Below are 72,089 nucleotides of genomic sequence, written 5' to 3'. Positions count from 1 at the left end.
TGCTGGTGGCGGCTGTTGAGGTGGAGGAGCGTGGAGAGTAATCCGGCTGGTGGCGGCTGTTGAGGTGGAGGAGCGTGGAGAGTAATCCGGCTGATAGCGGCTGTTGAGGTGGAGGAGCGTGGAGAGTAATCCGGCTGATAGCGGCTGTTGAGGTGGAGGAGCGTGGAGAGTAATCCGGCTGATAGCGGCTGTTGAGGTGGAGGAGCGTGGAGAGTAATCCGGCTGATAGCGGCTGTTGAGGTGGAGGAGCGTGGAGAGTAATCCGGCTGATAGCGGCTGTTGAGGTGGAGGAGCGTGGAGAGTAATCCGGCTGGAGAGTGATCCTGGAGCACAAGAAGAACAGGTAAGAAGAACATTCAGGTGTAGAGGAAATAGCTAACTAATGCTGAGAAGGCTGAGAGTTTTACCACTGGGGTTTAAACAACGATCTGGCGCTGACAAGTTGTGGAGTCTCCGCTGATATGCCATTAGTAAATGGCTGATGGAAATCAGGTGTGTAGCAGAGGAGGGTGCCCAACTGATTGCAGCAGGTGGAGGTTGAGCCGGGAGCCAGGAGTGACAGCCACCACGCCCACACAGACAGGGGAAGGGAAAACACACACAAGGGAGGTGGCTGGAGAATACAACCACCACAATACCCCCCCCCCTTAAGGGACGCCTCCAGGCGGTGGAGGCGTCCAGGGTTATCCCGGTGGAAGTTCCGTACCAGAGACGCGCCCCACAATGTCTCGCCGGGGAACCCAACACCTCTCTTCTGGACCATAGCCCTCCCAATCCACAAGATATTGGAATCCCCTTCCACGGCGACGAACGTCCAACAATCGCCTGACGGTGTAGGTTGGGTGATTATTGATGATGCGGGGGGGGTGGGGGAACACTCACTGGAGGAGACAAAGGACTGCTGGCAACAGGTTTCAACAGAGATACATGAAATGTCGGATGAACCTTCATGTGTGAGGGAAGCTTGAGCTTGACTGCAGATGGATTGATAATAGAGTCGATGATGAAGGGACCGACATACCGTGGAGTGAGTTTCTTCGACTCTGTCTTGAGTGGGAGATCTTTGGAAGAAAGCCAAACACTCTGACCTGGTAAGTAGTTGGGGGCCGGGGTCCTGTGGCGGTCTGCGATGAGGCGGTTGCGGGCAGCGCAGCGGAGCAGGGCGGCTCGGGTGTCCCTCCACACCTTACGACAGCGACGAAGGTGGGTCTGAACGGAGGGAACAGCAACTTCCTCTTCCTGGGCTGGAAACAGAGGTGGTTGGAAACCCGTGGCACAATGAAAGGGTGAAATACCTGTGGCTGCATTTGACAGGGAGTTGTGGGCATATTCGATCCATGGCAGATGTGGGCACCATGACGAAGGGTTCTTGAAAGCCACACAACGAAGGGCCGCCCCCAGATGGTTGTCCCGTTCAATTTGCCCGTTTGTCTGAGGATGATAGCCAGATGACAGGCTCACCGATGCTCCCAGAGCCTGACAGAAGGCCTTCCAAACGTGAGAAATGAACTGGGGACCCCGGTCAGAGACGATGTCGGTGGGGATCCCATGAAGTCGAACTACATGGTTGACCAGAAGATCTGCAGTCTCTCGGGCAGTGGGAAGCTTGGAAAGAGCCACAAAGTGTACCATCTTTGAAAATGTGTCCACAATAGTTAGGATGATGGTATTTCCTTGTGAAAGTGGAAGTCCAGTAACAAAATCCAATGCCACATGCGACCAAGGGCGACTAGGTACTGGCAGTGGGCGAAGCAGGCCAGCGGGAGGCTGGTGGGAGGACTTGGCGCGGGCACACACTGTACAGGCAGCAACAAAGGCCCTGGTGTCTTGAGCCATGGAAGGCCACCAGAACCGTTGTCTGAGAATAAACAGTGTGCGATGGACACCAGGATGACATGAGAGACGGGAGGCGTGTGCCCACTGCAGGACCTTGGAGCGAACCGGGGTAGGCACAAACAGACTATTAGCTGGGCAGTTACCTGGGTTAGGCTGCGTTCGCTGAGCCTCCCTGACCAATGACTCAATCTGCCAGGTAACAGCCGCCACCACGCAGGAGGCAGGCAGGATAGTGTCTGGACTGGCAGCTGGTCCATCGGAAGCGAACTGGCGAGAGAGAGCGTCAGGCTTGAGGTTCCGTGACCCTGGACGGTAGGGGTGTTGAAAATAATCGTTTCTACGATGCATTGCGATGCGGACGTGGACGATTCGGTCTCGATGCAGTGACGGAAGATAATCGGTTATAGAGTAGTAACGTTGCTTCCTGATTTTCCGGCCGCGGCTTTACTATAACATTTTTTCTGTCACTTTAATATCAAATCAGTCGGTGACGCAGAGATCAGGGAACAGACGTGACAGCGGCATAGCAACACGGAGCAGTCTGCTTTATCCACCAACACAAGAACACCAGTCCAGAACCGACAGCAGAAGGACCCGCTCTCAATCACTCCGTGTCAGAGACACAGGGTCCCTGTGTCTCTGAGCCGCAGCGACACGGAGTGTGACAGGGATTTATGTTTTTCAAAAATAATCGCGTTACAATCATGTCAGGTTTTTGGTGGATTTAATTAAGTCTTGGATTGCAGAGTATGAATGTCCTCTAGCAATTTTCAGACGATATATACGTGTGTAAAGTTTGTGAAGGCAGGAGGAAAAAAGCTTCCGCGATCACCGTCTCCTCTCCGTTCCTCCAAGCCCCGCCCCCTCCCTGAAAATAATGAGTGACAGGCTGATAGTGACCCGATAGAAACTTTGTTATTCACTTAATCACTGAGATATAATGAAGCTAATTTAATCTCATACATTCATGGGATTTATGTAACAGTAAGACAGAGAATGTAAGTGTGCACCCACATGCACTATTTTTGTTTGTATATGCTGTTGTAAATACTCCTGTTGTCTGCTGTGTTCAGACTCAAGTCCTGTGTGTGATCCACATTCAGGACCTTCAGCGTCCTTTCTTAACAGAAGGCCGTGGCTAGAAGCTGCAGCTAGACTGCAGAAGCATTAGCTTTTTGTTTTTGAGGATGGAACAACTTCACACACGGAGGCTAGACCTATACAATTCATTTATTTTGGTTTATAAATTAATGTCAAGACATTTATGTTATTGATTTCTGAAGCACTTTCTAAATAATAAAAAGAGAGTTCATATGTATTTACTGCATGTATGCGTTGATGAAAAATAAGCCATGTGCAGTAATATAGAAAATTGAGGATGCAACGCATTGGTATGAATCGTGATGCACCGTGATATCGAACCGAATCGAATCGTTGACAGGATAATCGTAATCGAATCGAATCGTGAGACCAGTGAAGATGCACAGCCCTACTGGACGGTAGGTAAGGGTGAATGAGAAGCGGGCGAAATACAGGGCCCATCGAGCCTGGCGGGAGTTAAGGCGCTTGGCAGATTGGATGTACGCCAGGTTCTTGTGGTCCGTCCATACAATAAAAGGGAGTTCAGCTCCCTCCAGCCAGTGCCTCCACTCCTCTAGGGCAAGTTTGACAGCCAGCAGCTCTCTGTTACCCACGTCATAGTTCTTCTCAGCTGGGGTGAGGCGGCGAGAGAAAAATGCACAAGGATGCAATTTTTGGTCTCGTTCCAAGCGCTGGGAAAGAACTGCCCCTACCCCGGTGTTGGAGGCATCGACCTCCACAATGAACTGGCGAGAGGAATCAGGGTGGATGAGCACAGGGGCAGTAGTGGAGAGTCTCTTTAGCTCTGAGAAGGCTGCATCGCACTCTGGGGTCCAGGAAAAGCCAGTTGTGGGGGAAGTGAGTCTGGTTAAAGGACCCGCCACTCTGCTGTAGTCCCTGATGAAGCGCCGATAGAAATTGGCGAAACCAAGAAACCGTTGAAGCTGTTTAACTGAGGTTGGTTTGGGCCACCCCTCCACCGCTTGGATCTTCTCAGGGTCGGTCCTAAGCTTTCCTTCCTCAACGATGTAGCCCAGGAATGAGACTGTGTTGACATGGAATTCACATTTCTCCGCCTTCACAAAGAGTCTGTTCTCCCGGAGTCTCTGCAGCACCTGCCTGACATGGATAATGTGCTCCTCCTTGTTACGAGAGAATATGAGGATGTCATCCAGGTAGACAAAGACTGACCGGTTGAGGAGGTCACGGAGCACATCGTTCACCATCGACTGAAAGACTGCTGGGGCATTCGTCAGTCCAAAAGGCATCACCAGATACTCGAAGTGACCGAGTGGTGTGTTAAAGGCCGTCTTCCACTCGTCCCCTTCTCGGATTCTGACGAGGTGGTAGGCATTGCGGAGGTCCAGTTTGGAAAAAATGGTGGCTTCCTGGAGGGGTTCAAAGGCGGAGTTAATGAGGGGTAGTGGGTATTTGTTCTTTACAGTGATGGCATTGAGACCCTGTAATCAATGCAGGGCCGCAGTGAGCGGTCCTTCTTGGAGACGAAGAAAAAACCAGCACCGACCGGGGAGGAGGATGGCCGAATGACACCGGCAGCCAAGGAGTCATGGATGTAACTCTCTATGGATTTTCTCTCAGGGCGAGACAGGTTGAACAGACGTGAGGAAGGCAGAGGGGCCCCGGGAAGGAGGTCAATGGGACAGTCGTAGGGTCGATGAGGAGGAAGAGAAAGAGCTCGCTGTTTACTGAACACCTCTCCTAGGTTATGATATTCAGTGGGAACAGATGACAGGTCAGGCGGCTCGATCTTGGGTGGTGGAGAGGCGGCCTCTGCTGGCGGTAGGGCAGACTGCAGGCATGAGGATAAGCAAAAAGAACTCCAACTAATGATTTTGCCAGTTACCCAATCAATCTGGGGGTTGTGTGTTCTTAACCAGGGATGGCCCAACACTATGGGGGCATGAGGTGAGGAAATTAGGTGAAACTGAATAAACTCACGATGGTTTCCAGACAGAATGAGCTTTACTGGCTTGGTGCGGTGAGTGACTTGGGCCAGGAATTTTCCATTTAGAGCATTAGCACTAAGAGGTGAATCTAACACTTCGCAGGAAATTCCTGCCTGAGCTGCAATGTCAATGTCCAAAAAGTTCTCATCCGCCCCCGAGTCCACTAAGGCGAGCAGGGGTAGGGACTGTTGGTTGCAGCAAAGCATGGCTTCTAGCTGCGTTCTGGGTCGGGGGTTGAGAGAGGAGGAAGGGCTCGCAAGAATCCCCACAGCTACTGACGAGCCTGACCTTTTGGCAGACTAGGACAGGAGGAAACAAAATGACTGGTTTGGCTGCAATAAACACATTCCCCAGCCTGGATCCTTCTAGCACGCTCAGATGGTGAGAGGCGGGCCCTTCCCACTTGCATGGGCTCATCTCCAGGGGATGAGACTGAGTAAGGAGTCAGGAAAGATCTGGAGATTGGGGTAGTGGCAGTGTCAATTTGGGGATCAAGTGAGGAGTCGCTGGGATTGGAGTGACGGCTAGTCCTATCCCTACGTCTCTCTCTGAGGCGATTATCAATCTTGATGGCTGTGGCAATTAAATTATCCAAGCTAACTGGATCATCCCTAGCCGCTAGCTCGTCTTTAATTGCTTCGTTCAGCCCCGGAAGAAAAGCATCCTGTTGTGACTCGTTATTCCAGCGTGAGTCGGAAGCAACTGTTCTAAACTCAACTGAAAATTCGGCTACACTACGGGAGCCCTGCCGGAGAGAAAGAAAGAAGGCGCCTAGCAGCATCCCTCCCCCGTACCGGATGATCAAAAACGTTTTAATTTTGGAAATTAAAGTATCATATGACCAGCAAATTTGTGGCTGGCTCTCCCTAACAGCTGTAGCCCAATATAAAGCCCTCCCCCTCAACAGGCTCATTACATATGCTACCCTCGCCCCATCTGTGTGATAAGTACTAGGCTGCTGCTCAAAAACGAACGTACACTGGAACAAAAAGGCTCTACAATTACCCAAATCTCCAGCGTATCGCTCCGGTGTGGGAATGATAGCCTCTCGTAGCTGATGGAGGGGTGCGGCAGGAGGGGGGGGAGGGGCTGTTGGCTGTGCAGCGGGCTGCGGGGGAGAAGCCTGTGAGGTGAGCAGTTCTACCTGCGTGCCGATCCTTTGCACATTAACGGAGAGGTTCCGGAGAGTCTCCACTGCCTCACGGAGAACTGTATCGTGATGCCCCACGAGAGCGCCTTGATTGGCCAGAGCTTGGCAGAGTTCGTCCGCAGTCTTGGGCTGGTAGCCGGTGTCCGCTGGGTCCATACTGGCCAGATCGTTCTGTTACGGTTATCTGAGAGAACCCAAACGCAGGACACAGCAGAGTGTTACAAAGGTTTATTTTGAGGTGGAGGAGCGTGGAGAGTAATCCGGCTGGTGGCGGCTGTTGAGGTGGAGGAGCGTGGAGAGTAATCCGGCTGGTGGCGGCTGTTGAGGTGGAGGAGCGTGGAGAGTAATCCGGCTGATAGCGGCTGTTGAGGTGGAGGAGCGTGGAGAGTAATCCGGCTGATAGCGGCTGTTGAGGTGGACGAGCGTGGAGAGTAATCCGGCTGGAGAGTGATCCTGGAGCACAAGAAGAACAGGTAAGAAGAACATTCAAGTGTAGAGGAAATAGCTAACTAATGCTGAGAAGGCTGAGAGTTTTACCACTGGGGTTTAAACAACGATCTGGCGCTGACAGGTTGTGGAGTCTCCGCTGATATGCCATTAGTAAATGGCTGATGGAAATCAGGTGTGTAGCAGAGGAGGGTGCCCAACTGATTGCAGCAGGTGGAGGTTGAGCCGGGAGCCAGGAGTGACAGCCACCACGCCCACACAGACATGGGAAGGGAAAACACACACAAGGGAGGTGGCTGGAGAACCACCACACCCATCTCCTGTTTGTCTCAAGCCGTGCCCCCGGCCTCCTCACATTCTGCTAGACCATGCCAACTCCTCTGATTCTGACTTCTCCCCAGTCATCAGCTCTTGAATCCATCAGCTGTAACTCTTTTAGGCAGCCTTTGGCCCAGTTACATCTGCAGCCCACATCATGCCACTGTTCTTGCTTTGCATTTCATCTCCTCCTTTACAGTCTCTTTGCTGTTTTATGGAGGGCGGATTCTGCTCTCTTGTTCCACACTTTGCTCTTGTGCCAAATCTCGTGGCTCAGCTTGGAACTTCATGCCCTGTCAGAGGGACTAGTGAGAGTAGACTTCTGTATGTCCAACACATCCTCACTCCCAGGTCGGCCTATGTTGACGTTATGTCAAGTCCCCTGCCGGTTTTTTCCAACGCAAGGGGGGGGGGCCTTAGCGTCCATTTTCAACGCAAGGGGGGGGCCCTTAGCGTCCATTTTCAGCTTTCCGGGATGTCCATGTGCTTCTATGGACGCTCATGGAAGCACGGCATTCGTTTGTGTCAACTGCCCTTAAAGGCAATGAAGACACTACACTACCCAGAATCCCCAGCTATCGTTTGGACTACACCATGTGCTCTGTTTGACAAACCCGTGATAGTCCTCAAGCTCTGTGATTGGAGAGTGTGCTCCGAGGGTTACCGAGCCTCGAACAGCACTTGAAATGGGATGGAACCACGACAGACTGTCCAAAACTGGATTTGAACGGGTCCACCGCGTCCCCCGTCCCTCACCCCGTCCCCAGAACTACACATGCTGGCTATTCTGTTTCGCAACATGTTCTCTATGGCACGTCTCTACTGGGAGTTGTAGTTTTAAAAGACGTTTTCGTATTTCCCATAATAAGAAGTTGCCAGTATTAAACTGTGTACATCCCTGGAGGTTTAGGGGACAGGAAACACTCACATTTAAAAGATATAATTAATAAATGGGTGAAAATTGCTTGTGCCCATTATGGGCAGTATTAATATATATACCCACACGCCAGCTAAAGTCAGAAGAGCTTTATTTAACAGCTGGTCTTATGTCTGTGACCCCTCCTGTTGTTCATTGATAAGCCTGAAACATGCACTTGTCAAGGTTCAGAGGCACATTTTGCAAATATGGCAGTAGCCATCGATCAGCTTAAGATAAGATATACTTTATTGATCCCAAGTTGGAACATTTGCGTTACATCAGCATGTGTAACAGTTAAATATGCAGTGGTGTTTATTTGTAAATCATTTAGTATAATCACACAAATTCTGTGTTTTATATTCAACAATTCTGTGTTCTTTATTTATTGATTGTTCAATACCTGACAAGGCCGGAGATGAAATATCTGCATACATCTTATAAGAGTATAATACATTATGTATAATATCAGTTAAAATAAGTGCTTCAACATAGTTAACATTGCTGGAGGTATGCACAAATATTGATAGATGTCTTGTAATGCACTATTGAGGAACCTGCAACCCAAGTTTTTCATTCAGTGCAGAACTACACCATAGTTGTGTAGGCCTATATGATATGTCAATAAACCTTAGAACAGGGGTCTCCAACATGTCGATCGCGAGCTACCGGTAGCTCGCGAGCAGTTTTTCAGTAGCTCGCCGCTCGATTATCGATTATAGCGTAGTGACGTTGCTTCTTGATTTTTCGGCCGCGGCCGGACAATAAAGTGTTTTTATTTTAGAATTGTTTCTGTCACACAAATATCAAATTGGTCCGTGACGCAGAGATCAAGGAGCAGACGTGACAGCGGCACAGCGACACCACACACGGAGCAGTCTGCTTTCTCCGGCAGCACCAGTCAAACCAACGGCAGAATGACCCGCTCTGAATCAGTCCGCGTCGCTGCGGCTCAGAGACACACAGGGAGGGATTTGTGTTTTTGAAAAACACTCACTGAGATATAATGAAGCTAACTTAATCTCATACATTCATGGGATTCATGTAACAGTAAGACAGAGAATGTAAGTGTGCACCCACATGCACTATTTTAGTTTTTATAATGCTGTTGTAAATACTCCTGTTGTCTGCTGTGTTCAGACTCAAGTCATGTGTGTGATGCCACATTCAGGACATTCAGTGTCCTTTTTTTAACAGAAGACCGTTGCTAGAAGCTGCAGCTAGACTGCAGAAGCATTAGTTTTTTGTTTTTGAGGATGGAAAAATGTCACACACAGATATAGGGAGGCTAGACCTACAATTGATTAATTGTGGTTTATAATTTCATGTCAACACGAAGAAGAAGAAAAGATGGCTGCACTGTTCAGTGTCAATCCTCTGGAGATCTCCAAAATCATGTTCATCTTAAGCCTCAGCAAAACTCACAACATTTCTAGAGCCTTGTACGCCCAGAAAACTATAAGAACATTCACCAAGCAGCACTGAACATGTCTGCTTTATTTGGTTCTGTATACATCCCTTTGTGACGCAGCTTTTTCTGACATGAATGAAATCTAAATACAGAACAAGACCGACTGATGAACATAAATGACTCCATTAGAGTGAACCTAAGTGGGTCCAGCATACACCTCTATGGTAGACTCCATGCAGCGCCATTCATCTAACTGTAAAAAAGAGTGAATGCACTTATTTTACACATGCCATAAGGTGCTTGCAAGATGGTGATTAAGGCGATGTATTTACTATGTGGGCCATAATAATATGTTAGAAATTGTCGTTTTCTTGGACTTGATGTGAAGTTAAGATTTTAAATAAGCTTTAGGTATTACAATTTCACACAAAAGTAGCTTAATTCAACTGATGAGTGCTATGTGAATAAATGTAAGCGATGCGATGCAAGTAGCTCTTGGCCACTTTCATTTTTTCAAAGTAGCTCTCAGGTGGAGAAAGGTTGGAGACCCCTGCCTTAGAACATCTTGAAATCTTGAACGGGAAGTGAAAAATAGTCATTATATACAGTCTTTAATTAACTATTAGTAGAGAATAACGAGTAATGAATATACTTTATAGGGATCCTATTAATATCTAATAATAAAAATAATGAAATTCAATAACATGCTTTAACCACCAGGTGTCCCTTTATATCAGCTGTGCACCTTTATGGTGTAAATACAGCCTATCTACCAATTGGATCAAATATAAAAGTGAGCCGAATTAGTGTTGATACTGCAAGGAGACGTATTGTGTGAAAAGAAATGTAAGATGTTGTTTAATGGCTGATATATTTATGATCCACGTCACGTTTTCAGTTCCTCATGTTTGTCTTCTCATCAGGGCTCTATAAATACAGAACTACGGCAGATATGTAATATGTAATGCAGCCGAACCGTGTATTACAATGCCGTTATGTGATGACTTTCAAAGAGAAAAGCAAGAGCACTCGGAATAAGGTATTATTTTATTTTTTTTAAATGTTTTCAGTCTGTTTCCGGTATTTGTTAATGACGATGTGCTGTGAGATGTGAGACTGGAATTGCACAGGGGGAAATAACGTATCTTTAGATGCGGATTTTGTTAAACTAATATGTTTGCGCTGTGGACCAACACTATACATTGACGGGGAAGGGGTTAGCAATAAAGATAACACCATTAAACTGTTACACAACATAACAGAAATAATATCGATAGCAGCGTCCCTAGCAACCACCTTGGTAACAATGAAAACGTTGGATGCAATTTCCTGAAGTAATCTTCGTAATAACTAGCAAACTAAAGATCATGTACATCCACTGCACACATAATCTGAAATAACAACTCATATTTCTCGCATCAAATGACATCAAAACGCATTTTAATGGCCAAACTAACTTTAAAATAGGCATTTTACACCCAGAATAAAACGAAGTTCGGCCATGTTTTCTTTTTCTGCAGGGAGAAATGTGAAGATCACGTGACGTCAAACAGAGTTTATGGTGTAGTCCAAACGATAGCTGGGGATTCTGGTTAGTGTAGTGTCTTCTGCCATCCTTTACTCCGAAAACATATTTGTTTCTCCGAATCGAAGGGGAAAAATACAAAAGCATTGCACACAATTTAAACCAATCAATGTTGTGTAATTAACAAGGATAATCTGGTGTTTTTTAGTCGATGAGTAGTGCAGATATCACTGTAAAATCAATCGTCAGTAAGGGGAATATTTACTTCCGGGTGTACAATTCTCTGCTATCCAATGAGAATGGACGCTCTCATTGCCTTTAAGGGTTGTCGACACAAACGAATGCCGTGCTTCCATGAGCGTCCATAGAAGCACATGGACATCCCGGAAAGCTGAATATGGACGCTAAGGGCCCCCCCCTTGCGTTGAAAATGGACTCTAAGGCCCCCCCCCTTGCGTTGGAAAAAGCCGGCAGGGGACTTGACATAACGCCAACATAGGCCGACCTGGGAGTGAGGATGTGTTGGTATGTCAGCATGCTGTTTGGTTCTGGATGCCACAGTATAGTTCTGGCTGCAGTTCTGGATGCAGCCTTGTTGTTGGTTCAGCTCTGGTTCTCTGTCTGTTAGATGGATAGTACCTTTGTACCCCTTTAAAAATATTCTATGTGTAATGCTTCAATGTGTCCACTAAAGTTTATGAACAATTGTTATGTGGGTGCTATTAACTGTTCGAAATATAATGCAATCTATAATGGAAAAACGCATTAAATGTAATACATCAGATTAAACAGCAGTGTATCAAATGTATCCTAGAGTCTCTGAAATAATATGATGTGTAATGTATCTTACATAAAAATATGAATTTAAATGCAACTTTTCTAGATTTTTAGAATGTATTAAATGTAATACAATAAATCAAGAGTTTATGAAATAATACTATGTGTAATGAATTTAACTTTAAAATCTGAGTTGAGTTTGAAAAATATTTGATTACAAATCAAAATAAACAGTGTATTTACACCACAGTTTCTGAAAATAATAATATGTGTATATGCTTTAAATAAAAACAAATCTGAGTTGAGTCTGAACAATATATGAATATTGTAAAATGTGTTCACCAGAGTTTATAAAATAATGCAAATGTGACTAAATGTGTTAACTAAAATACTTCAATTCAGAAACTACCATGTATTTATGCACACTACAGTTTATGCCAAAATACTATGTGTAGAGAATTTAATTTAAAAAATAAAAGCTGGATGGAATATTTATCTGAGTGGTAAAGAATGTATTAATTGTAATACATGAACATAAACACCAGTATGTGATTGCAGTTCTGACTAGAATGTGTTATATGATGTATTTATCAATAGAACTTGTTTCCCTTATGTGATGTATGCAGTAATTAATACATCCAGCACAGTGCGCTGTTGTATTTCTCACTTTTATCCACCAGAGGGAGCTGTAGTAAATGTAACTCCTGTTTAATAGAAATAGATATTGAAAAATAACATTTTGTAATGGCAGGAAAAATACAATAATTCTGTCCAACTAACTTAGAGTTTTTGATTTATTCTTTTCTAAAAACAGAGGGATGATAGCTCATATATGAGACTTTTTGATTGATTGATTGATTGATTGATTGATTGATTGATTGATTGATTGATTAATTGATACATTTTATTTCGAACAAGTAAAATAAATAATTACAAAACAAAAATGTAAGAGAAATCAAAACAAAAAATTACATTTACAACAACAACACCAGCATTAGCAACATAAACACATCTAGTGTGTATAAGTATAGTAGAAGTAGAAGTATAATTTATTTAATCTCACCCCCTTGCAATGTGCAATAATTATCATTATTATTAATTATTATCGTTATTATTATTAATCTGCTTTACTTGTTGATTGACATATATATTATAAACATGTACATACACACATACTCACACATAAACTAGGGCCGGGACTTTAACGCGTTAATTAAGATTAATTAATTACACAAAAACGCGTTAAAAAAATTAACGCATTTTAATCGCACTTTAATCGCACTTATTTTTGCACAGCGGAACGTTTCTCACTGGATGAGTTTCAGGCGTACCGATTATACTGGAGCACCAACTAACGTTCATGACTTCAGCATGGGACTTCAAACAACAACAAACCACGGTGAACAATAGTCAAACGTGAACGAACAAGCTGATGAGACCGCTTTGGTCGGCCCCGTGGATGGGACATTTTGTTTTAAAAAACGGACGGATGGAAGCGTCGATAAGAGCACGGTTGTGTGCAAATTATGCAAAAAAGAATTTGCATATCACCGCAGCACATCAAGCCTAAAGTATCACCTAAATGCAAAGCATGTAGCAGCTAGCGTGGACGTTAGCCCGACTCCGAGTGCAAGGAACCACACCCTGACCCAACCCACACTCAACCAGATGACTGGTTTCAGGGCCAGGATAAGTAAATCCACGTCTGAGAGAATAACCAGCTCCCTGGCTCACTGGACTGCACTCGACTGTAGACCACTTGGAGTAACATCCATGTGAACATTGCTTCTCACTGTTCTCAGGTCAAATATATTTGATTAAAAATGCGATTAATTTCGATTAATTAATTACAAAGCCTCGAATTAATTAGATTAATTTTTTTAATCGAGTCCCGGCTCTAATATAAACATATATGCACATATACATATACACACCTACTCACACATATACACATACACATGGTCAAACACCTTCCCCATCCCTGTACCTCGAGAAAATTATTTCTCTGTATTTCCTCTTGAACTGGTTGATGTCTGGACATCGCTTTAGCTCCACATTCACACTTTTCCATAGTCTCACTCCACAGGCTGAGATACAAAAAGTTCTTCTGGTTGTGCGGACGAATTTTTAATTGAAATGGTCTCCTTGAACTATATCCCCCCACTCGTTGAGTGAATACTTTTGGGATGTTTCCTGGTAAAACGTTATTATTGCGTCATTGCGTCATCGCTTGCGTCATGACGTAACCGTTTACGTGCCTTCTTATGACAACTGGGGTTACGTACTGTAACCCAGTTTCTATGAGTATAGGCGCAGCCCTCTAAGGCTATCGCTATTGGGTAATCCCCACTGCACGTGTGCAGCACTGACAGACTTATTCCACACCCACCTATGACGTGGGCCCCACCTCCAGGCTCACTTCCGTATAAATAGGAAGTAGGCCCTACAATCCACTCCAACAGCTTTTCTTCAGCTATTCGCGGAGCCAGTGGGGCTCGAACCTTAGAGGGCTGCGCCTATACTCATAGAAACTGGGTTACAGTACGTAACCCCAGTACTATTTCGTATAAGGCTTCGCCCTCTAAGGCTATCGCTATTGGGTTAAGGGCGAAGCAGGATGTAGTCCACGCCCCACTGGTCCGTCCATTACCAGAAGCACAAAACACACCTACTCAGTTAATAACCCATGTCAATTTCGCCGTGCGTAAATGGAGCATCACGTTCCCAGGGAATATAGCATTAAAAAATAAATATTCTCCATCAGGGAACGAAGGTAGGCTTACTCGGGCTACCTGTCGTTTATAAAAAGTAGAGATCGAGTCTGACTTGTTAAAAACGATCAAGAGAGGGGAACAAAAGGCAGCTCTCTAAGTGCCGACAGGCAGGAGAGAGGGCATGCAATTGAAAAACCCCGACATTACTCATTCTGGCAGGCTATTCAGTACTGAGTGTGTCAGAGAGGAATGGGAGAAATCCCTCAAATTCAAATGAATAAAAGAACAGGGGGAAGACCAAGATGCAGCAGTGCAAATGTCTTTCACTGTCATTCCTCCGTGCAACGCCGTGGAGGAGGTGAGGAGGAGAAAAGAAGCCATCCAAAGTTATCACTCTCGATCTAAAAGAGCTTGTGATCACCTTTCGCATAAAAGCCGGGTTAGGGCGCAACATCTCCTTGGATCCGGAGACATGACGGAGCCACAGAGAGAGCAGACACATCACTCACCCTTTAGCTGATGTCAGAGCCAAGAGCAGAGCTACTTTGGCTGACAAGAACTTCAGGGGAACCTGATCTAAAGGTTCAAATGGAGCTTTACTCAGTGCGCGTAACACTAAGCCAAAACCCCATTGAGGCGCCAAAGCGCGTGACACAGGTCTGAGTCTCTGTGCTCCCCGTAGAAAACGTTTTGTCAGAGAGTGACTAAACACCGTGCTGACACCAAACCTACGTGGCAAGATGGAATGGCAGCAGCATATGTTTCGACCGTGCTATAAGCCAATTCCTGTCCAGCAACAGCTGGAGGAACGACAGCACGAGGCAGGGGGCCCGTAACGGGATCCAGGATTTTCCCTGCACACCACACGGAACGCTGTCCATTTGGCTGTGCAGGATGTGTGTTCAGCAGCTGCGCTGATCGAACACCTCCCTGGCGATTTATGTAGGCCGCCGCTGCTTTGTTGTCTGTTCGAATCAACACATGTTGATTGTACAGCAACAGGGCGAAGTGTTGGATTACTTTCCATACGGAGAGTAACTCCAGCACGTTTATATGGAGAGACATGTGACCCGGCCACTGTCCCCCCACTGCCTGCGACATGCACGTTCCTCAGCCTGCGAGAGATGCGTGTGTGAACACTGCGGTGTGTGACGTCACTCTGCTCAGGGGCACCCCCACTGACATGGAGATGTTTCCAGTGGGTGAAATCCAAACCCACGGAAGGAGGAATGTACACCATGCGTCGATACACAGGCAAATAAACCACCTCTGGAGTCTCCTCACTGTGAAGGAGACCCAGGGGAATCACCACGTGACCAGCTGCATCACGGAGAGGGCTGTCACCGCCCCGCGGGGTGTGACGCGCCGGAGGAGAGCTGTCCGAGCTGCTTAAAAACCAATAGGTTTTAAAGACAGCCGGTTTATGCAGCGAGCCATGCTGCCTATAACCGACAGGTCAAGGGCAGAACCGGTGAGCCTTGCTGCTTATTATTATCCATCTGTCCATCGAACACGCACGTCGCCACTCTGAGTAATACTCTGAGAGCGCACGACCTGCTCTGGATGTGCTGTGGTTGTCATGGTGACGAGCCATGTCAGAGCCCTCGCCACCGTTGCCCGTGAAGCAGCCCAAGAGGGGCCCGGTCCGAAAAGGCTGCGAGGGGGCCTCCACACGCTGCATCTCACACAAGCTCTCATCCTGTCTCTGTTTCGGAGAAGGCTCGTAAACTGGACATTGAGGCGCGTTCACGCTCAAACCTGTGAGGAATGAGCGGAGGTGTGTGCAGTGCTATTCACACAGTGCGTAATAACAACCCTGGGCTCATTACGACCGTGTGTAGTATAGGCCCATCTGAGACAGAGGAAAAACCGTGCTGCCTGCTAACCGACAGGTTAACAGCTGCACTGGAGGAGAGCTGTCACTTTCTCCATTCTCTGCTATGAGAGTCGCGCTCTCATGCGGGCTGAGTTCAATTCCACTCCCAGTTAAATGTCTGGGAGGGAAGAGGACAGCTCTTCTTCCAGTTGATAATGAAAAACCCAGGCTTGACAGATGAGATACGAGCTGTATCGTCTGAAAAACCGCTTCCTCCCTGGAGCGAGCCAACCACAGCTGGTCGTCCAGGCAAAATAACCCTCATCCCCATTCTGAGTAGCTGCTCCAACCGTCTCCACCCACTTTGAAAAAAGTGCGTGGAGCCATTAATGAGAAACGCAGGAATTTGCTGTGTTTCGGGATGATGGTTACGTGGAGGTAAGCATCCTTCAGGACTATGGATGTGCACCTCCCTGGTGAACACACTCCAGCACCTGTTTGATCGTCAGCATGGGAAAAGGCCATTCCCTTGTTGGACACTGACAGATCGAGGATGGGTCTCATTCCCCCCGCCCCGTCTCCTTCGGGACCAGAAAATAGCGGGAGTAAAAACCCTGATTTTCTTCCTTTTGAGGAACCCCGGGAAAAGGCTTTCTTTAACAAGAGTTGCACACGTCCATCAGTGAATGTGTTTCAGTCTGAATTGACGCTGTTTGGCATCACAACGTTATGAAAGTTTCTCTGGCTAATCAGACTATTTTGACTACTTGTTGCCCTCATATTGTGGCATAAGCCAATACAGTCTCACTCCCTGAACGTCCAGGAGCGACGCTTGGTCAGGGTTCTATGGCGTGCAGTTATGACGCGCCGAGGCTCCTTCAGCTTCATAAACGGACGCAAAGAGCTTTCAACTGATTGCAATGTATTCCCATCGACGGCGGTATTTGACGCTCAGGGAAGCATCGCATCGGTCCATGTCGCCGGCATTTAAAGGCAATGTGAGCGTCTATTCCCATTGGATAACGGAGGATTTTACACCCAGAAGTAAGTATTCTCTTTACTGTCGATTGATTTTACAGTGATATCTGAACTAGTCATCAACTCAAAAACACCAGATTATCCTTGTTAATTACACAACATTGATTGGTTTAAATTGTGTACAATGCTTTTGTATTTTTCCCCTTTGATTCGGAGAAACAAATATTTTTTCGGAGTTTAGGATGGCAGAAGACACTACACTACCCAGAATCCTCAGCTATCGTTTGGGACTACACCATGTGCTTTGCTCGACAAACCCTGTGATTAGTCCTCAAGCTCTGTGATTGGTTGACCTCCAACTGCATTCCATATGAAAAAAAACGTTTCGTAAAAGCTAAAATCATACTTTATTCAGCAGTGCTTGCTTTACTCTTTGAAAGTCATCACATGAATGCATTGTAACAAATGGTTTGGCTGCATTAAATATTACACATCTGTCATAGTTCTTTATTTATCTACAAAGATCGGGCTCAGAATAGACCGGAAACTATTCTTTTACCGTTCTGTTTTAATTTCACAATAAAGTTAGTAGTAATATTTTGTTTTGATATTATTGTTTTTTATACTACTAGACCGCTGGGTCATGTTAAGACCATCTTTTCTGTGTTGCTATGGGTTTTTCCATCGCTTTTGTGTTACAAATATCAAAACAATAACTAAATATATCCGTCGTAAACTAAACCGGAAACAGCAGTATATTTTATTTTGTAAACGCTGTAAACTTGACAGCTTTTTAACCCAAACCACTTACTGGTTAAAGCACGTTATTACACGTTTAGGGTAATTGCAATGCAGGTAGATTATGTTGCTTTTTAATGACTGTTTAAAATGCCTTTTTCTTAATGTCTTTCATTTTTTTAAAGCACTTTGAATGTGTTATATTTTATGAAAACATTTAAATATTAAGAGTACATACAAAATAGGAGGAAAGTAGAAGGTCAATGATAGACACTTGAACGAGCTGTCTTTAGACAACTCTCCTGCTATCTCCATCAGAACAACCTTCTGGATCCGCACCAGTCTGGTTTCAAGGCAGGTCACTCCACAGAAACTGCCCTCCTTGCTGTCACACTGCTAAAACAGCCTCCCTCTCCTCTGTCATCATCCTGTCTGCTGCATTCGACACGGTGAACCATCAGATCCTCCTTCACACTCTCCAAGAACTTGGAGTTTCAGGCTCTGCACTTTCCCTCCTCACCTCATACCTCAAAGACCGTACCTACAGGGCTACTTGGAGAGGGTCCAAGTCCGAATATGTCAATTAACTACAGGGGTCCCTCAGGGCCCTGTTCTTGAGCCCCTCCTCTTCTCCTTGTACACAAACTCGCTCGGATCAGTCATTAGCCCGCATGGTTTTTCATACCACTGTTACGCTGACAACACCCAATTAATTCTGTCCTTTCCCCGCTCAGAGACCCAGGTCGTCGCACGTATCTCTGCTTGTCTAGCTGACATCTCTCAGTGGATGTCTGATCATCACCTCAAGCTCAACCTTGACAAGACTGAACTGCTTTTCCTTCCGGGAAAAGATCGTCCCACTCTTGACCTGACAATCAACATCGGCCCCTCTGTTGTTTCCCCGACCCAGACTGCAAGGAATCTGGGTGTGACCCTAGATAACAACCTGTCCTTCACTGCAAACATCGCTGCTACAACCCGCTGCTGCAGATACACGCTTTACAACATCAGGAGGATGCGTCCCCAGCTGACCCAGAAAGCGACACAGGTTCTGGTCCAGGCTCTCGTCACCTCACGCCTAGACTACTGCAACTCCCTCCTGGCTGGTCTACCTGCATGTGCCATCCGACCTCTGCAGCTCATCCAGAATGCAGCGGCTCGTCTGGTCTTCAACCTTCCTAAATTCTCCCACACCACGCCGCTCCTCCGCTCCCTCCACTGGCTTCCGGTAACTGCTAGAATCCACTTCAAGACAATGGTACTTGCGTACCATGCTGCGAATGGATCTGGCCCTTCCTACATCCAGGACATGGTTAAACCGTACACCCCAGCGCGTGCACTACGCTCTGCATCAGCCAAACGGCTCAATGCACCCTCGCTGCGAGGGGGACCCAAGTTCCCATCAGCAAAAACACGTGGGTTTGCTATCCTGGCTCCAAGATGGTGGAATGAGCTCCCATTGACATCAGGACAGCAGAAAGCTTACACACCTTCCGGCGCAGACTGAAAACTCATCTCTTTCGAGTCCACTTCGTGCGATAGAACAATTAACAAAGCACTTATATACTAATAAAGGCTTATCTAAAGCCAGTTGAGTAGCACTTGAAATGTTTTTGCTCTATGAAGCCTGATGTACTTATATGATTCTGTTTTCTTCAAGTTTGTATTTTGTTGGTCGAACGCACTTATTGTAAGTCGCTTTGGATAAAAGTGTCAGCTAAATGTAATGTAATAGAAATATAGAATAGAACATATCAAGAAGATACTGTAAATTATATCTAGAATAAAACAGTTTAGTGCCGGATGTACAAAGATATTAATAGGAGGATGTGCAAAACAGACAAACTAATTAGGCTTTATTTAAACATTAAATAATACTTTAGGTTAAGATCTTCTTTTATATACATGTAAGCAAAATGCTTTGGGGGTATCTGATAAATATTAAGCCTGACAAAGTACTAAATATTGCATGGTTTGTTTTGGGACTTGACAATCAACTTTCCTGCAATGTTAACTATGTTGAAGCACTTATTTTAACCGATATTATACATATTTATTATACTCTTATAAGATGTATGTAGATAGAATAAGAAATGTGCAGAATATGACAGTTTAATGGTGGAGGTACACACATATTGATAGATGTCTTGTGGTTGAGGAACCTATGATCCAAGTTTGTCATCATTGCATAACTACACCGTAGTTGGGTATATGATATGTCATTAAACCTTTGGAAATATTGAAAGGGATGTGCAAAATAGCCATTATATACAGTTTTTGATGAACGATTAGAGAATAACGAGTAATGAATATGCTTTATAGAGATCTGCAGATACCTTTTTTGTCTTCTCAAGCACCCTGATTGTTGGCACTTCACTGAATTTTACTCAGGTGTAACTAAAGTCTGATTTAAGGGTTGTTTATATTTCACATCATTAATCCAAATCTGTAAAGTAACTAAAATAAATGTAGTAAAAATACCAGGTTAACCTTAAAGAAAGCCCTGAGGATTATAAAAGACCCCCATCACCCCAGCCACAATGTCAGGGTTTGAGTTTTGTTGTCTTGTTGTGGGGTTATTTTGCTTTTCTGTTCTCCCTGTCATGTTGTCCTCCTTGTTTCTTGTCTGGTCCTTCTCCCTGTGTTTTCCTCCCTGTCGTTAGTTTCCCTGGTGTGTCCAATTGTCTGATTGTGTTCACCTGTTGCCCTTGTGTTCCTCCTCCCCTGCCCGGTTGTTTCTCGTCTCGTGATTACCCCTCCCTGTATTTAGTCTTGTCTCTTCCTGTGTTCGGTGTCGGTTCATTGTTTGTTTTTCCTCGTCACTCTCCATGTCAGTCATCGTCAGCTTTTTGTATTATATCTTCCTTGTGCTCGTTTTTGTTTTCTAGACCAACTTACCTTTTTTTGTAGTCTGCTTTTGGGTCCTACCTTTCCCAAACCCTAACAGAATGAACCGACCAACTTTGGACTCAGCAGACTCTGATTATTTTTGCTCTACAGGCGGAATGTCTTGGGTACTCTGGAGTACATTTTTTATACTTGGAATGGCGCCTCATCTAGATGGGGTAGAGAGGCTGCGTTGAAGGAGGCACGTCAGGAGGTTGCTCGCAACCATGGTTCCGGCTCCAGTACTGGCTCTCCGGCCGACGCCAGCTCCACGTGTCCTGTCGGCATTCCGGCCGACTCCAGCCCCCCGTATTCTGTCGGCGAACCGACCGTCTCAAGTCTCCTCTCGTGTTCCCTCTCAAGTCTCTTCTCGAGTCCCCTCTCAAGCCACCTCTCAAGTTCCCTCTCGAGTCCCCTCTCAAGTCACCTCTCGAGTTCCCTCTCAAGTCTCCTTTCAAGTCACCTCTCGAGTTCCCTTTCAAGTCCCCTCTCGTGTCCCCTCTCAAGTCACCTCTCGAGTTCCCTCTCAAGCCTCCTTTCAAGTCTCCTCTCGAGTCTCCTCTCGAGTTCCCTCTCGAGTCCCCTCTCAAGTCACCCCTCCAGTTCCCTCTCGAGTCCCCTCTCAAGTTCCCTCTCGAGTCTCCTTTCAAGTCACCTCTTCTGCCGGGGGTCCTGCCAACCCTATGTCCTGTCCCGTTGGGGGTCCCGCCGACTGCTCTTCTGCCGGGGGTCCTGCCAACCCTATGTCCTGTGCCGTTGGAGGCCCCGCCGACTACTGTTCTGCCGGGGGTCCTGCCAACCCTATGTCCTGTGCCGTTGGAGGCCCCGCCGACTACTGTTCTGCCGGGGGTCCTGCCAACCCTATGTCCTGTGCCGTTGGAGGCCCCGCCGACTACTGTCTCGCCGGGGGTCCTTCCAACCCAATGTCCTGTGCCGTTGGGGGTCCAGCCGACACCTGTTTCGTCGGGGGCCTGCCAACTACATGTCCTGTGTTGTTGGGGGTTCCGCTGAGGGTCCTGCCAACTCCACGCACAGTGTCGTTGGGGGTTCCACTGGATTTCCTGCCAACACCTGATCCTGTCCTGTTGGGGTTTCTGCCGACACCTGCTCCGCCGGATTTCCTGCCAACACCAGATCCTGTCCTGTTGCGGGTCCCGCCGAAACGTGCTATACCGAGGGTCCTGCCGACACCAGCCCTTGCTCTGTCGGGGGTCCCACTGACGCTGGCCCATGTTCCGTCCAGGGTCCCGTCTCCGCCTGAGACCTCCTCCTCAAACTCTGCCTTTCCCCCGGGCCGTCCGCCCGAGACCCCTTCCATGGACTCTGCCTTGCCCCCGGGCCATCCGCCCGAGACCCCCTCCATGGACTCTGCCTTGCCCTGGGCCGTCCGCCCGAGATCCCCTCCATGGACTCTGCCTTGCCCCCGGGCCGTCCGCCCGAGACCCCCACCATGGATATTGCGGCAGTAATCTTAAACCAAGTGCCGCGAGGGACTAAACAAGAGAAAAAACACTGTGGACGCGCAAAAACTCAGTCTTTCCAACACAGTATGCGTTTGACCTTTTATTTGCTTTCCAAAAATGCAATACTCCATATGAATGTACGTATCTCCTTGTATGTGCCTGCGTGAGTGCGTGCGGTCAACAAAAATTGTCCTTCTCTAGCTCACTCCCCCATCTATTGCCACCTGCACAGGTAAAAGCAACCGGATATAAACACAAACATCACCACCCCAATGCAATGACACGCCCACCACCTATAGTGACTCAAAAAACATGTATCTTAACAAACACAGAAATGGCTTCATATGTGGCTCCTACAATGGACTCTGCCTTCCTCCCGGGCCGTCCGCCCGAGAGCCCCTCAATGAACTGTGCCTTTCCTGGGACACGTTCGATTCCTGTTTTGGTTAGTGTGCCGTCGATGGGATTCATTCCATTTCAAAGTGCTGTTTGACGCTCCAAACTTCGCGCACTGCCACTCCAACATCCAATCACAGAGCTTGAGGACTAATCACGGGGTTTGTCAAGCAAAGCACATGGTGTAGTCCCAAACGATAGCTGAGGATTCTGGGTATGTGTAGTGTCTTCTGCCATCCTAAACTCCGAACAAATATTTGTTTGCTTCTCTCTCCCCACACCTATCCACTTAAACCCAGATTTCCCCCCGGTTTGGTGGACCATGCCTATACTCTCCATGGGCTGATGTGGGTATAGTAACTGTGGGATATTTAGTGTCAGAGGGCAGTGTGATGTCTTTTGATCAGCTGAGAGAAAAGTACAACCTTCCTCAGAGTAATTTCTTTAGATACTTGAAAATACGCAGTTTTATCTCCTCCGCTACTAAGTTGCATCCCAATGGGTTTTCTCTTTTGGCTGTGGAGAAGGTTATTCAAAACCCTGGTACCAGAAAACGTATCACCAGGTTTTATAGGGCCCTGTCTATTCCAAACAATCAATGCTTGGTTTGTACCAGGTCTCTCTGGGAAACTGATTTTGGAGAGGCTATCCTGGATGATGAGTGGGACAGTGTCTGGTCAAGTTTTATAGGTTGCTTATCTACCAACAAAGCTAGGGAGATGCAATTGGACTGCATGCTGTCAGTTTGTAAAGACTACATTCCGGAGGAAGTAAAACATGCTAATTATCTAGCTATTCAGTCAGATGAGACAACTGACATTTGCACCCATGGCAGTTAGTGCTTGTGCTACGGTACATCGACCTGCATAACAACGTCAAAGAGCATTTTTTTTTAGTTCATCCCTCTTCAGAGTGTGAATGCTGACCCAGTTGCCAGCGCGCTGATGGAGAGGCTGGGCACTATCCTCCCCGATGGACAACAGGGCAAACGAATCGCCCAAGCCTATGACGGTGCAGCGGTGATGAGGGGAGCTAAAGGTGGAGTTCAGCGGAAAGTAAAGGATGTGTACAGAAGTGCACACTACATCCACTGCTATGCGCATGCTGAACCTCATCATGCAGCAGGCAACATCACACATCCCCAAGATAAGAACATTTTTGTTCAGACCTTAGTGGATTTGCTGCATTTTTCTCCAGGTACTTTAAGCGAACTGCGATCCTGGATCAAGTGGTGGTACACAGACTTCCTGGCACTTCCACAACAAGATGGAACTTCCACAGTCTGCTGTTAACACTGTGTATGAGCACAAGGATGTCCTCCTAAGGTGTTTACAGACCATCAGAGACTCAGGTGACTTTGATCCTCTAACAGTTAGAGAAGCCGGGCGCTTTGTGAGAATGCTGGATTTTTCTTTTTACTGACATTGTTCCACAAGATCATGCCGTGTGTAGACATGCTGTTTAACCAACTGCAGAAGAGGAACATTGATTCTCTCTACATCATCCAGAGGTTCACCAGCAGCATACAAACAATCAGGTAAATCATTATTTACAATGGCTGAGACATGCTTAATATAGGAAATCTGTGAAACCTAAATGTGAATTAGCTGAACTTGCTAACAACTCATACATACTTGTTTCAATATCAACAGGCGAACTGGAAATGTATATTGTACACGATTTATAAGGTGTATCTCTGAATACTATTTCAAATAGTCAAACCTAATTCGTCAATTCTTGCCACAATGAGTACATGGTTACTTGGATCAGGGACTCCATTCCTTCTGTGCAGCAGCCGCCCACAAAGAACGGAGGACACTTGGACATGAAGAGCAACAGCGGTTGGCTAGAGAGGTAAGCAGTAATAGTAATGTGTTCCATGACCAAAAGCTCTTTTCATAATATAGGTAATTTCATATCACAATAATGATACATTTCACAATAAAGCCCATTTTCTGTTAGGTAAAATATTGACATGGAAAGGCCGATGTATTATGTATGTATGTGTAGCCTGTTATTGTCTAATTCTACCACACTGTGAATGACTTAAAAGTAAATATGTGCATTGTTTGCCAACTGGTGTGCTAACAGTATAAATCAAATATGCTCAAATAGCACAATTGCTGCTAGTAAGACAGTAATACAGAACTCTGCCCCATAAATATCCCAATAATCCATCCATGACACCCACTTTTATTTGATTTGACATACTTTATAATTATGTCATATATATATATATATATATATATATATATATACAGCACTAACTTTGTTTTAAATTAAAATCTGCAAAATATGTATGTTGTGACCATCTATTATTTTCTTAATTTAAGATAGTCAAGATTTGGTTAACCTATTATTGATCAATAAGCAAGCTGCTTAGAGGCACGCTGACAAAATGTATAACATTTAGTAGGATATATCCCTTAAAGGTGGGGTAGGTAGTTTTGGAGAAACCAGCTTGAGTGCGCAAGAATTTGAAAATACACAGCCGGAAAAAATGTGCCACTTCCTTACAGAGCCCCTCCTCCTACACACACGAACGCGCACACGGCCAATGAGGGCACGAGATAAATTTGTGCACAGATGGAAGGCTGACAGGCAGGTAGGCCATCCAGTCATTTTAGCTGGCCCGGCTAAAATGATTGGTCGTGCTTTTTACAGTACTACGGCTTCCACAGATGAATTTTTTTTATGGATTTGTTGTCAAAGCACTTAAGGTATTCAGCTATCGGGATGTTAAGAGCATTCCATGGAATATCACAAAAAGTGTATCTCGAGCCGGTTTCTCAAATGTACCTACCCCACCTTTAAGTGCTCAACAGATTGGACAGGTATTCTTTAGCAGATTAAAAATACACCAGGAAATACCACAAAGCCTGTGTAGTCCCACTGCTGAATACAGAGGTACTTAAAAGTAGAAATACCATACTCTGTTATAAGTGAAAGGACTGTATTCAAAATGTTACTCAATTAAAAGTACAAAAGTATTAGCAGTAAATGATTCTGTACTTAGAGTACTCATTGTGTGCAGATTAGCCCATTCCAGAATCATATATATTATATGTTTTAATTACAATTATTGATTTATTCAACAATGTCAAGCGAGTAGAACTCATTGTAATTATTGTATTTACTGCGGGTCGTTTGTGAATTGAATCCAGAACCAACTAAAGTCCTATAACCTATGTGTTCTCATTGTTTATCATTAATCTTTATCTGTAGAAAACAGAAATATCCAAGTAAAGTAAAGGTACCTCAACATTTTACTTAATTATAGTACTTGAGTAAATGTTCTTAGGTACTTAACACCACTGAGTTTATATTATCATTATGATGCATGTTTAGGCCTACATACCATACGTTTACCTAACATTACATTGTAGGACGTTACAGTAATCTCCAAACACTAGAATATAACGTCGCTTCTCATTGGTGGAATCCAACCGTCCATCAGAAGGAGGGTCCAGTCAGGTGCAGCATTACATGACAGTGTGGATGATGTGTTCAATGTGTGTACAGGTTGCAGCGAAACTGTTGATAATTTCACGGCTGAAGCTTTAAAGACGATTTGAAACTAGCCATTCGTTTACTACAGTGCTACTGACAGGTATGTAGCCTACTGTTAAACCACAGTTATACCTTTCTGTATCAAATGTTATCAGTTATCACGGGCACAAACACTGAGGAAACAAGTGAACTGATTCCATCCAGAGTGCAGCCAGTGGGTCTGAACCGGGCTTTGCTGATGTACCCGCTACGTTCAGGGACCTCTGTACCGGGACAGGGCATTCAGGGGAAGTTCAGTCAGGGATGTTGTTAGCAAGTAGGCTACAGGCCAGTCTGGGTATGAGCACTTTGCAAACCGGGGGAGGGGAGGGATAGCTTAGAGGAGAATGTTCTCTCACCTCGAGAAAACGAAAGTGATTTCTCTAACATTATATGACTGAACAAGTGTGTGTTTCTGCAGGAATCAACGCGTCAATGTGTTTCTTTTGTGGCTTTAGATATTTACACCCGTCTCTGTCGCCAACAGTAGCTACAATTCATCATCTAGTGAAGTGCTGCGTTTCTGTACCACTGTCAAAGTACGCAGCATTACACAGAGGACTTCCGGTTCACATAACAACAAATAAAGTATTGAATTAAGTTTAAGGTAGAACCAGTAGGCTATTCCAAGCACATATTTCGAGCCAGTGTTACATATGCTCCTCTATATAAACATTTCACTGTAATAAATACAGAGTGTATTTTGGCTTTTAGCAGTTGAAAGGTGCTCTACTGAAGTACATCCTCCACAGAGAGTGCCGGTACAAGCTTCTCTCCAACATCAGAGGCCTCCTGGTCTGGGCACTATGTTTCCTGCAGCCTTAACAGATGGAACAGAGGCTTCAGAGATCATCAAATTCACCACAGAATACACATACTCATTTGACAAGGACATGTTTTCCTTTAGGTTATTGGTAATTACTGTAAATACAGAGGTGGGAGAAGTACTAAGATCTTGTACTTAAATAAAAGTAGAAGTACCAGAGTGTATGAATACTCTAGTACAAGTAAAAGTCCTGCATTTAAAAGGTTACTCAAGTACGAGTAGAAAAGTATTAGCATTAAAATATACTTAAAGTAGCAAATTATGTAAAAGTACTCATTATGCAGATTGGTCCATTTCAGAATAATATATATGTTTTGACTATAATTATTGATGAATTACAGTGCTAAAGAAAATATATTTCACATCATTAAACCAAATCTGCAAAGTAACTGAAGGTATTAAATAAATGTAGGCCTAGTGCAGTAAAAGTACACCATTTACCTCTGAACTGTAGTGGGGCAGACGTTCAAAGTAGCACCAATTCAAAATAGTAAAGTAGTAGTAGGCTATCTCAAAATTGTACTTAAGTACAGTACTTGAGTAAATCTACTTAGATACTTTAGTTTACACAAATGATTAAATAAAGCTCCGATGCTTTAAAGGCAATCGTCTTTATTTTGGTAACACATCGCTGAGCTTCCGGTTTGCTCGCGTGCAATTTGGATGTACTTGACAAAGCTGTGTTTCGTACAGCCAGTGCTGAACTGTTATGATGTGTCAATAAGTTAAAAAGGTGGACGGCATCAATGATGAGAGGGCCCCCCCGGCACCTGAGCAGGATATCAGAGGTATGTTCAGACATTAAGGGGGGGTTCATGACAGAGAAAGTGTGCTTTCATTGATTTTCCGTTTAAACCCGGTCTCACCCTCTCAGTCTGAGAAATATTATGATCGTTGCTTGTGGACATGATGTCCGCCTGCTGACTCTCCCCTCTGTGACTGCTGCTTTCCCCCGCCATTTAGTTAATAAGCGATATTATACAGCCTACCATACGTGGTTGACACTTTTACTGTATCGCTTAAATATGCTGCACTCCTCTTTGAAAATAAATGGCAAATCAACTGTTTTTCAGTGAGGTGGTGTGACTTGCCCCCCCTCCTCCTCCCTCTTCCTATCCGCATCAAACCTGCGTTGTGTGTAAACGAACAGTTGCAAAAGCACAAACCAGTATTGTGTTTAGTCGGTGAGTTTAGAAAGCAGCTGTGGAAGAAGCTTCTCCTGTTTCGGAAACCATTGCATGTTAAAACCGTGACACGTCCAGTTAGCGAGCTGTAGAGCTAGCAGGCTAACTAGCTACTTTTATTCCTAGTAACAGTGCGAGGAAATGGAGCCACGGCTCAGACAACACTGTGCACAGATGCACGAGCCGGGGTAGAACATCCCCAGTTTCATTAATCACTGTGGATGTTGGGAGACATTTCGACGGCATTGTCCTCGCAGAGTTTGACAGCAGTGAAATATGTCCAATACTGTACTTTGGGCTTCTCCTCCAAACCAAAGCAAGATGGACTCTCATTCGGCGTGTCTGTCTTGTCAGAGCTCACAGATCGACATTTTGCACGGAAATAAAAATATGTGCTTGGAGGTAGAATCTTAGTATGTAGGCATTAACCGTGATGTATTCGCATACACAACATATGTGCTGTTATTGAGCGTAAGAAGCTCAGAACAGCAGCTCAACACTTCACTCCCGAACAGTCCAGCCGAGCATCAGCAGTTTACCTGAGACACGGTAAAGCCCGCTCGGTGCCGCTTCATTAGTCTGTGTCATGGAGAAGTGCATTTAGTGATCGCAGGGTTTGGCCTACATGTTTTGGTTTTGGCCACAAGGGCGGATCGCCTGCACGATTAAGTGATCAGAAACGAGATCAGACAAAATGTCCCACCGTATTCCGGAGCTGACGAGGTGCTAAACTGGGTCAATTGTACATGTATTTGTTTGCAGAGTTGACGGTGTAACAAATGACTGAGAACAGTGTCTTGTATTTTATAGGTCATCATCATTGCATGACAAAGGCTGTGGCAGATTCATCATCATCACTCATACAGTATTTCCATAGTTTTTTCTTCAGTAAGTATCCCTGTTTTCCACTCAACATTCATAAATACATACACTGGCATGTAGTCTGGATGATGTCCTGAAGAAAACATTGTCTTAGACATCCTGAACAAGTGCAACCATGTTGAGAAATACAAACCAATTGAGGAACATACAGGCAGGATTGATGACCAATGCTTAGTTTTTCCACTAATCTGTAGTGTGTGCAGAACATTTACACCCCCTTTTTATAATGAAAATTATATACTGTTATCGGTTGCTTTTTTCCAACAACTATCTTGTTTTGTTGGAGAGAACTTAAGTTTATTAAAGTGCAGTTTCCTACACTTAGTTGTGTTTTGACAGTATTATGCTTAATAACTCAAAATGAAGGACTTGAAGGTGCAAGCATCAAAGATACACTTCCCATACAGCAATTTATCATTGTAGCCCTGTAATATTTAGGAAGATAATAATTTTTGATGTTACCCTTACCTCTGAAATGTGCTGACAGCCTCTTTTAAATCACTTTACATAACTCTATTGACTTGATTGAATGCAGCAGTGATAGTCGTTTGGCTAATTGGCCACTGTCTGTTGTGACTTTGTACCTTTTGTCTTCTTCACAAGAAAAACATGCCAAGAAAAGCTCTAACAAAGCACTAAGTCCACTAAATGATCTTTTTCACTTCAATACGAAGAGTTGTTCTCCTCTTTTTGTGAGATAATAAATAATATTTCAAATAATTAGTTGTTCGATTTTTCCTTTCCTCTTATTGGACGAAAAAGTCGTCCATAGCACTTAAACTGCTTTTTGTTTAAAGTCTCAGTATAGGTATATAGCAGTGTTTCTCAAACCTTTTCATACCAAGGATCTTAACCAATAAAAAAACACTCGCGGACCACCTAACTCCATAAATATCCAAAAACAATAGGCCTGCTTACCACTCCAACAGTAACAGATTACAGCCTAATAATGACAGCTTAACCTTCTCTATATCGCCTCGTTCACACATTAAATCAACAATACAAATACAACTACAGATTATATAAGCATTTAGTTCAAATGCGATTTAAAATGCTCAGGTTTTACACCTCTTATGAAATGTAGACTACATTTATTACAGAGTTTATGTCCGAGCCAACATATTCACAGATCGTTGGCTACTGATATGCAAAATACACCGCATGTAGTACGACACAAACCTCGGCTATGGATTTTCAAAACAAAATACAGTAAAACTACTACTTTTCCCAGGAATAGTTCCGATAGTTCCTGCGATTTTGCGTTCACGCCAAAAGATCTGGAACTAGAACTTTTTTTTGCGAACCTTTACAACCCTTTTTAGTCCCTGCTGGAGAGCAGGGACTTTCCTGGGGAGAAAAAGGTTCCAATTTCTGATTGGCTGGGCGAATTGCAAACCACGCCCCGTAAAACTCTGAAAAGTTTTTGTGAAGCCGCCATTTTATTTGCTCGCATTAGCATTATTAGCATTAGCCCAGCGCACCAACATTATTAATAAGTTAGTAATTTGTGTTGCCATAAGTTACTAACTTATCATCAACAGACTTCATGCAATGCTTCATTGGATGCATATATTAGATAATAATCTCTATCTAACTCCTAAAACATCTAAATCTACTTCCAGCATGGATAAATGTTCATACAAGACTTCCATTGTTTGTTTAATACACTTCTTGAAATCTAAAAAAATACATCGTTTTTCTAGAACAGATTACAAATCGCCTGAAAATGGTACAAACAAGTGGCAACATGTGTGACGAAGGTGTTGCGCTGTTTCATGAAAATTAAGCTCGCTCCATTGCGGAGATACTCCCGCGAGAGTGCGGAAAACTTAAATGTATTTATTTATTTCAAATGTGAAATGTTACCAATATACTCACGGACCACAGTGGTCCGCGGACCACACTTTGAGAAGCACTGGAGGTATCATGACACCATTTTGAAACTCCACCAGCTCCAGTCACAATGTAGTTCAGTAATCTATTACTACTATTATTTATTATATACTATTGTATATTACTCCGCAAACGCCGTCCTCCACACAGAGGCTCTGGTCGTAAGTTTTTATTTCATTCCACATCTCCACACTCCATCCCGTCCATTCGGTCCTGTCGAACGCCCACACTACGCCATCACAACAAACAACACGTGAATCTGACCAATCTCCTTCCACTCCCCCGGTCCACACAACCCCCCCCAATGCAACGTCACGTCAGAGCAGCCCTGCTCAACACACGCTCCATCCACAATAAAAGCCACATTCTGAATGAATTCATTAAAGACAATAACCTGGACTTTCTGTATCTGACCGAAACGTGGTAAAAACCCCTGGACTATTTTTCTTTAAATCAAATCACCCCAGCAGGACATTGACAAACCTCGCCCACAAGGGCGGGGTGGTGGTATAGCTGCTATTATCAGAAAGGACATAAAAGCTACCATAATAATCCCCATCCCTGATGTTTCTTCATGTGAACACCTGATCTTCAAACTCTCTGGTCCCACTCCCCTGGTCACAGCCATCATCTACCGTCCCCCGAAGCCAAACCCCTCCTTTCTCTCCGACCTCTCTGACATTCTCACTCAGCTTTCTGCCATATCCCCATCTGTTCTCCTCTTAGGTGATTTTAACATTCATGTTGACGACCCGACCTGCAAATGTGCCTCTGAATTTAAGGAAACCCTTCACTGCTGCAACTTCTCTTAACACATCGACTTCCCAACACACAGCCGTGGTCACATCCTGGACTTGGTCTGCTCCACTGGTCTCACCATCCATCATCTGTCCAGCCTCAATCTCCACATCTCTGATCACCTGGCCATCATCATGGACATCAACGTCCCCATCCCCGCCCAAAAGCAAAAACGCACAATAACCTACAGAAATCTCAAATCCATCTCACCTTCAGCAATCACTGCCTCCATTACCTGCAAGATGTCTGTTTCCCCCCCCACTTTCTGAAAACCCATCTGAACTTGTGGACTATTATAACAGCACCCTCTCCTTCTGTCTAAATGAACTGGCCCCCACAAAAACAAAAAATGTCTCTTTCCTACACTCCGCCCCCTGGTATACCCCCGAACTCCGCCAAATGGAATCAAGGAAACGTCAACTTGAACACCAACACAAGAAAACCACACTAACAGTCCATCTTCAAATCTACAAAGGCTATCTCCAGCAGTACAGTAACGCACTCAAAGCAGCCCGGTCTAATTACTACTCACAACTCATCCAGTCTGGCTCCAGCAACCCCAAGCGTCTGTTCTCCACCATCAGCAAACTTCTCAAACCCTGTGACAACGCCACCTCGTCCTTCACCACCGAACAGTGCAACTCCTTCCTCTCGTTTTTCCAAACTAAAATCTGCAATCTGACACCCTCATCAGCACCCCCCACCTCCCCTCCTGGCTCCCCCCTTCACCTCACAGCCCCTGTCCCACTTCTCCCCTGTGACCCCGATGCAACTGTCCCACTTAATGACTGGAATTAACTCCACCTGCACACTTGACCCAATGCCCTCCAAATGTGTTAAAGAGAGCCTCCCTGCCATCTCCCAACTCATCGCCACCATCATTAACTCAGTTCCCCCCTCTCTCAAACTGGCTGCTGTCATACCCATTCTTAAAAGACCTGGACTCACACCTGACATCATGTCCAACTTCCGGCCCATCTCAAATCTCCCCTTTCTGTCAAAAATACTTGAACGTGTCGTTGCCTCACAACTCAAATCCCACCTCAGCTCCAATGACCTCTTTGAGCCATTTCAATCCGGTTTCCGATCAAAACACAGCACAGAAACAGCTCTTCTGGAAATCACAAACGACCTCCTCTGACCCCGGCAACCTGAACATCCTCATCCTCCTCGACCTCACCGCAGCATTCGACACCATCAACCACGCCATCCTGCTGTCCCTCCTTGAATCATCACTCAACATCACGACACTGCACTCTCCTGGCTGAAATCCTACCTCAGCGACAGACATCAGTTTATCAACATCAACAACTGCACCTCCTCCACTGCTCCTCTGTCCCAAGGCGTCCCCCAGGGTTCGGTGCTTGGCCCCCTCCTCTTCATCCTCTACATGCTCCCCCTTGGCAAAATAATTTGTCGCCACAACCTTCAATTTCACTGCTACGCCGATGACATCCAACTTTATATCTCAACAAAAACCATCACCCCCACAACCAGTGTTACTTTTAAAAAGTAGTGTTACTTTTAAAGTTTTAAAAAGTAGTGTTTGCTCGTTACTCGTTACTTCTTTAAAAAAGTAATCCCTTACTTTACTTAGTTACCCTCCAAGGAAAGTAACTTTTTATGTTACTCGCTACTTTTACCTTTTATGTTGCTCGACTTTGGGCAGAACCCCATCTCTGTCCCTAAATGTGTAGGCTTACATAAAGTTCTAATATGGAGGACATAACAGATATTTCTTTTGTGCTCTTTATTATAAAAAAATGCCACAGAGCACTTAACAAAACATTGGGCTATAGGCGTCAACACCACCACTAAACAATAATATCAAACAATATCAATATAAAATCATAATCATTAAGGGTTACAGGCTAGCCCCAAAATAGGTGCAAAGCTAGTGCAAATCATATCAATAGGCTACTAAATAGGCTTGGACTCGAAATATCATCATTTCCCCGGGATCTTGAGCTACTAGCTTCATGCTAGCATGTTTTCCTTTCAAATGCTTGGTGAGGTTGGCAGTTGAGTTAACGGCAGTGGACACAAGTTTCTGGCCAGGGCACAACGTACACCTTACACTCACATTTTTCCCCTTAGTTTCAACAACTTGAGTCTTCATGCTACCACCAGCGGCCAGCCTCTATCACGTACAGTGTGGAATGAGAGCTCGTGCCTAATGCGTAAGCACACAGCTGAGTAGGCAGTGTCACTCGTCCCTGGGAAAAGTAACGTTGCGGCGAATTGAAGAAGAAACTACGTTACGTTACCAAATTTTCCGTAGTAGCGCGTTACACTACTTTTTACCCGTCAAAAGTAGTTACGTTACTGTAACGCGTTACAAAGTGCCCACAACACAGTCCACTCTCACCAACTGTCTCTCAGAAATAAAAGCATGGATGCAAACAAACTACCTCCAACTGAACAGTGCCAAATCAGACATCATCATCGGCCCCCCATCCCGTATCAAAGACATCCAGAATGTCAACTTCACCATTGACAGCCACACTCTCACATCTGCAACCTCGGAGTCATCTTCGACAGTCAGCTCAAATTCAACCACCACATCAATCACTTCACCAGGACCGCCTTTTTCCACCTCAAAAACATTGCCCGTCTCCGCCCATCACTCTCCTCCTCTGCTGCTGAAACCCTGATTCATGCATTCATCACTTCACGACTCGACTACGGCAATAGCATCCTCTACGGCATACCATCCAACCTCCTCAATAAACTCCAACATATCCAGAGCTCTGCTGCCCGCCTCCTCACCCACACCCGAGACCACATCACTCCCGTCCTCCAGAACCTCCACTGGCTCCCCGTCCGTCAAATAATCAACTTCAAAGTCCTCCTCATTACTCACAAAGCCCTCTAATCAGGCCCCCCCTACCTCACAGACCTGCTGCACCACCACCACACCCCCCCCCTACCTCACAGACCTGCTGCACCACTACACACCCCCCCCCTACCTCACAGACCTTGCTGCACCACTACACCCCCCCCCCTACCCTCACAGACCTGCTGCACCACTACACCACCACTACACACCACCCCCCCCCCTACCTCACAGAACCTGCTGCACCACACAACCCCCCTACCCTCACAGACCCTGCTGCACCACCACACCCCCCTACCTCACAGACCTGCTGCACCAATACACCCCCCCTACCTCACAGACCTGCTGCACCACCACACACCCCACCCCTAACATACACAGACCTGCTGCACCACCACACCCCCCCTACCTCACAGACCTGCTGCACCCACCCCACCCCCCCCACTACCTACACAGACCTGTGCCACCACCACCCCCCCCCCCCTACCTCACAGACCTGCTGCACCACCACCACCCCCCCCCTACCTCACAGACCTGCTGCACCACCACACCCCCCCTACCTCACAGACCTGCTGCACCACCACCCCCCCCCCTACCTCACAGACCTGCTGCACCACCACACCCCCCTACCTCACAGACCTGCTGCACCACTACAACCCCCCCCCCTACCTCACAGACCTGCTGCACCAATACACCCCCCCTACCTCACAGACCTGCTGCACCAATACACCCCCCCTACCTCACAGACCTGCTGCACCACCACACACCCCCCCTATCTCACAGACCTGCTGCACCACCACACCCCCCCCCCCTACCTCACAGACCTGCTGCACCACCACACCCCCCCTACCTCACAGACCTGCTGCACCACTACACCCCCCCCCCTACCTCACAGACCTGCTGCACCAATACACCCCCCCCCTACCTCACAGACCTGCTGCACCACCCACACCCCCCCCCCTACCTCACAGACCTGCTGCACCACCACACCCCCCCTACCTCACAGACCTGCTGCACCACCACACCCCCCCCTACCTCACAGACCTGCTGCACCACTACACCCCCCCCCTACCTCACAGACCTGCTGCACCACCACACCCCCCCTACCTCACAGACCTGCTGCACCACCACACCCCCCCTACCTCACAGACCTGCTGCACCACCACACCCCCCCTACCTCACAGACCTGCTGCACCACTACACCCCCCCCCTACCTCACAGACCTGCTGCACCACTACACCCCCCCCCCTACCTCACAGACCTGCTGCACCACCACACCCCCCCTACCTCACAGACCTGCTGCACCACTACACCCCCCCCCTACCTCACAGACCTGCTGCACCACCACACCCCCCCCCTACCTCACAGACCTGCTGCACCACCACACCCCCCCTACCTCACTATATCTGTAAAGCGTCTTTGAGCACCTGTAAAAGTGCTAACAAATTAAATCTATTATTATTATTATTACTTCTTAGCAGTGATTAAACATACCATTGTGGATTTAGTGGAAGGTCACAGTTTCTCTGAATATAATTTGAGGGGATATCCTTCATTTAAGTGATAATTTTTTTACATACAATATAAGCTGATATTTGAGTTTTGGTATTTTACTTTGCCCTGCTTCATAGTAAAAGCCACATTCTGGAACACCATGAAACCCATGACGTGTGAACATCCACGGTTCAATTCTTCTCATTAGTGTTCCAGTACAGCTCTGTAACATATAGGCCATTATTTGATAGAGGGTGGTATCTAATTCAAAATATCACTCCATCAGCATTAAATTACCATCCGTTAATATTTGCAGTTCTGTTTTATGTCACTCACAGTATAGGGGGCTCTCTAAGGTAATTAATTAATTTACTAGCATTGTAAATGAAAAGCTAATGAGAGCATGTTCAGGTGAGGGATAGTTTGATATCTTCACATGCTCCCCTGCTCATGTGAAATCAAACCAAAAAAGCTTTGACATGGACAGAGGTCAGCCTCACTTTTCATATTTGAAATGTCCGTCACTATTGCTTGAAGCCAGAGTTCAGCTTATTAAAATAAAGTGTATTACATATATGTATATCAGGATCAGCTCAGTATTCAAATGTTTCAAGTTATATGTACAAATGGCCTGATTACTAATATGTATTTGGTCAACTCCATGCCTATTTTGCAAACCTGCTTGAGGTCATTAAATGTTCTGTTTAGTTCATGCACATTACCAGTGGTTATTATTACACATTTAAAACACCAATGCATATATTCGCTGTGCATTGTTTGAAGGTCTTATGGTTGTTATTGGTTACTAGGTGCAGTAGTACCATGAAGGGTGGAGGAAGGGGTAAGGAGCCACCTGTTGCAGGAGAGGTCGCTGGCAAGCGTCCCAAACGTAAATGTCTGCAGTGGCACCCACTTCTCTCCAAAAAGGCTCTGGATTTCTCTGAGGAGGAAGAAGAGGAGGATGAAGAAGAGCTGGAGAAGGTAAGTGTGTAACGGCTTGACAGGTCATTTTTATCACCTAATCCTCAAGCTCAGGAGAAACATCAGTTTCTCATACAAACAAGACAGACAACAGGGACAGCATTGCATCTGATTGGTTGTGATTGTGTGTGCAGCCGGTGCTGTGTGGCCAGCAGCCGGGGTCACAGGTGCAGTGTGGGAGCAAAGCAGAGGAGGTGGAGGAGGACTCCAATGAACAGCGGGCTCGGCGGCCAATGAATGCCTTCCTTCTCTTCTGCAAACGCCACCGCTCCCTGGTGCGGCAGGAACATCCCCGCTTGGATAACCGCGGGGCCACCAAGATCCTGGCCGACTGGTGGGCTGTTCTGGAGCCCAAAGAGAAGCAGAAATACACCGACATGGCCAAGGAGGTGACGTGCTCTCTGACTCTTGCACGTGTACTATCCCTTTTTCCCACTCTCTTACGGTAGCGCCAAAGTAACTTGACAGTGTGAAACATGATTTTACATTTATTTTAAAGAACTGGTGCAGCCTTGTTGGTGATCAGCTTTTGGATTGGCTTTATTAGTGTTTAGAAAAGCAGCTTGATATCATACAAAATGGCAAGAGAAAATAGTTGTTCTGCATGAATGTCCGTTTTATTGAAAGACATCGTGAAGGCTATTGTGTCTCTGTCTGTGCTTACCAAGTGAACCAGCAGGAACCTTTGATTTGATTGACCAGCTGCAACAATCTGCTTGTCCATGCAACAGAAAGCGTTATCAACATGTCCAAAACAGCTTTGTTTTGGACATGTTGCTCGTTATAAAATCGTCTTACATTTGTTCTGATCAGAAGTTATAGAAGATGATATCCGGTTTATGCCTCAGAAACATATTTGATGGCATTCAAATGTCCAAAGCATAAACACTACTTTTTGCCAACTATCCCAAATTGCACAAAAGTGAGAATCACAATTGTGACTTATAAATCTCCAGATTCATACCTTTTCTATTATTATTATTTGTAAAGGAGTGAGTGAAGGATGGATATTTGTTTAGACAAGGCCATTTTCAATCATTTCTGATCAAACCCTAAACCACACAGTTTTTATTAAGCTAATTTCTCATATTTATCCACAATATTTCATGTTATCGTAAAATACTTTATTTAGTATTGATTGATATATGTTTTGATTGTAACTAAATCATTTATGTTCCTTCAGTACAAGGATGCCTTTATGAAGGCAAACCCGGGCTACAAGTGGTGTCCCGCCACCAGCAAGCCAGTGAAGAGCCCCTCTGCTCCCCCGGTCAGCAACCCCCGCAAAAAAGTGTGGTCCTTCTCTTCCAACTCAACCAAGGACCCCCCCACTGCCAAAAAAGTGCCCAAAACTGATAGCATGCCACAGTTAAACTTTGCCATGGCAGGTGTGTATGATCAAATATTGTTTGTTCAGTGACCAAGCGACAACATTTTGGATGGTTCTTTAACTTCTGTTGTTCTTTCAGACCCTACGAAGATGGGAGGCCTAAGCATGCTGCTGTTAGCGGGGGAACATGCCCTCACAAACAGAGAGGTAAACCCCCCATGGGTGCATCCTTACAATGCTCTCAAGTCAGACCAATCACTGATGCTATTTTATCTGTACATGTGTGTAAATAATGTCTTCTTATTTCACTGTGTGACTAGCCCCAGTATTGTGTTCCACTGCAGATCCCTTCCAGCACTAAGCCCAGGTCACCTGACGCAGCCAGCGAAGGGAACTCCTTTCCAGGGGACAAGCAACAGGTGTGTTATATATACATACTCTATACCCTGATACTTGACGCTGTGATGTCTCTCTTAAGCAGTTCACTGATCTGATTTGACGACACAGAGAATTGTGCTAAGCAAAAAACTAGATGTATACACCATCAGCACAATACCTAGTCCTATGTTGGGTTGCAGTGGCTTGTGGTTGAAAGTAACCAAGTATATATACACAGGCACTGTACTCAAGTAGAAGTTAAGGTGTGTATGTTTCTATTTCAAGAATGATTTGTGATAGATTCTATTTACAAAAGGGATCCTTACGGAGCCCCTAAAGCAGGGGTGTCAAACTCAAGGCCCGGGGGCCAAATCCGGCCCGCAACTTCATTTCATGTGGCCCGCAAAGAATATAATATGTTTATTATACGGTTAAATGCCGCTTTACAGAAGCACATTGCCCATAAACTACATGTCCCACAATGCATCTCAAATTAGACTTTTTGTTTTTTTTGTTTTTCCAGAATTTGGCTTTTCTTTTTAAATCATTTTGTGACATTCTCACTGAAGAGACTTGCAATTGTTTGCCCTAGACTTCTGCTTTCAGACGTAGTTAATTATGAAGTTATTACCCTATCCGATAAGGCAATGATGTGATAAAATACATTATTTTATATATATTATATATTTATTTATTTAACGTAGCAGCCTGCAGTCGCTTGTTAGCTGTTCTAATGAAGATAAACACAGTGAAGGCGGTGCGTAAAAGGCACAGCTCTTTGAAGCTGATGCTGCTCTTCTCAGAGGCTGAATTACACGTCCTACTGTAGGCTAGGGAAGGCTATGCCTTCCCAAATATTTGTGTCACTGCATCCTGGTAAAATATAATGTATAATGTGTGTGTCTTTGACATTAGCGCTGCTATGCAGCCACCTGTGCCCTGCACTACGAAGCCAGTTCAACAGACCCTGGATATGTTTGAGTTATCTTAACTAACCCTAACAAACAAGATGTCGCTAAGCGGTCCTACGACGCAGGTTATCAACTCAGTAAATCAAGCCAGGGTTTCTCTCTCCAGCTGAGAGCGCGTTCAAGTGAACGGGGCGGGGTTAGCAACATTTGACCAATCACAAATAGGGACAGCGCAGCGTCATACTTCATTAATGAAAAGTAAACTAATATTAGACAAATATGAGCTTTAAACATCCATGACTTAAACATATAATCCAGGATACAAGCCACAGAGTTGCACCTGCAAGGAGAATACAGAACAACTGGTTAAAAAATAAATAAACTACAGAGTGTTTGAAAGCGTACAACAGGTTTATGATATCACTGCCGTCTAAGACACGAGTGGATCTGACTTTAATTACATTTGAGTTGAGTGTTTAGTCAACTTAATGTGTTGCTTAAAATAATACTTCTGCATCCAGTATGTGACACTGTGGTGATGCACGGCCAGATGCGGCTCAGCTGACTCAGATCAGGAGAGATATGATATATTATGATATTATATGAATGATAAGTGCGACACTGTATTTCCTTTATCCTGTAATATGACTTGAGAGATTTAAACTCCGCACACTGAGTGGATCTCTTTTCTATAGACGCCGGAGGCGAGCAGCGTCAGGTAAAAGAAGTGATTTAGCCTTCTCAAACCTGAGCCTCACGCGGCGCCTATGCCCGCTGCCTCCTGGTGCTGCAGCGTTTTCATGAAGTGAAAGTGCTCTCCTGTTTTGCCAATCTGGTCTTAAACACATAGCTCTACACCTCTGGCCGACATGTCCTTAAAATGAAGTCTGAGTTCGAAATATATCTCAAATAATGTATGCACTGCCATTTCCCCACATAAACATAACAGTCTGCAATGAAACGGTCGTCTCCTGTGCGCTCCACTTCCTACTTGGCGAACCGGTAACTTTCCCGTGCGCGAAAGAGAAAGTATATCGTGCGCACGAGGCACTTTGTTTTAGGCGTTCTGTAGATCCTAGCATGTCAGTGCGTCAATTTTTACAATCTAATAATATATATATTTATTTATTTTATTCTGGAATGAGCTAGTCTTCATAATGACTGCTTTAGCTTTCGATCGTCTCCAATCAAAGGATTCTAACAACAACATTTGTTATAAAAACCAGCACTTATACTTGGACTACACTTTCTCAGTTTTACAAATATTTGAATCGTTATGAGCTAACCCACTTTAGCACTGCGTTGTCGTTTGATGGCCAACAGAATTGACTTGTTTTTAATCTCCAGGTGTTGTCTGGGACAGTACCAAGCAGAGTGCCTGACAGTACTGGAGGCAGTGTTCAGTCTGCCCCCCCCCAGCTGGCAGAAGTAAGACTGAAATACACGTCATGAATGATATACCAGTTCCTTCTCTACAAGCTTTCTATAGTTACCTCAGTTTATGACGGATGACATTGATAACAGTAAAAACTACTTTTTTTTGTTCAGATCTGTGTACTCCTTCGGTCACTGCAAAAATAAGATTGATAATAATCACAAATTACTGCTTTGTGTAACGAAAATGATCTGAAATCTGTTCTAGTGCCACCTTTAGGCCAACATGTTCAAACCAACAGAGGCACAGCTTACTGCACTTAATAAGTACATATTAAGATTGCATTTTACCAGTATAATGTTTTTATCTTTACAGGATATTTAACAGGATTTTACACTGCTCAATGTCATTCATTTTCTGGTTTCTCAGTTTATCTCTGTTTTAATACTTTCATTTTATTTTACTACACATTTTAAATCTTATTGCCTCACTTTTAATAATTGTGTAGGGTTTTAATTAGATTCCCTCCCTATCTCCTGTTAATATGTGGCCGTGACCAGATGTCACTGTCCTGCAGTCATGGTTAAAGCTGTGTCGGTGTACATGTGATGGCTTCAAAGCTGGATGGAACACTGATTCATGATGATGGTTATCAAGGATGCTAATGTTAGCCTCAGTGAGCCAGACACGTATTTGATCCTACTCTAACAGTTAACATTTGTTGTTAAAAATGAATATGGCTAAATAATAATAGTAGTCTCATAAGTGTCCTCACTGTGTCCTCAGCCGTCTGTCTCTGCTCCTGAAGGGAAGCCCTGCCCACAGTCTGCTCTGTTCCAGCTCGCCGAGGTAAGGACAGTCCTAAGTAGCACTTTGCAGCTTGTTTAAATAACCATGAGAGCATGCCATTTAGCTGGTGGCACTGTCACATCAGCATTCCATCACCACAGAGAATACAATATTTACAAATGGGACAAAGGTGACAAAGGTGACTTTGTTTTCCACATCTTCATCTGGAAAACAGTCCATATTTGCTGAAAGCAGACGATGACATTTTGTTATTTTGATCATTTTAAGCCTTATGTTTGACCTTTGATCCATATACTCAACAGCACAGGATATAGTTACAAATGAACTGTATAAATCATAATTAAGTGTTTCACAGTAGGTCCACATATAAGTATATCTATACTGTATATTTGCATAGAAACTAGAAACTAGATTTGTTAAGGGCACTTAAAAAAAAAGATTGAAAAAAGCTAGAGATATTACACAATGCAATCAGTAGACATTTTTGATCGATTCAGAAATCAAATATAGGATTTAAATGTGGAGATGTGTAATTGGTAGCATAGACTGTTTTAATGTTATATTTGTCTTTTTGTTTGTAAGATGTGCTTAGCCTCTGAAGCTGGACACATGGACCCAGTGGGGTCTCAGCCTGAGGTCTGCCCCCCCACAGCCACCCCTCTGCTAACTGAGATCAAGGAGGAGAGAGCCGACTGGGACGACGGTCCCCCCCCCCCTCAGATATCACTTCTACCTTTGCTCTCCTCTGATGCCATTCCCCCACAATGCAGCAGCCAAAATGCACGTGTCAAAACCAAGAGCACGAAAAAAGAGATGGCCAAGTCAAATGATAATGTTGAGATACCTTCCCCAGCAAAGAGAATCCTCAAGAAGTGTAACCATGCAGAGTCAAACGTGGACAGTGTCTTCAGTACAATTGAGGCAGTGGCCAAAGGGGTCTGGAAGGACACAGAGGAGACCCCCAAGAAGAAGATCCAGGGAAGTCCTAGTGCTGGTAACTCAGCTGTGCTCAAAAAGAAGAATAAGCCCAAAGTCAAGACCTTTGTTCAAGAAAAAGAGGAGGAGATGGAGGAAGACAGCGGGCAGTGTGGGCAGAGCTCTTCTCCTGAGGTAGCAATGAAGGAAGAGATGGCCGACGTCTGTCCCAAACAAGACGCTGAAGAAGATAGTTTAGGAAGCACGGATCTTCAGAGCAGCATGGAAGAAGCCCTGCACTCCCCCTGCAGCCCCTCACCTTCTAAGCTAAGAGAGGAAGACAAGGGGAAGGAGAGGTCGGGTGAAGGGAACTGCGACTCCACCGCAGAGCACCACGGCTCCAGGAAATCAGAGCGGAGCTGCAAAGGCGCCTTGTACAAGACGCTGGTTTCTGAAGGAATGCTGACTTCCCTGAGAGCCAACATCGACCGAGGTACCGTGAAGTCAAGAAACCAATGTTCCATATAGAGGCGTCATAAAGCTAATGTTACAAGCCTGTGTTTTCATGTAGTTAATTCATATGAATGAATAATAATAACACGTTTATTTAATATAGCACCTTTCAGAGAAATACAATTCACAGAGAAAAAAGTAAAAAATAAGACCACAGAAACATGAAGACCATAAAAACATGTGCCAGGAGTTAAGGTCAACATAACAACAAAGCACAGGCAACAAAGAGCCCCAAGAGGAACACACACAGTGACCTTCACACACATCACACACACACATCTCAAGGAGACACATAGGCCAATGTAAAAAGATGGGTCTTCTTCAGTGGTTTTCTAAAAGCTTCTACAGAGCCTGCAGACCAGATGTTCCATAGTGTCGGAGCCACCACCTGAACGGCACAGTCAGCTTTAGTTTCAAACGAGGCCGTGGGACGGCCAGCAGGCCCGGGGCCGAAGACCTAGGGGACATACTGGGGATGTAGGGATGGAGAAGGTCACGCAAGTACAAGGTGCTTGTCCATGCAGGGCTTTATAAGAAATAACAAGAACCTTAAAAGGAACTCTTAACCGGATGGGGAGCAAATATAAAGATCTTAAAATGGGTGAGTCATCCTGCTGGACCTGGCTAACAGTCTGGCAGCAGCATTCTGGACCATTTGGAGACGGTCCAGGGATGAACTGAGACACGTGGAAATGGAGTCACAATACTCCAGCCGGGATGATATGAAAACATGGATGATCCTTTCAAGCTCTACTTGATCTATTTCTGTTTGTCTGAACTGTTGTTTGTCCTTGCATCCTCAGGTAAGCGCGGTGCGTTACGTGCTTCTGATCATGACGCCAACTGGAGTGACGACAGCTGGTCAGTTTCTCAGACGGGACCTAATAATCCCAAAAAGCTGAAAAAGTCCAAGTCCAAAGATGAGAGTTCTCAAGGGTGAGGGACGTCTCCTTTTCTGTAACTGTTGTACCTTTCGTTGTAGCATGTATTACAAGCCTTTCAACGTGTGCTGAGAATCTGTTGTTCTCTAAATCTACACCAGTCGGTAATACAGAAGCTGCTCACACTTCTCGCGTATTTACCTCGTGCAATGAAGCAGTGTTCACACAGGGTTTTTCTTTTAAGATTTTAAAAAGACATTCCCTGGTCTGGTTCTTCTGATTGTGGCTCTTTGTGCACCATGGGTTTTAATAACGTGCTAGTCACAACCTCTATGATAGAAATGTGAAAAGATGGTGACTCCAAGATCACAGAAGTCATTGAGAGGTTTGTCTCTGATTGCGACCCAGAGTGAATCCACGGGTCAGCTCGAGTCTCCACCTCCGGGTCAGCTCGAGTCTCCACCTCTGGGTCAGCTCGAGTCTCCACCTCTGGGTCAGCTCGAGTCTCCACCTCTGGGTCAGCTTGAGTCTCCACCTCCGGGTCAGCTCGAGTCTCCACCTCCGGGTCAGCTTGAGTCTCCACCTCTGGGTCAGCTTGAGTCTCCACCTCCGGGTCAGCTCGAGTCTCCACCTCTGGGTCAGCTCGAGTCTCCACCTCCGGGTCAGCTTGAGTCTCCACCTCCGGGTCAGCTTGAGTCTCCACCTTTGGGTCAGCTCGAGTCTCCACCTCCGGGTCAGCTCGAGTCTCCACCTTTGGGTCAGCTTGAGTCTCCACCTCCGGGTCAGCTCGAGTCTCCACCTCTGGGTCAGCTCGAGTCTCCACCTCTGGGTCAGCTTGAGTCTCCACCTCTGGGTCAGCTCGAGTCTCCACCTCTGGGTCAGCTCGAGTCTCCACCTCCGGGTCAGCTTGAGTCTCCACCTCCGGGTCAGCTTGAGTCTCCACCTTTGGGTCAGCTCGAGTCTCCACCTCCGGGTCAGCTTGAGTCTCCACCTCCGGGTCAGCTTGAGTCTCCACCTTTGGGTCAGCTCGAGTCTCCACCTCCGGGTCAGCTCGAGTCTCCACCTTTGGGTCAGCTTGAGTCTCCACCTCCGGGTCAGCTCGAGTCTCCACCTCTGGGTCAGCTCGAGTCTCCACCTCTGGGTCAGCTCGAGTCTCCACCTCCGGGTCAGCTCGAGTCTCCACCTCTGGGTCAGCTCGAGTCTCCACCTCACCTCCACCCGTCACCTGCACGTCTGTACGCTTTCCATTGTTATGAAATCGCTATCTGCGCCTCCAGTGATGTCAATCCCACCAGGTGATGACGCTTTGCATTTGAACAGTATCAGAGACTTACTGAGAACAAACATATTGCTGACCTGATGGTGAAATGAAAGACAGATTATTAACACCGACATCCAGGCCACTAATGTGATGAAGGAAAAAGCGAAATGAAGAGACGCACTAATGATGTGATGTTGCCGGGGATTCCTTCATGCTTCTACTAAACATGCGTTCAGCAGTTTGCTTTCCATTTCTTCGTGTAAAGGATAACTGGCATTCAGAAATGGCCCATTGAGCAGTTTGTGTAAACGACCTAATTACCATCAAATATCGTTTAGCGATAATAATATTGAATGAGAAATGGATCAAGCCCACTGGTGGAGAATGGTTTCCTGCACGACCTCTGTATACAATATGAGCTCCTGCAATTTACCAAACGCACTCATCATATTGTGTCCTGTTAAAATCAGCCTTTCTGCTTCGACTGTCTTGATTATTTTTCTAAAGTTAATGAATCATTGCTTCAGGTAATATATTATACTTAACCTAAACGTTGCATGAAGAAGACATGTAGCGTTGATACGCAAACTATGAGAAGGCGCTTGGTCCTCTGTCTGCCTGCCGGACCAAGATACTGCTGTGTTTTCATTGTTACATGCTCCGTTGTGTGAACTCTGAACTCTGCTCGTCAGCCTGGGGAAACTGGAGGAGGAGTTTGAAAGGAAGTTTAACAGCCTGCCACAGTATAGCCCAATGACATTTGATAAGAAGGGGACGACTGTCGTAAAGAAGAAGAAGACTGACAGCGCCAGCGTCCAAGAGGAAGTCTCTAAAGCCGCGAAAGGTAAACAACAATAAACCAAAACAATGAATGTTGTTTAATACGCTTTCATCTCATCCATGTCCCACTCGGCACCTGTTCTTAGAATCATGTTTTTCACACCGGTGGTGTGACATAACATAACATTGCCATGCTCCTTTTTTCTTATCTTTTCTTTGTCGTATCAGGATCATCTCCATCTCAGAAAAAGACTTCATTCCACAAGATTGTTAGGAAGCAAAAACACAAAAAGGAGAAACCAGGTGCAGTGGACAAAGGTGAACTAGAATGTTAATCTTTGAGCATAATGACGTAGGAATATTTGTTTTATAGCTATATTGCCGATTCCTCTTGCAGTTGCTTATTCTTACATTTATGAAAAAAATAATGTACCTTTTCAGCCCAAAAAAGTCCTTAATTTGCAGCAAATAAGGCTGTAACAACATGTAACTCATGGTATACACTCACATGATTCAACTCTCACTCTTCATACAATATGTGCAGAGGAACAATCATTGAATTGTCCTTTCCCACCACAGGGGCACCGAGTGATTCCACCATGCTGGATTCAGCTGCAAAAGCCAAGCCATGTGCCCCCGTTGCCACAGTGTGCCCGGATGTCCAGGGGACCAATAGTATGGAGATGCTTGTTGGTAGCCAGAAGAGGAAGGCAAGAAAGACCAAGATCACACACTTGGTGCGCACAGCTGATGGCAGTGTGTCTCCTGCTGAGGGTGAGTGATGATATTGGTCAGTGTTGGATTATAGGGCCTGTCTCGTGTCTAAAGAGTCCAAGGTTTGATTACCACTGGATGTTAAAAAAGCATTTGAAACATCATGAAAACACAATTAAACTTTAAAGGTGCATGGTCACTACTGTCATGTTTGATGAAAGAATACAAACCACAATGTTTTACCTCCTGTTTAGACTGCAAGCATGTCAGATGTTTTTCACTTGTCTCAAGCAACAGGCAAGAACTGAGACACCTGGCAGACTCAATGGCCTAGAAACATGGACCATTGTAAAAATAGCCACTGCATTAGGTCAGGAGAGACTTTGTGGGGATAAAGAGGACTCATTTCTGGAACTGTTGGATGGCACATGGCTGTACAGAAGCTGCGGCAGAAACCAATGGGATTTTTTTGGATGATTGAATGCCATCATGCCTCGTGCGGTAGGAGCTGCTCGACTAGCCGAGGTTGAACTACTGACTGAGGGTGGTCTTCCCCCTGCACAGTCGACTCTGCACAGCCCAACCTACCCATCCTAGGCGTTGGGCCGCAGAGGCTGCGGGTGCCCCGCCCAAGAAGAGGACGAAGCCTGATAGGCTGTCCTCCAGGGTGGACCTACTCACTACTGAGCTAGCCCAGATGAAGTCACTCCTCCTGGCTCTCCATTCTGGTGCCCGTGCAGAGCACGCCGCTGCCCACCCGTGGCTGAGCTGGTTCTAGATGACGATGTGTTCTCGATGGCAGCTTCAGCCACTCAATTTGATGAGTATAACGGGGAGAGCCCATCCCATGCTTCTGGGCCTGGCTCCTGTACCTCAGCTCATGGTCCCTCGGAGGAGGCAGATGACGGCTCCATGGGTACCGGGCACTGGCTCACCAGCAGCTGGATGCGCAGCAGCCCGAAACAGCGCCTGCCAGTGTGTTCTTTAGGCGCACTCTGGCACCCGCCACCTTTACTGTTCCTCCCTCTTGTGAGTATCTGAGGGAGTTACATGCATGCTGGAGGACACTAAGGCTCTTTACAGTCTTACGTCCGATGGCCGAGCCCTGGCAGCCATGCAGGATGCGGCAAGAGTTGGCCTTGACTACACGCCGGCTGTTGAGCCTACCATTGCTTCCCTCATAGTTTCCCCTGACGAAGCTCTGAGGTCGGAGGCCAGGTGCCCTCGACCCCAATGTCGGGTCACTGATGACCTGCTCACTAAGGCTTACGATGCAGCGGCGCACATGGGCCGTATAGGCAATTCCCTCTCTCACCTCATGCTCGCCCTCTCAGCTTCCCCGCAGCAGGATGCTCTTAGCGCTTCCTCTACCAGCCTCAGTGACGCCTCATTATAAGCGTTCATTCAGATGTCTCGTCCAGACTCGTCGCCAGGTTTGGCTGGCACAGTCACCCTTATCAGAGGCATGTAGGAGGACTCTCCGTGCTGTCCCAGTGGAGCCGGGGAAGCTCTCAGCTCTTCGCAGAGACATGCCCCCCCCCCCGGTAGGCCTAGAGGTTCCGCGTCTGCCTCCCGAGGCCGCTCCCATCCACCGGCTCACCCCGGTGCCCACCATGGGCCTCAGCGTCCCACGAGGGGGCCGGCCCGCTACCAGCACAGTCAAGGCATCCTCGGCATCCGGTGCCTAACCGTCGCCCCCCCAGACCCTCCAGAGGCCGGGGGGCAAGGTATTGAGGTTCTGGGGCCGGCTGTCCGTTATCTCTCCCAGCAGCAGCTCAACTACCGGGTAGCTCAAGCTTCAGACCCCTGGGTGGTTTCCACCTAACCCAAGGGTACAAGCTTCAGTTCCGACGCCGGCCTTCAGCCGGGTCAAGATGACCACCATCAGCGACCTGGCAAAATAAAATCGCCCTAAACCAGGAAGTGTCAGTCCTTCTTGCCAAGAGTGCAATCGAGCCTGGGGGCTTCTACTCAACGTACTTCCTGGTAAGGAAGAAAGACGATGGACTTCGCCCAATCCACAATCTGAGGGGACTCAACAAGTTCCTAAATATTTTACCTTTCCATGTGCTGAGCACAGCGGACGTTCTTCGTACCGTGGCCAGGGGGAATGGTTCACGTCCGTCGACTTGAAGGATGCTTATTTTCATGTGCCTATTGTGCCTCATCACAGGCAGTTTCTTCGCTTTGCCTTCAGAGGCTGTCATTTCCAGTTCAGGGTGTTCCATTCGGACTCTCCCTCTCCCCAAGGGTGTTCACCAGGTGTGTCGCGGCAGCCCTCTCGCCCCTGCAGTCTCAGGGTATGAAGATTCTGCCATCCTTAGACGACTGGTTGATCTGTGCACCATCCCGGTTACAGACGATCCAGGACACGGCTCTCCTTCTCTCTCATGTCGCCCGGCTAGGCCTCATGGCGAACATGGAGAAGAGTTGTCTGAACCCCTCTCAGAGCCTAACCTTCATTGGGGTGGCTCTGGACACAGTCACTATGCGGGCCTGTCCATCTGCTCAGCGCCTGGACGACATCCTCCAGCTTCTTCCCCTCTTCAAAAGGGGCAGGTCTCTGGCATATATCCTGTTTCTCCGCCTCTTGGGCAAGCTGACAGCTGCCTCAGCTGTCGTTCCCTTGGGCTTGTTGTCACTGCGCCCCCTGCAGAGATGGCTGAACGGCCTCCACTTAGACCCCAAGTTGCACAGGCACAGAAAAATCAGGGTGTCACAACAGTGCCTCTCCACTCTATCCCCATGGAGGGAGAGGTCAGATATGTGGAGGGGCGTGGCCATGGGCTCCGTCCCTTTCCGCAGAGAAACCGTTGCGACGGATGCCAGCCTCTCAGGATGGGGCGTGGGCTCGTGGGAAGTGGTCTGTTCAGGACTGCACAGAACACATCAACGTGTTAGAGCTGCGAGCTGTGCAACTAGCACTCAGGCACTTCCTGCCATACCTGAGGGGGAGGCATGTGCTTGTCCGCTCGGACAACACTACAACGGTGTATCACAAACCACCAGGGGGGCACCAAATCTGCACGCTTGCTAGAGGTGTCCCAGACTCTCCTGACCTGGGCAGCTCCTTGCCTCCAGCTGTGGGTCTGGCCACTGGAGGGCCCGACCCGCTGCTGAGTGACTGCATAGAGCCTGTCATGAGAACTATTCTCAATGCTAGGACACCATCTACTCGTAGGCAGTACGAAAACAGGTGGAAACTGTTTTCTGACTGGTGGCAAGGGCGAAATAAGGACCCAGTACATTGCTCAGTGCCTACTACCCTTGAGTTCCTGCAGTCCCTCCTGGGCGACGGCCGGTGTCCCGCTACCGTCAGGGTGTATGTGGCTGCTATATCAGCTGAAGGGCTGACAACAGCACAGTGGGAGCCATAGGCTGGTATCCCTCTTCTTAAGGGGAGCTCTGAGGCTTCGCCCCCCGAACGTCCCAAGGGCCCCTACATGGGACCTGCCCTTGGTGCTGGATGCCCTATGCTCGCCTCCCTTTGAACCGTTGTCACAGGCAGAACTGAGGTGGCTCTCAGCTAAGACTGCTTTCCCTCTTGCCATCACCTCAGCAAAGTGTGTAAGCGAGCTTCAGGCCTTATCCGTGAACAGCTCGTGTCTGAGGTGGAACTCAGATGGCTCAGGTGTCACCTTATGGCCGAACACAGCGTTCCTCCCTAGGGTGCTGGCACGCTCTCATTTTTAATCGGCCTATCCAGCTGGCACGGTTTGACCCCCCTTCAGGAGAGGGGGAAGAGAGGTCAAGACTCCTATGCCCGGTGCGGGCCCTTAGAGCTTATGTCCAGACTACCGCAGGCATACGTCAGTCTGAACAGCTCTTTCTGTGTTACGGTGGTCCTAGAAGAGGCTGTGCGCTCTCAAAACAGCGCTTGTCCCACTGGATCGTGGACGTCATTGCCCAGGCATACAAGGCGAATGACCTTCCCTTGACACCCAGAGTAAAGTGCCACTCTACCAGGAGTGTCTCCACGTCATGGGCGACCTTGAGAGGTGTGCCCCTGAAGGACATGTGCCGCAGCCACATGGGCATCCCCAGATACTACAGGGCGAATGTTGCCGCCCCTCACCCGCTGGGTGTGGTCCTCCTGCAGAGTCCACCTAGGCCAGGGGGGTCAAACTCAAATACACAGGGGGCCAAAATTTAAAAATGGGTACTAGTCGAGGTTCAATGTTTATTGCAAAACTTATTGAAATGAACTTATTGCACATATTAAACTTGGAACTAACAAAGCTTAAATTATTGCCTATAAAAAAAACATTAAACATTAAATAATCAGCTGCATTCATTTCTTATGGCTCTATCTGCAGCTTTTCCAGAGTCATTTCTTATGATTACATTTTTCCACAGGCCAACAACAACTTAAAAAAAACTATTTCCCTCAAAGAAAAAACCAAACATGCCCTGTTGTCTCAAGAACAAACGTGTAGAAGGAAACATGCATTAAACTCAGGTTGCTGCTCTGTGATGCTAGCTCAGATACTTGGCATCTCATCTTGGGGGCAAGGTCATCAATGTTTGGGCTCAGGCTCTGAGCGGAGGAGACCCTCAGGATTGAGTGAAGGTGTGTGTGCAATATACCGGCGGGCCAGATCTAATAGGAATTTAAAATTATCCTGCGGGCTTAAATTAAATCCACCAAGGGCCTGATTTGGCCCCCGGGCCTTGAGTTTGACACATGTGACCTAGGCCATCCCTATAGGGTAAGTATTCAGACTTCCTTGTGACTCTGTTGGTATAGGTCATCCAGTGCTAAGCACCGCCTCTGGCGGTCAGTAAGGATGAAATAGAACGATAGTTACGTATGTAACTACGGTTCTATGAATCCTGGATGACTGCTAGAGTTCTTGGTCACTCTGAATCTCGTGTTCCCGCGAGAAGATTCCATAGGACTGAACTCGTTGACAACACCGGAACTTATGCCTTCCGGGGTCATACAAGGTCACATGTGACTTTGTTGATATAAATATTCGACCTACGCATGCGCGAGACGGAAGATATTGAGTGCATCCGACATTCATAGAACCGTAGTTACATACGTAACTATCATTTTAAACCAATGTGAAGGGGTGTGGGCGGATCGCTGCCCCACAGTCACATCCAAAAGGTCTCATCACGTGTTACTTTACTTTTTGTATTTATTTATTATTATTAGCTTGTTTAGGATTATTATTGTGAGAAGTCTTGAGGTTTGGATTGCAAAAAGTTGTTGATTGTCATTACTCTTTTTTTCTTTTCTAATCAACCCTTTATGGGCTGTATTTTAAGAACAGAATATATAAAGGAGAGCTTACTAGCTAGAGACACAATCTGCAAAATAAAGCCACAGGTTCAATACAATTGTTTCCTGAACACATTATTGAAACCTTAGTAATGAGTATGTGTGATATCATACTTCTTTATGTTTGGAGGGGTGTAATTGAAAGAACTCTAAGTCTCTCTGAAAGCTGATACAGTGGAAAGTGACCACTCGATGAATGAGTAAAATAACTAGTTACTTTACAGACGTATGTTGACAAGCATGGCAGACACGAGTGTATTTTCTCATCAAATGATGTCTGTTAATGCAGAAAAATAAATAATCTGAATTTTCCAAGGTGTTCTCCTTACAGTTGTGTTCTTTTTGTGTGTTTTTACAGAGGACAAAATGTGGGACCAGAACCACGAAGAGGATAAGAAGCCATTACCCCAACAGATTTTATGCAATGTCAAGGGTTGCTACAGTAACCCCAGAGCACAGGAGGCGGAGAGGAGCGCTGCAGCTCCCGAGCTGCCTGCTTTCTTCAGCCTGGCAGCCCTGGCTGAGGTAGCAGCCATGGAAAATGTTCACAGGTAGACACCGTTTGGACTTATTTTTCTCACTGTGGAATGTTCTAAAATATCCTGGAGTCAATAGTGTGCTTTTATCGCATGGCTCCCTGTGAGCCCATAAAGGATAATGTCAACTAAAAGAAGATGTTATCGGCTGTAGAAATACTTAGTGACAATATTATGCTGATAGTTCGCAAACGTTTTCCTGTTTAGGACATGATGGTGTGGATTGTCTTCACCTGTAGGTGAATGTTGTTGTCCAACTCAATGCCTTTGCTCCTGATGGCATGTCGCATGTCGTCCTTCCATTCGACCAGATGCAGGAAACTACTAAGGACATATTTGTTGTGTGATTAAAGAGAAGTTGTCGCAGACACAGGTGTATTCGTACTGACTCACCAGTCATGTGCAGTCTGATCTTAATGTGAGGTTTGGAGTCAAAATACACAAAAGTAAATAAAAAAGAAGAAGCCGATCCTCATCATCTGTTGCTCTCCTATAGTAGCACCCATCACAATTGAGACACTGCACTTTAACTCAGTTGGTAAAGCACTTCTAAGTAAAGCCTTGTATACTTTCCCGATGCACAAAGTCTTCAGTCTCCTTTTCTGACCTTTTCAGAGGCCAGAGAGGCTTGGCTGAGAACCAGAAGAAAGAGCTTAGCCAGACTCCAGTCCTCGTCTCCTGCGCCGACCAGTGAAGTGTTCTGCTGTGAGGAGAAGCCACGACACGGCTCTGCCCGTGCTGGTAACGCTGCACTGCAGGGACACTCGATGAGGGCAGCTTCGGACACACTCCACCTTACCCTTGTGTTGAATTTGCTTGAGCTTGGGTTTTAGTGGGTAAGAAGCGCTCTCCTCGCTATCTCAGTGTTTTCCCAGAATGCCTTCCTTTGGCTTGAGGGAGGGTGCCTTTCTGAACTTCTCCAACCCCCTTAGATACTCTGTTTGGCCCTGTGGAGGAACCAAGCTGTCCCCATTGCATGGCTTCCCTTATAGAGATGGTTGTCATGGGTTTATTGTACACCGTTTTGTCCAATAGAGGCTCTTTTTAAGGTCAAGTATTGCGATTTTAAACAATTGCATTTTATTAGGTAGGGCAAAAAACCCAACACTGCATTCCTTTTATAGACAAACACAGCTTTCTGTCACCTTTTTACCTCACACACACGCCTACTGAAGAGCTCCCTCCACCTGTGTTGGAACCCTTCTTATCCCTCCCATTCCTTCCAGCTTCAACCCAAAATGACTGTAACCAGGGTAATGATCATGGTGGATCGACTTTTATTACCAACTACTTGCTTCGTGTTCTCCTGTGGTGCACTTATCTGGTGTGCTCAAACTACAAAGAAATCATGGTTGAGTATTTGTATGTAAGATATGATGCTACTGTAAGCAGTATGTGGTAGCTATGATTAATCATGTTAGACTGAATGTGTAAGAGTAACCCTGTCCTTACCTTTGCTTCTGAACTCGAGCTGACTATGGCTGAGGTGTCCTGCTTCTCCTTTAGGTTCGCAGCGTCCCTTTCAGGCTTCAGCTGAGACAGTAGCTCAGCTTCAACACTTCTGTTTGTGATGGGGGGGTGTGTGAAAGTGATCCAAATATAGCCTTAACCCACCTAGACCCTCCTACCCAGACCCAGAACCAGCTTTCTGCTCAATGCCATTACAGTCCTAAAGTCAGTGAAAACATTTTTCTTTGAATATATCTTTTTTTGTATTGAATAGTGAAAAGCAGTTTTATCGATAGATCTTATTGCAGTTTGCGTAGCAAATAGAAAGGTGAATTCATGTGTGTATTAACTGTAGCTGAGTCTGGTTGCTCTTGAAGGTTACACGTGCCTTGTCTCCACCAGCTGCAGTGCTCTTCAGACAGCTCTGGGTGGCTTCTCCGGTGTCCTCAGGCCAGCCTCACCCATCATACCACTTCACCAGGTCGCTAGTTGGTTGGAATATTTGTTTCATGCAATTGTTTTATACTACACGTCTCATATAATGAGCTATTTGGAAAAAACACAATACAGAGATGAGATGTTATTTGTTTTATGATTCTTTGTGGAGAAAGATAGTAAAACTGCGACCATGGAGTCCGTGTTCCTGAAAGAGCTAATGGAGACAAGGCATTGGTAACAGTCTCCTCTCTCTGTCCTATCAGCCTTTTGAGATTGTTTTGCCAAGTAATGGTCTACTCAGAGGTCCAATATAATCAATGTTTTGATTTTTAGAAGTATTTATATTGAGATGAACTTGTGTGTTTATTTTTTGCTTTGTTTTGTTAGTGTTTAGTCAAAATCATTCCATTTCCACGCCTCTGTCTTGGACATACTTTGGGGTACAGTTAATGAGCTGTAGGAGTGACGAGGACGAGGAAGAGGATGAGTGCAGTGCCTCTGCAGGCCGTTGTCTTCCCCAGGGCGGCTGCCGCGCAGAGGGGAACTGCCCAGCTATACTCCTCAGCTTCTGAACCCCAGCCGTTGTTCCTCTGCGTAGATCAACACTTAATCTTCACATTTTAGATCCACATTTATGACTTTTATAGCGCTTTGTTTTCTATTTAATTGTTCTTCTGTTGAAGTGTTTATAATGCTCTAGGTTCTCGTTGTGCTTTTTCCTCTGAGGTGAAGTTTACTGGATTAAGAATGTTGTCAAAAAGATCAAGTTCATAGACTATGAATGCATCTATGCTTACCTGCTAAGCACACAGGCACTGAGATGAAGTGCACGGCCTCCAGACCCCGAGTGCTCTCCTCTCCTCTGGAGGCGTGTATTTCAGCACCACCTCTTGGATATGGCTTACGGTTGTGTTCAAGGTGCCGTCAGAATCTTAATGACAGGCAAACAAAGAAATGAATGGGATTTCCAGAACTCGTGCATCTTGAAATAGAGCATGTTTGCTATATCAACACGTTGTTACTAATAGTTGTTGGTAGTAACATTCTGTAGGCCCTTGCGTGCAAATAGTACAGTACATGCGACAACTCTACAATTCCTCACTCAATTTGTTCCTAATAACCAACTAACTGCAAATACGTTCCAGTTCAGCTGAAGGGAATCACTTCTTGCTTTACGATAATCTTACTAAGGAAATGGTATATCTATTTTTTCAGATATGAGAAAAAGTGACATTAAGGATGATTGCATCCAAGCAGTAAAGTGTATAGTTCTTCCACTGGTGGACATCAGTGTAATTCTTTGCAAAGACAAAGAACTTGTCTTCCCCCAAGAAAGAGATATATTTGCTTATAGCAAGTGAGTTTATTAACATTTGCCAAAGAAAAGGGAAATGTCAATTCAATGGAAATCCTGTCTTAATTCAGAAGGCTGTCATGGCAGCAGTTTCCTATGTGTGTAAATCTTCAGGTAACAATATCAGCACAACTCATCCTGTGTGTCGAATGGGACTGGGTGGTGTGGAGCACTGCTCAATGCCTCTGTTAACACACAGTACCTTAGGACCCAAACCAAAACGATCATGGTCTTTGAAGAACAAAAGTAATTCTTACCCACTCTATGTAAATGATGCATTTTAACTATATGCGAGAGTCCAGTCAATAACAAATCCATACATCAATAAGGAGCCATAATACTGTCATTTCCCATCCCCTCACCTTTTCTATCCAGAAAAATGCTTCGATAAAGTTGATATTCCTATATTAGTTACCTAAATGACTACAATACCCTTTTGTGCTAGTACTGTCTACTTGAATGTAATCATTTTGTACCTGTATTTTTCTAATTCAGTCTTGATTGTACTGTATGTATGCTATAATGGTGTACTGTTCCTGAGGTGCATAGTTCCACAACTAACAGTTCTCATGACAGGATAGCTGCTGTGCTGCGAACTCATTGGAAATGTATGGAGGTGTTTAAGTCCAAAGGACTTACTGTACCATGTGAGCATCGATGAGAGTTATTCTTTAAGAGTGGTGGGACAAAAGCTTTCCTGCTTTGTGACTTCATTTCCCTTTGCAGCAAAGTGAACGCTTGATCAGGACAGTTTATTAAACAAGGACGCTCCTGCAATCACATAGAACTATTGAATGCTTGAGTTTCAACTTATTTATTTCTGTTCCTTTTTATAGGTTTAGTTGAATAAAAAAACGATGAAATATATAAAACTGAATATGCATCTATTTATACCTAAACGTGTATAAGATGATCAACCATTTACTGGAATGTAGATCATGGCTTCCTTTTATCCTTTGTTTTTAGAGTTGAAGAGGTTTTGCCAGATCTTTGTAAGTCTCTTTCCACTGATGTGTACAACATGTGCTTGATCTAATGTATGCTACTGGTAATCATCATCAGCGATGAGTTGTTTCTTCTTAATTGTTACAGCCCAGTGGTTAAATGCAGCCTTGCCTTACTGGAACCCAAGCTTAGTGAGGGATCCCCCCCCCCCCCTCCCCACAACTCCTATGTCATTACACTGTTTGCTGATGCAACTATTATTCCTTTTACACTTTCTGCTGACGCAACTATTACTTGTTGAACACCTATTAAAATGACCTCTGTTGCATCTGTGTGAAAATATTGGTTGTTAATGCTGCTTTGTTAAAAAAAAAAAACATTGTTAGTCTCAATGAGTAACGATGTGCACCTCAACTTAAACATGGACACGGGTCATTCATTCCTCACAGGGTTTTGTTGTAGTGTACATTGAGGCCTTGAATTACATAATAGATAATCCACAACACACTCAAACTCTAATTTAACCTCCTGCTTCAACCCCAAAAGTCAGAAGGATCGGGGCCCCTTTGGCGAAGTCCCTCCCCTTCCGGTGGACCTCCATGGGACCTTATTTCATAAAAATTATGTTTTGAAGTCTGTCATACGGTGGCCCTGAAGTGCAAGACACCACAGCATTTCAGAAAACACCACAGCATTTCACAAAACACCACAGCATTTCAGAAAACACTACAGCATTTCACAAGACACCACAGCATTTCAGAAAACACTACAGCATTTCAGAAAACACTACAGCATTTCACAAAACACTACAGCATTTCACAAAACACTACAGCATTTCACAAAACACTACAGCATTTCACAAAACACTACAGCATTTCAGAAAACACCACAGCATTTCAGAAAACACTACAGCATTTCACATTGGACGGAAAGGGTATTCCTTTAGGGAGAACACTTCTTGTTTGTGATTGGACAGAGCCAGAGAAGCACTGCTGTGATTGGTTGTTTTTGCTGCCAGTCAAGAAATGACGCTTCGTGATTGGTCAACACCCGACAGCGAACTATGTCCCAACCATGGTCCCACAACGTATGGTCCCAACACATCAGCCGTTAGCACACACACTCGGAGCTCACAGCTCCTCATATCTGTTCAGAAACTGGACAAAAGTTAAACATGTACAAACCACAGACTGTCTGTGTCATGGCGAATACAGTCGCTGCTTTATTTATGTCTGTATGATGTTGTTGTGAGTGTGGACGGAGCAGCTACAGGTTAGTTTAGCCTGATGGATCCGATTCAGAAAACACGCATTTTAAAAGCTTTTCGCCTGCCGTCTTGTCTGCAGACTTGTCAAAGCGTTAATCATGGTTTTTACTAACTGTTATCAGTATGTAGTTACTTCGGCATCACTTTGAAACGTGTATTACAATTAAATCACGGTCAAATATGTTCATTTTGTTGTAGGATTTACATGGAGATACGTCCCGTCCCCTCTCCAGCGCCTCTTGTTTGAATGACAGCATTGACAGGAGCAAACACAGCTGACAGCCGCGGTGAAACTCGAGCGATTAGAGCGATGTGAATATTGGGTAGTCTACCATAGTATTTACATGGCGATAAGCCCCTTAAAAACCATGAGTTAATAAAGCATTAATTCTGTATTTACTCCTGTCATTCAAACAAGACGCTGGAGAGGGGGCGGGCCGTATCTCCATGTAAATCCTATCGGAATCGGATCCATCAGGCTAAACTAACCTGTAGCTGCTCCGTCCACGCTCACAACAACGTCATACAGACATAAATAAAGCAGCGACTGTATTCACCATGACACAGACAGTCTGTGGTTTGTACATGTTTAACTTTTGTCCAGTTTCTGAACAGATATGAGGAGCTGTGAGCTCTGAGTGTGTGCTAACGGCTGATGTGTTGGGCTAATCACGAAGCGTCATTTATTGACTGGCAGCAAAAACAACCAATCACAGCAGTGCTTCTCTGGCTCTGTCCAATCACAAACAAGAAGTGTTCTCCCTAAAGGAATACCCTTTCCGTCCAATGTGAAATGCTGTGGTGTTTTCTGAAATGCTGTGGTGTTTTGTGAAATGCTGTAGTGTTTTGTGAAATGCTGTGGTGTTTTCTGAAATGCTGTGGTGTTTTGTGAAATGCTGTAGTGTTTTGTGAAATACTGTAGTGTTTTGTGAAATGCTGTGGTGTTTTCTGAAATGCTGTGGTGTCTTGCACTTCAGGGCCACCGTACTCACTACCCGATCCGTCCCCCTGCCCGATCTGTACTGCGCATGTGCGAGATGGTCCGCCATATTGGAAAACTCCGGACGGCAACTCAAGAAGGACACTTGACACAGTGGCTTTTGGCAAAGCTCAAAAGGAAAACTCGAGAGAGATGAGTTATTGTTATTACAACGTGACTTCACTATTATTTAACAACTCTTTTTATTGGGTTCTTTTATTTGGGGTTAAGTACATTGTCAGAATAAGTGAGAAATGAATTTAACTTCTGTTAGACAGCTATATGCCATACATTTTTGCACACATTCACAGTAAATAATGTATTCAGTATGATAGCTGTCTAACGGAAGTTAAATCTGCGTAAAAAGGAGGGTTTCTGCCCCATTACTTCTCTTCTTACTTCTATAAGAATAAAACACGGAGGACGGAGATCTCTTTTACTCCCCCTCTTCTGACAGCCCAGCAGCTGATCTCAGAGCACGCTCCCCTCTCCTGCAGGGGGGCGTGGTCAGCTGCAGGGGGGTGTGGTCAGCTGCAGCTCACAGAATCAGCCCCCTGCAAAAACAGCGCTGGAAAGAGCAACTGGAGCGAAATGAGGCATGGCTAAAATGCAGGATCTTTTTGGTATTTTGAAAAAAAAACTATATTTATATACTTTTATATAGGTTGATACAGTAGCCCCTTTTTTAAATAGTTTTGTATAGGTGCTGCTATCTGTTTTGTGAAGCGTGGTTCTATAAGCAAGTCAATGCATTCATTGGGTGGTATCAGAGAGTTACACGGGTCTGTAAATGCAATGAAAACAATTGGCCACAGCAAATAATTTATATTAAACATGTAATTTTTACTTTTGAATACTTCAGTACAAAGGATGTATTGAATAATTTAAGTGATATATGTGTACACATATCAAATCATTAGTCAAAACAGGGCTACATTCGATTTAATTAAAAGGTATAATATGTGGTAAACTGAAGAGCCGTTTGGGAGCCGAAAGAGCCGGCTCTTCTTGGTGAGCCGAGCCAAATGATCCGGCGGGCGCTAGTCTCTAACAGAAACACGACACAGCAACCTCCTAGAGCAGGGGTGTTAAACTCAATTTCATCGCGGGCCACATTAGCATTATGGTTGCACTCAAAGGGCTGGTTGTAACTATATAAATATATAATATATATATATAAAATAATGTATTATATATTACATTATTGCCTCTGAATTGGATTATTATCGGATAGGATAATAACTTAGTAATTAACTACGTCTGAAAGCAGAAGTCTAGGGAAAATCATTGCAAGTCTCTTCAGTGCCATGTCACAAAACGAGATGCATTGTGGGACATGTAGTTTATGGGCAACCTGCTTCTGTAAAGTGGCATGTAACCGTATAATAATCGTATTATATTCTTTGCAAGCTCTTGCGGGGCCACATAAAATGAAGTCGCGGGCCGGATTTGGCCCCCGGGCCTTGAGTTTGATACCCCTGTCCTAGAGCTACGGGCGGTAGTGTTAGTCCTCCAGCATTTCATGCCCCTAATTCAAGGGAGATATGTATTGGTCAGGAGCGACAACAGCACCACAGTGGCTTATATCAACAGGCTCCGCTGCCTTGTTGGCCACAGCAGACAGGCTGTGGTTATGGGCATCAGAGGTGGTGTTATCTCTGAGAGCCCTCCACATCCCGGGACTGGAGAACAGGGGGGCCGACCTCATGTTGAGGGGCGGCCCCCTGCCAGGCGAATGGACGCTGCACCCAGTGCGGGAGAGCGGAAGTGGATCTGTTCGCCAGCCGGCGCAACAGCCACTGTGCCCTGTGGTTCTCCATGGGCTATGGAACGCCCTTTGCGTCACAATTCGCGCGTTTATTCGCGCGTAGTTTCGCGCGGATTAACGGGGAGGTCCGTTTATTCGCGCGAAACTACGCGCGAATAAACGGGGAGGTCCGTTTTATAAACGGGGAGGTCCGTTTTATAAACGGGGAGGTCCGTTTTATAAACGGGGAGGTCCGTTTAAGTTCAAAGTCTCAGTAACCAATCAGTGAAGAGCAAAACCAGACCAAAGCAATCTGTAGATGAAAAGTTCCTGACATTGTGAGGCTGGAAATTGTACGTTATTCCAGCTTCAGGGGACTATGTATTAATTTGGCTTTCAATATAATAAATATATCAATCAATCTATAACCTGCCTTCATTGTCTTTTAAAATAAAATCGCCTTACCTTATTTTACTGAAGTGAAGGGTATTTGTCTCCTTAAATCACCTTTTAAATGTACTTCTTATAACATGGCATGGTGTAACATATCAAAATGTTCAGTCTCTGGTCTTGCTAGAAATGCAATGTCACTCACCTTAGAGCACTGTCTTATGAGATACTTAGCTTAGAAATCAGATTTTTGGAAAACTTAAAAACTTGTGAAAACACAGATGTACTCATGTCATCCATTTTATTTTGGTGTTTCAGATTTGGTTTACCAACGTTTTTGGTTCACAAAAGTAGTGAAATATATGAATTACACTATAGGCCTATATAAATGTGTTGTTCATGTCTAAAATGAAAATGTGTAAATTAGAATTTGGAGTAAAATAGTTCCATCACTCTACTTTCACCACAGAAAAGTTACATCAGGACTGATTCATGACTTCATATTCCATACTGAGGTTCATGTGATGTGTACAAATACAAATTGAGCATTACAACTTTTTTTTTTAACCAACTATTTATGTTAACATAAGAAACTAACATCTCAATATTTACAATACAGGGTTCATACTTTTTCACCAATGATTTTAAATGACTTTTCCACGACGAAAAAAATTACTCATTCATGTGGCTAGCATGCGCTGCCTCGCCCATATTCTAAATATTGAATATGTTACAACACAGTTTGCATTTAGCACGTCTTGGGTCAATGTCTTTTGATAACCACAATTGGTACTTATTCTTTAGAAGCCATACATTGTTGAAACTGCACTTCCCAGGCATCTTTATATCAAATAGTAGCTCCTATAGACTAGAGGGCGTGATTGTAAACATCTCTCACCAGCGAAATACTGCCACAGTTGCCATTTTACATTTCATTATACGATACAGTATTTATTATCATTATAGTATTACTATTTCGGCGATTAGATAACATATCAATTATATTTGATGCAACTTTAGTTATATCTCCATGACTTTTCCAAAACATTGGGAAAAACATTACATTCCATGACTTTTCCAGGTTTTTAATGACCGTACGAACCCTGACAATATCGGAACTTTCTCAACCAACTATTCATTATAAATGTAAAGACAGGGGGAGCAGTGCCATGGTCTTTGTCTGTCTTCCAAGACAGTGGGTCTGGCTACTGTGTAGGTGATGGTGCATGTGCTGCTGGTGGCTGTGTCGGAGGGAGGGAAGTGTGCTAGGCGAGACTTCTTTGCTGGCTGGGTTGATCGTGATGGCTGTGGTGGAGGCCTTTGTACCGAGGTGTATCTTAATCTTGTGGCAGGCACAGATGGAGGTGGAGGCTGCTGTAGTGATGCTGGTCCTCTGGTGAAGGCCGTTGAGCCACGGTAGATCTTGACCTGGGTGCAGGCACAGATGGAGGTTCTTGCTGCTAGGCCCAGGCATCTGTGAAATCGGAAAGAAATATAGGACAATATTTACTACTAAGTTCATTAAAATATAAAGTTCAAGTGGAATGTTTCTCCCCTCTCTCTCTCCAACTATGTTTCACCCACACAATGAAAGTACACTATTACTGTAATATTTACCTATCATCAAATGGATCCTTGTTGTTGTTGCTGTATTCTCCAGGTTCTGATGCTCCACCTCCACTGCTGCTAGTGCTACAAGTCTGCTGTGCAGAGCTGCATATTGCATTCCATGACTTTTCCAGGTTTTTAATGACTGTACGAACCCTGACAATATCAGAACTTTCTCAACCAACTATTCATTATAAATGTAAAGACAGGGTCTTTGTCTGTCTTCCAAGACAGTGGGTCTGGCTGCTGTGTAGGTGGGGGTGATGGTGCATGGCAGGGCTCGAGCATTAGGACGTCCCGTCGTAGAAAAATAGTGTCGGGGAGGATACAAAAATAATTGTGGGACGAGTTAAAATAAAAATACCCTGCTAACTCTACTACAAACGGCGATGAAAATGAAACCGACTGCACGTTTTGTGTAGCACACAGTTATTAAACCTCCTTGTCAACATAAACACCATGATAAACACACACGCACAAAACATTCAGAAACCCTCGAAATACACACATGTAGCTACAGCTGGCTGTGCCCGCAAATGTGCGGGTCTAGCTATGTTCTGTTCGCGGGTTGAGTGATGTACAATGGCATCCCGTGGAGGAATTCTGAAATGTTTTACCGTTACATCACAAAAAACGCACAGCAGAACCAGCCCCTGGAGCGCCGGCCTCTTTATTTACTTACTCCTCTTCATCCCCTATGGGTGATAAGGCCGAGAAGAGAACCCTCCATTGTATTCAGTCCTGAGCAATATGCTGCCTCTCCCCATGTAGGGATGGGTACCGAGCCCCGGTGTTAAACGGGCCCCGGGACAGAATTATTAAAGACAGTGGTAACGTTAAGCTCCGACGTTATCTGACTTTTTATCGGTACTGGAGACATTTAAAAAATATAAGTCATATGTATTATTGCTACATCCACATTATATCGCAGTTTTAGTTTCACCAACTCCGTTTCTAATATGTAATAAGACTACAACATGTGTCTATGATGTATTTTTGAGCTTTCCAATCCAGACGAGATCTCTCTCCCGTCTGTGTGCGAGGGGGCGGGGCCGTTAGTAAAGGTCTCCTGACTGTGTTACAGACTCTCATCCTGGTTAGTGGTTACTCTGGGTTCTGTCTTCAGGACAGTGTTGGATTTTTTTGTTAATTGGATGAGTAATTTTCTCATTTGTGCGTTTGTTCAAATATATTTGGCCTTTGTTTATGTGATTGAATGATTTACTCAAATAAAAAGGTTGATGAATTATCATCTAATGATTTGTATGATGTTTTATTTATCTTAAAGGTCACTTTGAATTATTTTAACTCATGATAATGTAGAAAAACTAACATTTTAAATTCGGGACGGTCCACATTAATTTCGGGACGGCTTATATTGTATTTCGGGACGGTTCCGGGAGGATGGGGAAAAAAGTTAGTCGAGAGCCCTGGTGCATGGGCTGCTGGTGGCTGTGTCGGCGGGAGGGAGGGAGGTGTGCTAGGCGAGACTTCTTTGCTGGCTGGGTTGATCGTGATGGCTGTGGTGGAGGCCCTTGTACCGAGGTGTATCTTAATCTTGTGGCAGGCACAGATGGAGGCTGCTGTAGTGATGCTGGTCCTTGGTGGTGGTGGCTCTGGTGAAGGCCGTTGAGCCACGGTAGATCTTGACCTGGGTGCAGGCACAGGTGGAGGTTCTTGCTGCTAGGCCCAGGCAGCTGTGAAATCGGAAAGAAATATAGGACAATATTTACTACTAAGTTCATTAAAATATAAAGTTCAAGTGGAATGTTTCTCAAGCACAAATAACAATGCACAACTCAAAATAAAATGGGGAGCAGGGCTCGCAATTAACGATGTCCCGATGCCCATAAAAATTCCTACTGGGACACAAATCTATTTTGTCTGGGACTATTTCGGGACAGTGAAAAAAAAATTAAAAGTAAACTTCAAAATGGGTGTTATTTGCAAAGTCATTGGGCTGTCAAATCATAGAATGCATTCTACGTCATCCACTCTGCTGCTGACTGTTGCTAGACTCTCGCCAATGCAACGCTCACGACAGTTAAAAACAGAAGAAAGAAATGCTGAGGTGGTTGAATAAACAGCCCCCTGTTGCAAACCCCAATTCTGCCGACTCCCGAAACGAAAACATCCCAAGTCCTGGTCATGATGCACCGTCTTCCATTGTGGTAAATTAGTTGTCTTAAGTGCCAATGTTAGTGCTAACTAACGCTAGCAACTGAAGTGTGCCTTACAATGCATACAAACGTCCTAAAATGCGGTGTCATGTTCTTTTGAAGTTTGTGAAAATGATGTGAAATACAGTTGATCAGAATAAGAGGTGAAGCCTATCATTTTTATATTTTCTTTGTCAGCCAGTCAGTGACCAGGCTAGAATCTTTAGCTGCAAAAACGTAAGGCATTTAGCTAATCATTTAGCTTTTCATCTTTTTTTAGTGTTTTACTTTTTTTTGGTCAAGAACGTCAGTCAGATTGGGTGACGATTAGAAAGGGGGTCGCAAGGTAATTTTAGTTTGTCAATCAACTCTGGTATGACAATAATGTGTCATGTTAAGAGAGAGTAACGTTCCAGTTGTTTTTGTGCCTGGGGGGGTGGGTGAGTGAGAGCAAGATGATTGACATTCATGAATGAAGATAGAAGATCAATTTATATTCCTATAGTACTACTGACGACTTGTGAGGATAACTTGTAACTAGAACTGAAAACAGATACATTTATTAAACTGTATTATGGAACTTCTGTTTTTTTATTATCATTCATACCACTTGTATTGCCAGATAGAGGGTTCCGATCATAAAACACAGAGACCATACAGCCATACCGTATTGAATTGAAAAATACAAATCAGAATTCTTCAATGTTGACATGACAATGATACATTAGTCTGGATATTGAGAAACAATAGAAAAATATGTCTTAAAACAACTCTCTTCCCTTCTACTCTAGGAGAGGCAACAGATCAGTCTAATATTCATGTTTAAAAGAATAAGTATTTTAAACTTACATGTTGGACCAGAGTCTATGGTGTGATGATTAAGTGACAAAAAAGTATCAAATTATATGTATTCTGCATAATTGGGGGGGGCGACGATACAAATTTAAATTTGGGACACTGCTGGTTATATCCGGGACAATACAAAGTAGAATTCGGGACAGTTGTGGGACACTGAGGAAAAAAGTTAATTTTGAGCCCTGATGGGGAGGTGGGACAGGAGTCTCTCTCTCTCTCCCTTACAAACTATTTAACTAAACCCACACAATGAAAGTACACTATTACTGTAATATTTACATTTACCTATCTTCAAATGGATCCTTGTTGTTGTTGCTGTATTCTCCAGGTTCGGATGCTCCATCTCCACTGCTGCTAGTGCTACAAGTCTGCTGTGCAGAGCTGGTAATCAGATAATAAGCCTGTTGAACAGGAGAAAAGAATGAAGCAGAGGGAAAGTTGCTGCCGTTTGTGTGGTTGTCCTAGCCAGAATTTATTAAACACATTAATAAATACACTTACAAATTATATCCGTTTTCTCTATTTATGTATCTCTGCGTTGTGTTGTGTGGTCGAATGAATATGACTTCCTTTTTGCCAACCAGCTTTATTATCTGTGCAAACAGAATATAAGGAAATGGCTTCACCAGCGTTCTACCTCAATACTTCTCCTCAGTGAGGCCTGAAGCTAACTGAGAATGTAAAAATACATTTAGCCAATCAAAATAACTATGTCTGACATATTTCGTTTTCTATTTAAAAAATAGACATAAATCCACATGCCATATTATGACTTTCATGAGGGATTAAAGCCTTTTTCATTTACAGTATATAATACAGTGATAACAGATAACACACACAACCCGACTGTACTCACTTTAACATGGCTGTTGTACAGGCACAATATTAGCATAGCATTAGCGCTTTTAAATAATATGAACAATTATGACCTCAGACCAGCATTTCACATATTTATACAAACAGAATAAACTTGAAATGTAAGCCAGACTAGTGCACGGGACTCCTACACATAGTAGAGCTACATTATCCAGGGAGCCTGTGTTAAAGAAGCTAGCGGACGCTATTAGCCACACGCTAGTGGCGTAGCTCACAGAATGACATTAAAGTTAACTACACATAAAACAGTTTCAAATACACTTCTTAGATCGAAATATGACACAATCTGTGTACACACTACTAACCTGTTGAACAGGAGAAATGAATGAAGCAGAGGGAAAGTTGCTGCCATGTGTCTGTCGTCTGTGGTCTTCTTCTTCTTCTCTCAGACCGGAAGTGAGGCTAAGAACGGCGAACTTAAAGATAACAATACCATTATCACTCCTAGGGGTGACTTTATGAACTGCAAACAAATTATAACATTATAAAATGCCTTTAAGGCAGCACACTGTTTGAAGCGCTGCACATTATATAAACTAACGTTACACACGGCAACGACATTAACTGCAAACAGTCGTGACTTGTGTGAAGTGTAACATTAAACAATATATTAACATATTAAATACAACATTTATGACACCACTCGTTCCACTCTCAACCCTCTTTCCAGCGCTGAGATAGGCTACAGCCATACCAAGAAATGGCTTAGCCCCCACCATGAAAAATGATGTTAAAGTAAGCAAAATAAAGTCCGCCAACTCGCGGAGTAAATTGCACAGACAGCGGTTAGTCAGATTGAGTTCAGCAGCCACTTGTCTGGAAATACCGAAAACTAGAAACGGTTTTGAAAACTTTTGTCACGTAGTGATCATCTTCTTAATAGAACATCTTTGATAATGTCTTCTGGCCAATCAGAATCAAGATAACGGCGTGATGTTGTTGCAGGAAGTCCCGACGGAGAATACGTTTGCTGTAGTACATCGATATAACATTAGGTGTTGATAGAAATCAACACGTAATGAAATAAGACCCCACGGTTTGATGTATATATAATATATATATATGAAAACAAGAGGGACATAATATCACAAAACAATTAATGATGATGATTATTTCAGCCATATGTATAATAGTGTTAATATCTATGAGATTTAAAGTAATAATAATAATAATAATTACCTGCAAAAGCACTAATAACAATACAATAATGGCAAAAATAACAATTCGATATATAGTACAAATCAATCATTGTCATGTGAAGCAAGGAGTGGTTGGACCCAAATGCAGAGACTGGAGACAGCAGAAAACTTAACAAAAATGTATATTTAACAGGCAGAACAGGAACTCAAGTAACAACAATCAACACGGAAAAAACAGAACTTCATGACATAGACAAACAAGGAACCGACAAGAACAGGACAGAAAACCAGGACTTATATACAAACAGGGTGACGAGGGGATGAAGTGCAAGTGGACACACAACACAGTGTAGTTCCCAGTGTATGCCATGGCACACGTGTATGACATACATGGTCTTAGAACACCAAATGTATAACTTTATCAGTTTTAAAAAATAAATAAACGAACCTGAAAACGTGATCAATTCCCAATTATGCCCAGGTACTCACAAGAACATATCCTGGATGTCTGAGAACATCCAGAGATTACATTATAAACTTAATTTTAGCCTCTTCTCCTCATTGGAGTCAAGAATTACTGTCAAGCTCACCAAGAAACAGCATCGCGTATGAAAGCTGAATGAAAATGGATAGATACATGTTGAAAAGCATTGTAATTAGTAAAAGAAACAAGACCATTTTTTAAACTTCATGCAGATATTAATAGCATTTCAAGCTGTGCATGTTCTCAGGCAGCAATGCACTTTGTTGCTTTCCTACAGTATGTGCTTATGTTCCGTGGCACTAATGAACAATGTTAAACTCAGGGATATGTTTTGTAATATATCAATGTCAACACATTATGTTTTCTTTAAAAACACATTTCGTGGCTATTATTGAATGTCCCCATGAGGTCTGGACTGTTATTTGTCGAAAACACATCCCAATGGATGACTATATAAAGCCCAGTCACCGTGGCAACGTGCAGGCCACGAGCGGGGCTAGTAACTGCACAACATCAATGACAGAGACCATTGTTTAAACAAAGTAATTTATTTAAGGAAAATTCACTCGAATACTACAACATAAAAACTACACACATATATACACGGCACACTAGACAAATGTGCAAAGTAGTAGTTTTAAAAAAGGCAATTAGTGTGAGTTCAAAGGCCAAAGAACAGCCTGCGGGGAGCCGCTGGGAGATATGTGTCCGTGACAAAATCAGACAACATTCAATGTTGCCATGAATGACGGTATATTTTGGATGACGTCCAAGATCTCCTCTACGACCAGCAAGAGGACCAGCCTGCGGTGAGTTGCTCCATGTCCTCATCGCTGAGCAGGTGCTGGTTTCAAGGTACGGTGACCCTCTCTGGCTCCTCCTGAGCATCCTCTCCTGCATCAGCTCTACCCTCTCTCTCTGGCTCCTCCTGAGCATCCTCTCCTGCATCAGCTCTACCCTCTCTCTCTGGCTCCTCCTGAGCATCCTCTCCTGCATCAACTCTACTCTCTCTCTCTGGCTCCTCCTGAGCATCCTCTCCTGCATCAGCTCTACTCTCTCTCTCTGGCTCCTCCTGAGCATCCTCTCCTGCATCAGCTCTACCCTCTCTCTCTGGCTCCTCCTGAGCATCCTCTCCTGCATCAGCTCTACCCTCTCTCTCTGGCTCCTCCTGAGCAACATCTCCTGCATCAGCTCTACCCTCTCTCTCTGGCTCCTCCTGAGCATCCTCTCCTGCATCAGCTCTACCCTCTCTCTCTGGCTCCTCCTGAGCAACATCTCCTGCATCAGCTCTACCCTCTCTCTCTGGCTCCTCCTGAGCATCCTCTCCTGCATCAGCTCTACCCTCTCTCTCTGGCTCCTCCTGAGCAACATCTCCTGCATCAGCTCTACTCTCTCTCTGGCTCCTCCTGAGCATCCTCTCCTGCATCAGCTCTACCCTCTCTGTCTGGCTCCTCCTGAGCATCTCCTTGTCCTCCACCAAAGAGGCTCTGCATGGCAGAAGTGGTCTGGCCCTGCCGTTCCAGGCAACCTTGGACAAAAAGTTGTATGGGACTCTGGTGTCTTTCGGTCCTCAACCTATGATTGTTCCACTGCTCCAAAAACCCCGTAGGTCATGGTTTATGCGTGGGAGATAGACATAATGCAAGGCCCACATGTACATTTCATTGTCTATGTCTATTATGCCTTCACTCTCCAGGAAGTTGAAGAGGTCGTAATAGACATTGCTCACACCTCGCCACAGGTCACCCCAGAGCTGTTCTATTCTCTGGTTGTGGGTGCTTCTTCCACGGAGAGCACTGCCTCTGTGAGAGCATCTGAAGATGCTCATCAATAGGCAGACAGAGTTGTTTTCGCCCCTGGTCGGTTCTGACCCTCGAGGGCATGTTTATTCAATTAAATGTCAAACTGTATCACAAAATCCTCTCATAAGCTAAGGGTCTGACAGGTTTGTGGTGGGGGAGGGGTAGAACATGAACAAAATTGAAAAAAGGTGTGTGGCGCTCCGAGACTTTGAGAGTGTGTTGCTTAACTTGTGTGGAACCCGCGTGCAAAATGTGGGGACCCTGCGACCTTCGACAAGGTCAAAATTGAGGTCAGAGGTAACATTTGCATGTCGACAGTACCCTCGACGGTGCAAAGGAATGTCCGACGGCTTTGAGCTTGGTCTTGTTGGATCCGGCTCGGAAGGTACATGCAGATTGATGCCTCTGGTCCAACTAAATGTCAAAGGTTACGCCTTAAAATGTAACAAAACCTTCCCTTAAGGCCTTTTGAGATGCAACTGCTGCATGAGTTTTTAAAGGACTCTGGAAAGGGCTAAAAATATACTTTTTCACAGGGCATTGTTTTTGCCTTAATGATGGACAAAAAACAAGAATAGACCTGAATAGGGGGACACAATCATGTTTGGACCTCATACTTGTGACGGATAGTTTAGTTAAATCGTGTGAATGGTATGTAAAAAGTGACTGTCCCATAGGAAGTGATCATTACCCAGTAACATCACACTTGTGTAAATGGATGGAGAAGATGATAGTGTATAGACTATCACATGTCTTAGAACAAAGAGGGTTACTGAGTGGAACGAGTGGTGTCATAAATGTTGTATTTAATATGTTAATATATTGTTTAATGTTACACTTCACACAAGTCACGACTGTTTGCAGTTAATGTCGTTGCCGTGTGTAACGTTAGTTTATATAATGTGCAGCGCTTCAAACAGTGTGCTGCCTTAAAGGCATTTTATAATGTTATAATTTGTTTGCAGTTCATAAAGTCACCACTAGGAGTGATAATGGTATTGTTATCTTTAAGTTCGCCGTTCTTAGCCTCACTTCCGTTTTGAGAGAAGAAGAAGAAGACCACAGACAACAGACACATGGCAGCAACTTTCCCTCTGCTTCATTCATTTCTCCTGTTCAACAGGTTAGTAGTGTGTACACAGATTATGTCATATTTCGATCTAAGAAGTGTCTTTGAAACTGTTTTATGTGTAGTTAACTTTAATGTCATTCTGTGAGCTACGCCACTAGCGTGTGGCTAATGGATAATAGCGTCCGCTAGCTTCTTTAACACAGGCTCCCTGGATAATGTAGCTCTACTATGTGTATGAGTCCCGTGCACTAGTCTGGCTTACATTTCAAGTTTATTCTGTTTGTATAAATATGTGAAATGTTGGTCTAAGGTCATAATTGTTCATATTATTTAAAAGCTAAAGCGCTAATGCTATGCTAATATTGTGCCTGTACAACAGCCATGTTAAAGTGAGTACAGTCGGGTTGTGTGTGTTATCTGTTATCACTGTATTATATACTGTAAATGAAAAAGGCTTTAATCCCTCATGAAAGTCATAATATGGCATGTGTATTTATGTCCATTTTTTAATAGAAAACGAAATATGTCACATAGTTATTTTGATTGGCTAAATGTATTTTTACATTCTCAGTTAGCTTCAGGCCTCACTGAGGAGAAGTATTGAGGTAGAACGCTGGTGAAGCCATTTTCTTATATTCTGTTTGCACAGATAATAAAGCTGGTTGGCAAAAAGGAAGTCATATTCATTCGACCACACAACACAACGCAGAGATACATAAATAGAGAAAACGGATATAATTTGTAAGTGTATTTATTAATGTGTTTAATAAATTCTGGCTAGGACAACCACACAAACGGCAGCAACTTTCCCTCTGCTTCATTCTTTTCTCCTGTTCAACAGGCTTATTATCTGATTACCAGCTCTGCACAGCAGACTTGTAGCACTAGCAGCAGTGGAGATGGAGCATCCGAACCTGGAGAATACAGCAACAACAACAAGGATCCATTTGAAGATAGGTAAATGTAAATATTA

General features: G+C 44.8%; 1 protein-coding gene and 2 long non-coding RNA genes across 8 annotated transcripts; 2 read left to right on the top strand and 1 right to left on the bottom strand.

The window, feature by feature from the left end:
• The first annotated feature begins 25,911 nt into the window (after positions 1 to 25,911).
• On the top strand, positions 25,912 to 57,088 carry LOC117458235 (HMG box transcription factor BBX). 6 transcript variants are annotated; one of them, XM_034098581.2, is made up of 17 exons: positions 25,912 to 26,028; positions 27,519 to 27,581; positions 28,788 to 28,865; positions 36,690 to 36,861; positions 36,996 to 37,250; positions 38,045 to 38,249; positions 38,331 to 38,398; positions 38,512 to 38,610; positions 40,828 to 40,908; positions 41,642 to 41,704; positions 42,248 to 43,073; positions 43,897 to 44,029; positions 45,928 to 46,079; positions 46,244 to 46,333; positions 46,595 to 46,789; positions 52,375 to 52,567; positions 53,168 to 57,088. In XM_034098581.2, exons 4-17 carry the CDS (start codon positions 36,703 to 36,705, stop codon positions 53,244 to 53,246), a joined length of 2,598 nt encoding a protein of 865 aa, XP_033954472.1. In that variant the 5' UTR covers positions 25,912 to 26,028; positions 27,519 to 27,581; positions 28,788 to 28,865; positions 36,690 to 36,702; the 3' UTR covers positions 53,247 to 57,088. The 6 variants fall into 6 exon arrangements, with proteins under 6 accessions (XP_033954472.1, XP_033954473.1, XP_033954476.1 ...); XM_034098582.2 differs by lacking the exon at positions 27,519 to 27,581; XM_034098587.2 differs by lacking the exon at positions 25,912 to 26,028 and having other exon boundaries at positions 27,468 to 27,581; positions 38,536 to 38,610.
• Positions 57,089 to 60,857: 3,769 nt separating this feature from the next.
• LOC139435071 (uncharacterized) lies at positions 60,858 to 61,159 on the top strand. The gene is made up of 2 exons (XR_011644347.1): positions 60,858 to 60,940; positions 60,983 to 61,159. It is a non-coding gene; the product is annotated as an uncharacterized lncRNA (long non-coding RNA).
• A 246-nt stretch (positions 61,160 to 61,405) lies between these two features.
• On the bottom strand, positions 61,406 to 63,926 carry LOC139435072 (uncharacterized). The gene is made up of 2 exons (XR_011644348.1): positions 62,739 to 63,926; positions 61,406 to 62,595 (listed from the first exon to the last, which is right to left on the bottom strand). It is a non-coding gene; the product is annotated as an uncharacterized lncRNA (long non-coding RNA).
• Positions 63,927 to 72,089: the final 8,163 nt, after the last annotated feature.

Source organism: Pseudochaenichthys georgianus, chromosome 14 (assembly GCF_902827115.2).
Source record: "Pseudochaenichthys georgianus chromosome 14, fPseGeo1.2, whole genome shotgun sequence".
Classification (NCBI taxonomy): Eukaryota; Metazoa; Chordata; class Actinopteri; order Perciformes; family Channichthyidae; genus Pseudochaenichthys; species Pseudochaenichthys georgianus.
Note: the sequence above shows the minus strand (reverse complement) of the source record. Positions and strands in the feature narration are given on the sequence as shown.

Bases quoted from the DNA above. Each gene is read 5' to 3' on its own strand.
- LOC117458235 (XM_034098585.2), top strand. From the start codon at position 36,703: ATGAAGGGTGGAGGAAGGGGTAAGGAGCCACCTGTTGCAGGAGAGGTC. The intron at 38,250-38,330 runs GTGTGTATGATC...TTGTTCTTTCAG, and splicing joins GTTAAACTTTGCCATGGCAG to ACCCTACGAAGATGGGAGGC. The intron at 52,568-53,167 runs GTAGACACCGTT...TGACCTTTTCAG, and splicing joins GCCATGGAAAATGTTCACAG to AGGCCAGAGAGGCTTGGCTG.